This window comes from Mus musculus, chromosome 14 (genome assembly GCF_000001635.26).
Source record: "Mus musculus strain C57BL/6J chromosome 14, GRCm38.p6 C57BL/6J".
Lineage (NCBI taxonomy): Eukaryota > Metazoa > Chordata > Mammalia > Rodentia > Muridae > Mus > Mus musculus.
Window position 1 is genome coordinate 28,483,565 of NC_000080.6, and position 71,628 is coordinate 28,555,192.

General features: G+C 45.9%; 1 protein-coding gene across 5 annotated transcripts; it reads left to right on the forward strand.

Moving 5' to 3' along the window:
• Positions 1 to 20,978: 20,978 nt before the first annotated feature.
• On the forward strand, positions 20,979 to 43,884 carry Wnt5a (wingless-type MMTV integration site family, member 5A). 5 transcript variants are annotated; one of them, XM_030247779.1, is made up of 6 exons: positions 20,979 to 22,550; positions 25,436 to 25,924; positions 28,259 to 28,392; positions 29,577 to 29,827; positions 34,722 to 35,014; positions 38,918 to 41,556. In XM_030247779.1, the coding sequence occupies exons 3-6, from the start codon at positions 28,313 to 28,315 to the stop codon at positions 39,374 to 39,376; spliced, it is 1,083 nt and encodes a 360-aa protein (XP_030103639.1). In that variant the 5' UTR covers positions 20,979 to 22,550; positions 25,436 to 25,924; positions 28,259 to 28,312; the 3' UTR covers positions 39,377 to 41,556. The 5 variants fall into 5 exon arrangements, with proteins under 5 accessions (XP_030103639.1, NP_033550.2, XP_006518987.1 ...); XM_006518924.3 differs by lacking the exons at positions 20,979 to 22,550; positions 25,436 to 25,924 and adding exons at positions 25,985 to 26,294; positions 26,945 to 27,311; NM_009524.4 differs by lacking the exon at positions 25,436 to 25,924 and having other exon boundaries at positions 21,909 to 22,550; positions 38,918 to 43,883.
• Positions 43,885 to 71,628: the final 27,744 nt, after the last annotated feature.

Below are 71,628 nucleotides of genomic sequence, written 5' to 3' on the forward strand. Positions count from 1 at the left end.
GTTGTATCAAGATGGCTTTCCTTATTTGAAAATTATTATGATAAAGATGGTCTTGTTTAGGAGAAATGTTTGCTGGGGAGTTTAGAGTGTTTGGTAGCTTGTGATTTCATGGCTCAGAGGAATTGTTAATATTGGATTTATACACTTACATAAACGAGAAAAAGCCTAAAGATCTGATGCAGTGACATTCTAGAGGGACACATAGATGCTGCTTTTGCCTCAAAACAAACTGTTTTAAAAATATTTTTGCAAAGAGTAGTCATAGAGGGCTCTTGAGTCTAGGAGGGTGGGAAGCCATGTTCCATCCCTTCATTGTCCTCCCTGTCCTCTAGAATTTGACACCTGGCCAAGCCCACCCATTGTGTTGCCTGCCTCCATCTGAGTGGGCCTCAGTTTACAGCCCTCTTTAGAATTCCAGTTCTACTGCATGCCAAACAATTCAGCACTGGCCTGCAGAGTAGCTGCTGGGTAGGGTAGTTTTGTGGTTTTTTGTGTTTTTTGTTTTGTTTTGGGTTTTTTTTTTTTGGTTTTTTTTTTTTCCTTTTCTCATCCTAAAATTATCACTCAGACCTATCAGTTGTTTTATTACAGAAAAATATTAATAAAAGAGCCAAATGAACAGTTCACACAATGCCGGTTACAATGCTAGGTCATGAACAAAGATGGAGATAATAGCTATTATTAGCAGTAATAGATCATAAATAATAAGCATGCAGTGAAATTGCGTTGCTGGTCACTGGCTCACTCCCAGGCGTTCTCTCCCAAGAGCTGCTGGAGCTGGTCCTTGTTCACATGCCATTTGCCACGTCAGGGTTTTCCTCAACCATGCTTAATAACCAGTTTCCAGATCTGGATATTGGGGGCTGTAAATTTCCCTGGTGACTGTTGCCAATGACAGGGAAGGAAAGACTTGTGTAATTACCACTTGTACTACCACGGAGCACATGAACTCAAGTCAAGAGCAAGGATTTGGGACAATAAAACACTGAGGTTGAAACAAGTAGGGGGAAAATCTGCTCGACTTGCGTGATAAGAAATGTGAGCTTGCTTGGGGAAAAAAATGGTAGTAGGCTTGACAGTGGGGTGCTACACATGCATTGTTGGGTGCAGCATACTTCCTTTCTCTAGAACAGATGTTTACACATCTGTAAGATTAGCTCTGGGTTGCTTGGCAACCAGTACCTGCAGCCATAGTCTTCAATGTGATTCGTTGATTTTATAGTACAGTGAGCCTAGGAGCTGGAGAAGTTCCAATCATAGCTGCTTGCACATGGTACCATACTGTGAGACACCCTTTACACAAGCCACTTTCAAGTATTCCATGAAATAGCCCAAAAGAGTGGTTAAGACTCTTTGACACCCCAGGTCCACGTGGAAACACTCACGGGCATCCCAGGTAAGGTTCTGCACTGGAGCCCCAAACCCTGTCTGCTGATGATCTGACTTCTGACCACTTCATTGTTAGTTCAGAAGAAAAGAAGTTCGAGGCATGCCACAGGGTGGAATCCTCTTCCTCAGGACTTCCTCCGAGTTTCATTTCCGGGACAGAAGACAATGGCTAAGCTGCATAAGTTAGAAAGTTGATTTCTTCCTAGCATTCCCATGCAGGCTCATGCTTCGTGTGTGTGTGTGTGTGTGTGTGTGTGTGTGTGTGTGTGTGTGTGAGAGAGAGAGAGAGAGAGAGAACTAAGGAGGGGTAAGAAATTGATAAGGACAAAAGTAGAATTTCTTTGGGTGACAAGTTGGAGAACTTAGGCACGTTAAGAAGTTGTGGAAGGCAGAAGAGAATTTCTCCAAAAGTCTGCTGAGGATTTTCAGAGACTGGAATTCAACGGATCCAGGAGTGGCCACCATGAATTCTGAAAACAAACCCTTGAGCATGGCATCTAGCCACTTACAAAGAGAGAGTCTTCCACCTAGGGAATCAAACAGGAGCATATTTTCCCACCAGTGGAAATGAGCTCATTGAAATCTCACTAGACAAACTAGACAAACTCAAACTAGACAAACTCAAAACAGAGTGGTTGGTTGTAAATCAAGTCACAAAGATTGAAGTAATCAGAAAAGGAGAAAGCATCATTCCAGGTATTTGGAGAGTCAGGGTGTGTGCAGAACTGAACAGAGGAAGCCAGGAGCATTCCTGTTGGCCATGGACGAATATCCTTACTCATGTGCCCTTAGAAATGCTTGCTTGAAGCAAGCCTTCCTCCTGGCCCACTTGGAAGTCTTCTCTTTTCACCTGAGCCATACAATGTTACCTACTGTGAAAACTGTACAACCCCAAGACTAGAAAGTATTTAAAGACTGAAATGAAGCACAAAACTGAATAGTTGAATTCTAGATTTCACACAATTTGAAAAGAGTTTCTATTAACCTTTTCTGTCTCAACATTGGAGAAAAATGGTCCCTAACCCTTCTTGTGGTACAGATTACCTCTAGAACACATGGGGTTCTAGAGAGACGGCTTGGCTAGTAAAATGCTTACCAAACAGCGTGAAGACTTTATTTCAGTTCCGCACCCAAAAGGCATGTGCAGTAAATGGGTTCATAATTCCACCCTTAGGTGATAAGAACTCTGGGACTCACTGTTGCCTAGCCTAGAAGAATCAACTGGCCTCAGGTCCTGGTGAGAGACTTTTCTCAAAACAAAATAACAGTAACAACAGACTGACTAACTAACCAACTTACTGAGACAAACAAACAAACAACCCAACCAACCACAAAAAAAAAAAACCCCAAAGTAGTCCTGAAGAACAGATAACACCCTAAGTTGATCTCTGACCTTTACACACAAGTGCATACATACCACTCACACATTTATGAGCATGCATATGCATGCACCCATGCAAATATACACACCCCAAAGAAAAGAACATGGCATGCTAGTTTATTCCTGCAACCCTGCCACTCATGAGGCTGAAGCAAGATGATCACAAGTTGAAGTCAGTATAGGTTCCTTAGAAATACCCTGTCTTGAGACTGCTTGGACTCTGAGCCTGGAGTCTCAACCAGAACTTCAAATCATCACCATTGACCAATCCTCAACCAAGAAGCATCTTTCTGTAGGGCATGGTAATTAACAGACACCGCCTGGACAGTGTGCCTAGAGTGAGAGTCTTTGGAGCACTCTGTCCTAAGCGTCTTTATCAAACCCCATCCCCACAAGGCTCAGGGATCTACATGGAAGTAGAAAGAACATTGGAGCCAGAGGTGGTGACTGACTCCAAGGAAACAGTGTCCCCCAGATCCAACAGAACTGATAACACAAATGAACTTACAGAGACTGTGGTAGCATGCACAAGATCTGCACAGGTTCAACCCAGCCACAATCCCAGGACTAAAAACAGAAGTGGATATAAAATCCCACCCCGTCACCAAGAAGCTGTTTGCAATTGATAGCCACTCGGAGAGAGGAATTCAGTTTTTTTCAGTAGGAGGTCATTGGGTGCTTCAAGCACAGTCCGAGGCAGGCATTATGCTCACGGATAGGTAGTCCACACAAACCAGGTCCCATGTTTTGTTTTTACTTATGTGTGTATGCTTTGTGTGTGTGTGGGGGGGTTGGATTTAGTTTTTCTTTTTAAGAGAGAGAAAGAAGATGAGGTTCAGTGTGTAGGAGATGATCTGAAAGGGAGTTGGGGAGAGGAAAGGATGCAATCAAAATATATGATATGAAATTCCCCAAAAAAGTAAAAAATATTTTTAAATGGAGGAGGAAGGAGGAGAGAAAGGGAGGGAGAGAGAGAGAGGAGAGAGGGGGGGGGAGAGAGAGAGGGAGGAGAGAGAAGGAGGGGGAGGGGAGGAAAAAGAGAGGGGGAGAGGTAGATGGAAAGAGACCCTGTTTTTAAACAAAAGAATGGATGTGAGGAATGGAGGGCAGAACCCACAAGCAGGAAGGAGTTCTCTGTGCCCCTGGCCCCTAGCCCTCCAAAACTATTAGCAGGTGAAATAAAAGACTTCGGATCTAGGTAAAGCGGATACCCCATTAGGGGTAAGACATCATGTAGGGAGTTTGCCTGCTTCTCTGGTTTGTTTTTAGCCGATCCTTTAGGAAAACCTTATGTCAGTTTGGATATTGGTATTCAAGCAACCCATACAAATCCAGGCAGCTGCAACCGTAGACGTTCTGATGAAAAGCCAGTCAGTCTGTGCATTCGATTGGAATTTCAAAAGATAATTGTTTCATTCCCAGGTCTGTCCCTGGCTCACTATTTGACCTCAGACTAATTGCTTAATCTCTCTTGGCTTCAGATCTTCTACTTTGAAAGTGAGAATAATAATAACTTCCAACTACCTATCTCATCCGGGTACTGAGTGGATTAATAGGGTCATGTTTGCAAAGTCCTGGGAAACTCTCAAGAAAGAAAATGTCCCTGAACTTTGGCAACTCTGGTTGGTAATATTCTAGGCTGGGTAGGGCTGAGCTCAGCAAGCCATTGCTACAGAAGGATGTAGTGACTTCAGCCTCACAGCTAAGGAATGACTCCCTCTGAAAGCAGCGTTTTCATCACCCTGAAACCTCTGGTGTGTTTGTTGGTGCAACAAGAGGGAACTGCTGCGGTAAGCCACACTTATGCCTCTGTTTTAACAATACACACAATTCCTCAGAGCATTTCTGCCCTAGCAATGCATAGACTGACTTTGAGGGTGGGTGGGTATCACACAGGCCAGGGCTGAGACCTGTCTCTGCTACTTCCTGGGTGGGTGACCCCAAGCATCTCATTTGATCTCCCTGTACCTCCTTGATACCTAGCAAGAACAGGTGACAATCTGTCAGGAGATATTAACAGTCATAGACTGTGTAACAGTCTCTGCATGGCTCCCTTAGTGCTGTCAGGTGTGATGATCACTGGTTGGTCCTTATTCAATCCAAGCCCTCCCTCCATCAGAATGTGGGCTTATCAAGAGTCTGGCTACCCTATAGCCCTCCACTAACAACAGCCTCTTTTGTGAGCCCTCCAGATTTACAAAAATGACAAATCAAAAGGAAAACAAAGCAAAACAAAAACTTTGTGTTGGGGATTTGTGCAAATTTCCACAATCCATTTTTCTGTCTTGACTGATTTAAGCCTTATGGGTTTCAAGGTGCAGTACTCCATTGACTAAGAACAAGATGCATGCCAAATGTTATGCTAAACACCAAGAGTATGCTTTCTTGTTCTATCATTGCAAAAGCCCAGCAAGGTGGGTACCTTGAGTCATCCCATTTACAGATCCAAGGTTTAGTGAGGTTAAAGAAGCCACCAAGTGCCACCCAGTGATTTCAAGGAGAGGCTGGATCCCCCTCCTTATCTGACCATAGAGTTCTGCTATCTGCACTGCTGTCTGAGAGAAAAAAGTACACATCGTCTGTGTGTTTTCTATCAAGTTTTATGTCTTTTAGTTTAGAGACAACTCATGAAGGCTTTGACTTAATGAATGGATTAACGCTGGGTGGACATTGTGAAGAAATGGTGAAAGGTTGTAGGCAGGCTTAGTTGGAAGAGAGGGGGTCACTTTGAAGGCATATCTTTGGGGACTATATTACACGCTGCTCCTTCTTGTATTCTGCTGTTCTCTATTTCCTTCCTGTTCGCCATAGTCTTACAGCTGTGATGATCCCAAGCACATGGACCAAATCCCTCAAAACCCAGGAACTAAAGCCATCCTCATCTCCCTAAAGTTGTTTACACCAGGCATTATGTCACGGCCATGAGGAAAGCCAAGACCCTACGCAGATTTGGCAAAGGTAGTGAATTCCAAAGGCACGTTCAGGTGTATACTGGAAGTTTGACATTTAGATTTTTGATGTGCCAGAGAGTTTGCCCTCAAAGAGCCCATTTCTGGAACATTCTGCAGTCCAAGCTTTCACTTTATTATAGATGATATGTATATTTACATACACTCTGAGCAAATAAATGGATGTGTGAATATGTTCTCTACCAGAGGGGAAGAAGGCCTCTTAGGCAGGGAAGATGTGTAAATTCCAGAAGGGCACGCACTGTACCTAATTTTTACTTGAGTTTGTAGACCTTCCTGGCACACGTAGCATCTCCTCCCATTCAGTTCTGCTGGTGTATGCATTAGTCTTCACCGGATGTAGTTTCTTCCAGGGCATGTTCTGCCTCAAATAATGTGTTGACAGCCTCATATTATGAAAATCCTCTTTAGTGTCTGTCTATGAGGCTAGTCTGAACCCTCAGAGGAAACAGGTAGCTTCCATTTAACTCTAAACCTGATTCTGCTATGGTAATGTCCCTAAAACAAACTAGCAGGGTGAGAACACTTCCAGTTACAGATGTTAAAGCCAACTCAAATGAACTTCGTGGTCTTCGCACAGCTGGATCCATAACAGGTCAAAGGCAAGGTCTCATTTTCTCTACACATCTGGATGAACACACTGTGTTCACCTCCAAAGTTACCTTTCATCTTGCAGTGTTTCTCAGTGCCTCACTCAGGGTCTCCTTGTTTCTAGTTAGCCAGGCTAAAAGACTCAAGGTAGAGGTGGTTCCCATCCCACTATTGCCAGAGCCAGATCCCAAACTACTGAGACAGACTCCCTCTCCCTCTCCCTCTCCCTCTCCCTCTCCCTCTCCCTCTCCCTCTCCCTCTCCCTCACCCTCTCCCTCTCCCTCTCCCTCTCCCTCTCCCTCTCCCTCTCCCTCTCCCTCTCCCTCTCCCTCTCCCTCTCCCTCTCCCTCTCCCTCTGACCTAATCAGCAGCCAAGGAGGCTTAAATTATGGGCCAGGCCTAAGTCAAATGCTGATGTCTTGAGCTTGGCTGAGCCCTCTCCCCCAGTCACCTGTCTGGGAGGAAGGGTCTCTGGGAGCTCCATTCAGGAGAGGGGGAAATGATATGTGAAGTTGTCCAGACTCTATCTTCCTAAGTATCAGATTAACAGTTACTTCTCATCCCCTGTTAGAAGCAAATCAACTTCCCCTCTTTGCATTGGTACCCACTGTGTGGCATTAGAGAGTCTTATCCTCATCGTCATTATTGTGTGTGCCTGCTTAGTCACTTTACTCTGAGCCCTGGAGAGGAGAATACTGGTCCATTTCTCTGAGTCACCGGTATTTACTGTTATCCTCATGCATAGCAGATAAAGGATGAACAACCTGAGAATCAAGATTCTACTTTGGATGACACTGGTCTGAGTCATAGATACAGAAGACGCTGTAGGCAGTGACCCATGTCATGAAAGCATGGCAAACAGAAGCAAACTGAAGAATAATGTTCCATGACGTTACCACATACCTGGCACCAGAAGAAGATGGTCTGATTCTAGCACTGTGGTGAATATATTGTCGGGTGTAAGCAAGACACACACAACTCTGGTTTGCCAAACATCAGTGCTTGGCATCTGTAGCCACAAAGAAGACAGCAGGTGGGTTTTTCTTTCTGTTACTCTTCTCTGAGAACTGTCTTGGTACTCATCTCCTCCTTTCATCCCTTTCATCTCTCCTTTCTGCCTCTCTTGGTGTAGCCATTTCCCCCTCTCCACCGCTGTTCTCCTTCCTGTCCCCTTTTCTCTCCATCTCCTGACATTGCCCACTGTGTCAGCACTGAGGAATCAGGACTCTTGAGTTACAGCTCTTGCAGCTCCTTACCTGACTTGCTTTCCTTCCTTCCTTCCTTCCTTCCTTCCTTCCTTCCTTCCTTCCTTCCTTCCTTCCTTCCTTTCTCTCTCTCTCTCTCTCTCTCTCTCTCTCTCTTTCTTTCTACCTAGAATTTATTATTATTATTTATATATAATCTTTTTAATAGATATTTTCTTTATTTACATTTCAAATGTTATCCCCTTTCCTAGTCTTCCTTCCAAAAATCCCCTATCCTCTCCCCTGCCCCCTGCTCCCCAACCCACCCACTCCCATTTCTGGTCCTGGCATTCTCCTATACTGGGGCATAGAGTCTGCCTCTCTTCCCACTGATGACAGACTAGGCCACCCTCTGCTACATATATAGCTAGAGCCACAAATTCCACCATGTGTTTTCTTTGATTGGTGGTATAGTTCCAAGGAGCTCTGGGGGTACTGGTTAGTTCATATTGATGTTCCTTCTATGGAGCTTCAGTCCCCTTCAACTCCCTGGGTATTTCTCTGGCCTGGTTCCATTGGGAACCCTGTGCTCTGTCCAATGGATGGCAGAGCCTAGTAGGAGACAGCTATATCAGGTTCCGGTCAGCAGGCTTTTGTTGGCATCTGCCTAGTGTCTGGGTTTGGTGGTTGTTTATGGGGTGTATTCCCAAGTGGGGCAGTCTCTGGATGGTCGTTCCTTCAGGATGTGTTCTGAACTTTGTCTCTGTAACTCCTTCCATGGGTATTTTGTTCCCCATTCTAAGAAGGAATGAAGTATCCACACTTTGGTCTTCCTTCTTCTTGAGTTTCCTGTATTTTGCAAATTGTATCTTGAGTATTCTAAGTTTCTGGGCTAATATCCACTTATCAGTGAGTGCATATCATGTGTGTTCTTTTGTGATTGGGTTACCTCACCCAGGATGATATCCTCCAGATACATCCATTTGCCTAAGAATTTCATAAATTCATTGTTTTTAATAGCTGGGTAGTACTCCATTGTGTAAATGTACCACATTTTCTGTATCCATTCCTCTGTTGAGGGACATCTTTCCAGCTTCTGGCTATTATAAATAAGGCTGCTATGAACATAGTGGAGCATGTGTCCTTATTACAAGTTGGAACATCTTCTGGGTATATGCCCAGGAGAGGTATTGCTGGATCTTCCGTTAGTATTATGTCCAATTTTCTGAGGAACCATCAAACTGATTTCCAGAGTGGTTGTACCAGCTTGCAATCCTACCAGCAATGGAGGAGTATTCCTCTTTCTCCACATCCTTGCCAGCATCTGCTGTCACCTGAATTTTTGATCTTAGCCATTCTGACTGGTGTGAGGTGGAATTTCAGGGTTGTTTTCATTTGCATTTCACTGATGATTAATGATGTTGGACATTTATTTTTTCCAGGTGCTTCTCAGCCACTCAGTATTCCTCAGTTGAGAATTCTTTGTTTAGCTCTGTATCCCATATTTTAATAGGTTTATTTGATTTTTCTGAAGTCTATCTTCTTGAGTTCTTTATATATTTTGGATATTAGTCCCCTATCAGATTTAGGATTGGTAAAGACCCTTTCCCAATCTGTTGGTGGCCTTTTTGTCTTTTTGACCGTGTCTTTTGCCTTACAAATTGCCTTTGCAATCTTATAAGGTCCCATTTGTCAATTCTCGATCTTATAGCACAAGCCATTGCTGTTCTGTTCAGGAATTTCCCCCCTGTGCCCATATCGTCAAGGCTTTTTCCCACTTTCTCCTCTATAAGTTTCAGAGTCTCTGGAATCACTATGCCTGACCTCAAGCTGTACTACAGAGCAATTGTGATAAAAACTGTATAGTATTGGTACAGCAACAGACAGGTAGATCAATGGAATAGAATTTAAGACCCAGAAATGAACCCACACACCTATGGTCACTTGATCTTTGACAAGGGAGCTAAAACTATCCAGTGGAAAGAAGACAGCATTTTCAACAAATGGTGCTGGCACAACTGGCAGTTATCATGTAGAAGAATGTGAATTGATCCATTCTTATCTCCTTGTACAAAGCTTTCCTCATTTCTTTCAGCTGATATTGCTCCCCTGAAATGTCAGAATGACCAAGCATTTGCTAATTTAATGGTCGGAGTCAAAGACATTCTGTAGGTAAAATCCTCCTCATAGATAAAAGTGTTTCAGGAGAAACATGGGAGGCAAACCTATTTTTATTACATGAGACTATATCTTAATGAGATAGACAGAGCCGAGAGAGAAAGGGGGGTCATTAGGGATGGAGGGAGGGAGGGAGGGAGAGAGAGAGAGAGAGAGAGAGAGAGAGAGAGAGAGAGAGAGAGAGACCTTAGCTATAAGTTATTCTCTCAAGGTAGACTACTTGTGCCACTTTCTCTAAACCTCCTCATGGAAGAGTAACAATAAAAGGCTCACTGTAAAGAATTTCTAAGGGTGTCAGACCCACTGTCTAGATAGACTCTCATTGGAAGTTTTCTAGGGTTTTCTAGCCAGCCTCCTTGGACCCTAATGTTGAACCTCAATCCAGCAGACTTTCCAATGCACAGTAACATTCAGAATGTGTGTGCCCACTTTGGTGGGCTTTAGTCCCATCATGCATCTGAGATGTCTTTCTGCAATTCATTACACCTTTGGTATCTAATTACTCCACAGTTGTGCTTTTATGTGCATTAGTGTTTTGCTTGCATGTGTGTCTGTGTGAGGGTATCAGATCCCCCTAGAATAGGAGTTAGACAGTTGTATGCTCCCATGTAGATGCTGGGGATTGAACCTATGTCCTATGGAAGAGCAGCCAGTGCTCTTAACTGCTGAGCTATCTCTCCAGTTCTCAGTAATCATTATTGATAGACTAAAATGGACAGACCATCAGGATCTGGCCAAGCCAGTCCTAACGCAACGAAGGGATGGATGATGTCCCAACAGTGCTTGGTAAGTGAGTAGGTAAAGACATGAAATATGTGTTGAATTAGCCAACGCTACATGAATGAATAGCAAATGACCGCCTGTGGTGCCTATGGCCTTTCTTTCCATGTGTTTTAAGCTGCCCTTTGATTTATTATTTTTTTTTGTAGCCATAATACAGTCCCAACAAACTGACTCTAAATTTATGATTTGCTTTTATGTTCTGCTGGTGACTTTTGAAATAGAGGCTGGCATGCTATGCCTTGAATCCCATTTTCAAATAGTTAAGGAACATTTTCAAACCTCCCCGAGTGGAGTAGGCAAGACAAGAGAGGGATGGCGCTTATGTCCCAGCTAATCTCTGTTATGACAAATCTGTATGACTAAGGAGTGAGGGCCATGAGGGTAGGACCGTGCCCCTCGGCTGAGTAGAAGAAGGTTGTCCACAGATGACACATGACTGGAGCCATGGAGTTCCTGTATATACTTGGTAGATATATGTACCCACTGGACTGGGTAAATCTAATCCTTTGCAATTTTTCATTTCACTTCCTTGAGTTCTGTGGTATTACCAAGGAGCAACTGGTTTTCTTCTGGGTGAAGTGGAAATCTTTGCTTAATTCAAAACCACTTACATTAAATACGTGCAGCTACATGGGGATCTTCTGCAAGAGAGACTGTTTTTCATGCTTTTCAAAATCAACGAATCGACACTTGACCTTAGCGGACATGTATAGATCACTGCAATTGGGAGTTAAACTGAGTGAAGAAAAGCAGCCTTTACTCAAAACCCAATTGTTTATTGGCGTATGTTTGGAAACTCATAACAGAGTCACGTGTTTGAGTAGACAATGGCAAAGTATGCAAAATTAAATCAACTCCCAATATAGTCTGCTCCTTAAAACTATGTGAAGTTCCCCAAAAAGGAGGCTGAGAATATTCACATATACTAAGAATTCACATAGACTAAAATAGAATAACTGAAGTTAAAATTTGGTGAAACATGCAATTGAGGTGGTAAGTCATAACATCCTGAACACATTTTAAAGTACAGCCAACTTCCTGGATACTTTGCATGATGGTGAGGTCAAGAAGTGCAGATACCAGACTGAAATGTTGCTAGTATGTTGCCCTCTTTTAACATATTTTTCTGTACTGTTGATTTGGTAACGAAAATTAAAAGTCATGTCTGGAGGGATGCTCATGGGAGCATAAGGACTTGAGTTCAGTCTCCCAAGCCCATTTAAAAGCCAGGCACCATGCACCCGGAATCCTAGCATGGAAGTTAAGATAGGCAGGCCCTGGGGTTTACTGGCCAGCCAGCCTAGCCTGATAGGCAAGCTGAGTATAGTTGAATGAAAGATGCTTTCTCAAATGCTGAGGTGAAAATTGATTGAGGAAGACACCTATCATCTCTGGTCCCTGCATGATTGGACCCTAATCCACATACACATGAACATACCTGTGTATAATACACCACACACACGCACACGTACACACACACGCACACACACATATTTTTACACGTACACGCACACGCACACACACACATATTTTTAAAATGTACAACTTAAATGAGCCAGCATGGTGGTAGGAGCACTTACTGCTCTTGGAGAGGACCTGGGTTCTGTTCCCAGTACATAAATTTATCAGGCAACTTTAGTTCCAGGGCATCTGATGCCCTCTGGCCTACTAGGCCCTTCTATATACATGTTGCACATAAACTTGTGCAGGTACACACAAATACTCATAAATACATTTTCTTATTGAATGTCACATCTGTTGATAATAAATTGCTATGGCCAGTACAAACAGCAATATGAATGATCCTAAAGAAAAAAAAACTAATAAAAAAACAACTGTGTTGTCTTAGTTACTTTTCTATTACTGTGAAGAGACACCGTGATTGAAGCAACTTACTGAAGACAGGGTTTATTGGGACTTACAGTTTCAGAGAATTAGACAGTGTCATGGTGGGAACATGTCAACAGGCAGGCAGGCAGGCATCGAGTTGGGACAGTTCCACTAAGCTTACATCCTCATTTGCAAGTAGGAGGCAGAAAAAGCTAACTGGGGATGGTGTGGGGTTTTGAGACCTCAACACCATCCCCCAATGACACACTTTCCAACAAGGTCAGGCATCCTATTCTCTCCTAAACAGTTCCACCAACTGACACAGGACTAACCACATGTGTGAGTCTATGGGGGTTATTCTCACCCAAACAACCACACATATGATTCAGTAATCATACACACTTACATACACACACACACACACACACACACACACACACACACACACACTTACACACACACGTACACACACATGTACACACACACACATACACACGTACACACACTGAAATCAATGACAAGAAGAGATATCTGCTACCGGAGGATACCGCAATACCTCTCCTAGGCATATATCCAGAAGATGTTCCAACTAGTAAGAAAGAAACATGCTCCACTATGTTCATAGCAGCCTTATTTATAATAGCCAGAAGCTGAAAAGAACCCAGATGCCCCTCAACAGAGGAATGGATACAAAAAAATGTGGTACATTTACACATGGAGTACTACTCAGCTATTAAAAAGAATGAATTTATGAAATTCCCAGGCAAATGGTTGGACCTGGAGGGCATTATCCTGAGTGAGGTAACCCAATCACAAAAGAACTCAAATGATATGTACTCACTGATAAGTGGATATTAGCCCAGAAACTTAGAATACCCAAGATATAAGTTACAATTTGCAAAACACATGAATCTCAAGAAGAACGAAGACCAAAGTGTGGATACTTTGCCCCTTCTTAGAATTGGGGACAAAACACCCATGGAAGGAGTTACAGAGACAAAGTTTGGAGCTGAGACAAAAGGATGGACCATCTAGAGACTGCCATATCCAGGGATCCATCCCATAATCAGCCTCCAAATGCTGATACCATTGCATACACTAGCAAGATTGTGATGATAGGAATCCTGATATAGCTGTCTCTAGTGAGACTATGCCGGGGCCTAGCAAACACATAAGTGGATGCTCACAGTCAGCTATTGGATGGATCACAGGGCCCCCAATGGAGGAGCTAGAGAAAATACCCAAGGAGCTAAAGGGATCTGCAACCCTATAGGTGGAACAACATTATGAACTAACCAGTACCCCGGAGCTCTTGACTCTAGCTGCATATGTATCAAAAGATGGCCTAGTTGGCCATCACTGGAAAGAGAGGCCCATTGGACTTGCAAACTTTATATGCCTCAGTACAGGGGAATGCCAGGGCCAAGAAGTGGGAGTGGGTGGGTAGGGGAGTTGGGGGGAGGGTATGGGGGACTTTTGGCATAGCATTGGAAATGTAAATGAGGAAAATACCTAATTAAAAAAAAAGAAGAGATATCTGAACTCAGTGTACAGAGTGGCAAAAGTAACCAGGATACAGAATCAATCTACGTAATCATCAACACATAAATTGTAAAGAAAAATGTCCTACAGGCTGGGGCAGTACCCCAATGCTTAGTTTAGTATGTGTGAGCTTCTGGGCCTAATTCCCATCACAGCACAATAAATGCATAAGAAAAAAGAAAATATGACACACGTACACAAATGAAATGCCTTTCCATCTTAAGAAATATTGTCATTTAGTACAAGATGAACCTAGAGGAAGTTGTGTGAACTGAAATAAGCCAGCCACAAAAAGCCAAATAGTCCACATTCTTAATTACATATGCATTTTTTAAAAAATCAGATTTCTAGAAGAGCTAAAGAGAATGATGATTACAAGGTTTTATAATTTGGGTCTGGAAAGGTCTTCAAAGGTTTGTGAGTTGAAGACATGACCTCCCATGCAGCAGTGTTCTGAGGTGAGTGGACTCGTGAGAGCTGTGACCTCCCCAGTGCACTAATCTCTTGTCCACATGTAGTGCACAACCAAGTGGACAATAGGGAAGTTGTGGGAACTGCAAGAAGCGAGGCCTTATGGGAGGAAGCAGGCCATCGGTGAGGTGATTGCCTTTGACTATTGTATCTTGTCCAGCCCCATCCTTAGCAGCTGCTGTTATGGGAGCAGCTTTACATTGCCACAGCCTCCCTGTGACAATGTTCTACCTCACCCGGGCCTAAAGCCACCCACCCATCCAAACAGCCGAAGTGGACCCTCCTCCTTAGTTTTCAGATGGTTCATCCCAACAATGAAATGCTGACTAGCATATCAGGGCTGAGCAGAGAGGAGCCTGAGGAGATGTCAATCAAAGGATACAAGATTTCAACTATACAAGAGAAAAATTCAAGGGCTGTACTGTATAATATGTTGATTATAGTTAATAATGTATTTGTCCTTGAGAAGTGATGAGGACAGATTATGTTAGAGTTCTTAGTCTGAGATTATACGATGGTGGAGAACACCTGCCTAGCATGACTAACGCCCTGGGTTAGATCCCCAGCAGACACAAAAGGAAACAAAGACGTCCTCTGCATAGGAAAGAATGATAGCTCTGTAACTGTTAAGTAGCTTGACTTAGTCATAACGCATTTGCACACCACAGCTTGTGTGCAGTTACTTTTCTCTTACTGTAAAGAGATACCAACTTAAAATTGGTTCCATCAAAAATGATTAAAATTTATGCCTAATATTTAAAGATAATGTCTCAGGGATGGAACTGGTGGGGAGAGAAGCTTACAGTCATCAAGCACTGGGAAATGTGTCTTTCTCAGGCCAGTTTTAGCATTCACTTCAGGCTGTCTCCAGGTCAGCCGTCAGCTTGACAGGTAGAAGGCAGAAGCCTGGAAGGGACAGATTTGGCCCATATAAAAATCTGCCCTGTGCCAGCTCTTCCCTAAAGGATTCTGATGCTACTTGCAGCTGGTACCACAGCGTGTTCAAGTCCAATAAATGGGAAATAAACTCTCTGTGTCCAGACTTCCCTTCTAGAGAGAGGAGCTTAGCTAAATGGTAGAGCAGTCTGCTACTATATACCCGGGAGTAGCTGTGTGTTGGGCCTGGAGGAAACCTAATGGACTTGATGAGGAAGCTAACCCTGACTTCCAAAGCGTTACTGTACAGATTTAGACCTGCAATCCTAACGATTGCAAAACAGGATAATAATAACATAAAACAAAAGAAAGACTCAGCCTTTTTGTTCTATCTCTCTAAGAAATCTAACTTCTCTAGAATGGAGAAAGGGGCCACCTGCTCCCTGGAAATGATCAGTCTGGGCTTTTCTCAACCTAGTCAGTAATTGTTTGGTGGCTGCATTAAATACAGAGCTGAATGCTTTGAGTGTCATGATGTCTGCCTTTCAGAAGCAAATGCCAGCCCAGAGGACAAACTCACAGGCCATGGTGATGAGATGATAAAGTGGAATGTCACCTATCTATAAAGGAAAATTGCTTCTCTTATTAGACTCTCTCCACTTCAGGGAAAGGGACTGAGAGAAAAGCTAGCAAACTCGTGGGAGCTGAGGAGACACCGTCTAGGGGCTAGCAATGACTGTGATGCTACAAGTAGATGAACTGTAATGGTTACTTCCTGGACACTCAGGCCAACACCATGGTGAGAACAGCCCTTCATTCATATTTCAGAGCATATGTCAGTCATGAGGAAATCCCAGCCCTGACCAAGACAAAGACCCTGGCCTTCCTGCGTTTACATTCTAGTGCAGGCAAATGAAAAGCAGTCAAATATGCATATGGATTAAAGAAAGTCATGTTGGATCTGAAGGAAGGGAGAATATCATCCCCATAGCAGGGGCAGGGGTGAGTCATGGAGAAGAGATGGCTTCAGATCAGTGTGTCTATGGAGGAGGTGACTGCGAGACAGTGAGGTCATCCAGATGGGAAGGGTATCTTGTGCCTGTGGCAGAGCAGACACAAAAAAAATCACACCACCCCAAGGAGCCCTGAAAACCTGTTTAGACTTGACCCAGAAGGTCTGAGGAGACCCTAAAGAACTTTAAGCAAGGTAGAGACATGGCCAGAGCCGCAATGTGTCGTGAGAATGAGAGCAAGTAAGAAATGTCTGTGTGTGTTTGTGTGTGTGTGTGTGTATGTGTGTGTGTGTGTGTGTGTGTGCGCGCGCGCGCGCTGCACCTGGATCAGGATCAGGATGTCTTGTTACTCTTGATGGTGGAAGGAATGGAGAGTTCTGGCTTCCAAGTCAGGCAATTCCTGATAAATGCCACCATAGAACTCAACTGGCATTGGGGCATTTCTGGGACAGCTGACTTGATATTCCCTGTTCAGTGCAGAGTGAATCAAAAGCTGCTAAGATCCAAGTCCTGCCACTAAAACTCGGGCCTTGGGGCTCTGTGTCCTCCGTTAGCTTTCCCCTGTCTCCTCCCACAGCTAATATGATCTGCTTTGTTGGGGCGTGGGGGACCGAAGTAAGACAATGAGTATGTAGTAAGAGCTGGGGAATGTCCGGGAGAGAATTCTCATCCACTCCTTGCCATTATCCCAGTATTTGCTCAACCTGTCCCATCCTTATAGAATCCCCCCACCACGTGACAGGCCACGCAATGCTGAAATTGCCTGCCAAGTATGCTCCTTTCTAGTAGCCAGTCCCATCTTCTTCAGCATGTCACTTGGACATTGCTACCACCAGTGCTGAAATCACAGTATCTGCCATTTTTGGACCAGCCACCACTGTCAGAGAAAACAGCAGCTTCACTCGAATCCTTAGTTTAGTTTTACATGGAGGACACTGAGGCTCTCAGAGATGGACATGAGGCTACTGCAGTCACTCACCCAACAAGAGCCGGAACCAGCCCCTCCCTGCCTCCAAGTCATTTTTTTTTCTTTCTGACCCCGCTATCCTTTAAAGACCAACATTAACAAACAAGTAACAACAGTTGATACCAGATCAAAATATCTACTCTGGACCATCAGAAAGAAGGAAGAGAGAGAGCTGGCTGGGCACATAGAGATTCTCTCTTCTTGGTTGTTTTTTTTGAGACAGGGTCTCTCTGTGGCAGCCCTGGCTGTCCTGGAACTCTGCAGATCAGGCTCAGGCTAGCCTCGAACTCGGAGATCTGCCTGTCTCTTCCATGAGTGCTGAGATTAAATGCGTGTGCTGCCATGGCCACCATCCCAGGTGAGTTTGAGATGGCTTGAGACCCTTAAGGCACTTTCTTGAGTCTTCCCAGAGACCAAAAATGCCCCCTAACCTCAAGGGAGCCTTTGTCCCCCACAGGCTAGTGGCCAGTGGCAGTATTCTGTGATGGGATTACTTTGACTGTGGCCATGTGGGGCTGGGAAGCGCCTCCAGCCCCTTCCGGCCTCTTTGTCCCTTTTCTAGTATTCCATCTGCAGGGCCCTCACACAGCCCTGCTGCTCTTGACTCTGAAGCAAAGAGGTAAACATCTTGGGGCGCTTTATTAGTTTATTTCAGAAGATGGAGCCTGTTTGTCCCTAGGGCCCAGCCCTCTTTTATGGCCTCCAGGCCCTCTTGACAAATTCTAGTGACTGGAGAGAAAACCCACTTTCTACAGCAGATCATTAAAACACCCACCATAAACCCAGGGCCATAAAACATTATTTGCCAGGCATAAAAAGAGGGTAGATTTTCCCAGAATGACAACCCAGACCCTGCTTTCTCCCGCTGGGAAAGGCGGCACACGGATGCCGTCGTTCATAAATTCCTTATCTTGCACTGTGCTTTGGGAAAAGAACCCTGTTGGGAAAGCAGCCAAAAAATATTGATTTATTTGTTCCTCGGAGTCCAGAGCATTTTTAATGAGAGAAGCATGGCGATGCCCTGCCTGTGTGTCTTCAGATGACTTAATCAGAGAGCACACGCCCCTGTGTAGCCGTAGTTTGCCAGGAGGTGAGGGACTTCCACAAACTGGAGGCTCTCCTTTGGGAGTCTTCCCCAGTGGAGAGACATTGATTTCTCCCTTTTTCATCTGTTAGTTTCCCAGTTAAACCAGCCAGCACCCACAATGGGACTGCTTCTTAGAATGCAGTCTAGCTTTCCAGGACACTTGCCCTTGGCCCCTCACTAAAGACTTGAAGGGGAATTCCATTTGTTCGGGTCTGAAGGACAGGACTGAGGTCTTTGGTACTTGGAGCCCAGAGTTCCAGTGACATCACTCTGTGCAACCAGTATTAAAACCACCAGCTCCGAAGCTGTCATCCCTTTATCTGAAGTCACTGGGACCAGATACGCTTGCTGGAAATCTTGCCATACATTTTTCTTGAATGATAAAATATAGTATATGATTCAGACAGCAATCCTGATGTCTGGAGAAATAGCTAATAATCAAATATGTTGGAAGGAGGACCATTCTCTGGCAGTGAAATAAAGAACAGCTACAACTGGTCTAGTCAACATTTGCATGCCACCAAGGGGTTTTGCAAAACACCCCCAATTTCCCAGAGCTGAATTTTTTTTTCTAGAAAAGTCAGTGTCTAGCAACATTGAGTACTTCGCCCAGACCCGGTGTTTCTGTGGTCAGCTTGGTGCAGCCTGTTGTAAAAGCCATTCTCTTCCACTCTAAGTGCCCTCCAGATACCCTGTCAACTTTCTGTTTGGTTGTGTGTGTGTGTTTCAGAAAATACGGAGTGCAGAGGGGTCTTGTGAACATCTACAAAGTAGCAGGGGAGGAACTGGGACTCCAGGCTCCATCTTCCACTAGAGGATCAAGGAATGAATCCTTGAGGCTGGGTCTAACCCAAAAAGGCAACTGTAGAGAAGCAAGCAATTCTTCAGGTAACTCAGGCAACAGCTGAGTAAAATAAAGGAAATGCTCAGTGCTTTTGCTTTGACTGTTAAGTGGAAGGGATTTTGTCCTCTGTCCTGTTCATTTATGTGGCCTGCCTCTGGAATCCAGGGCACTTGGGAGCCAGGTGGCTTCTCTGTCCTTTGTGGGGCTCTATTCACAGCTACTCCCAGCTTGTTTTCAACAGCCACTGGTGAGTTGTATCCTGGAGATGTGCTAGCCCAGGGCAGAGCTGGGATGCCTGCCTGGGGACACCTGGGCTGGGGGTGGAGGGCAATGGGAATTTCTTTGCAGCTGCAGCTACAGAGCTGAATAGCTGGAAAGGAAGCAAAGAGAGGAGAGAGAGCCTGGAAGCTATTCTCCTGATTTAAAAACAAAACAAAACAAAACAAACAAAAACAACAACAACAAAAACAAAAAACAAAACAAAACAAAAAACCCACCTCACTTTTCCCCCTCAAGTGCGCAGATCTAAAGCTACATGAAAAATTGTGAAATGCCTGAGATTGATAAGGGATGTAAGCCTAGAGAGGACTGGAGGGAAAGTGGCCCAAGGTTTTGAGTACCTCTGGCTTTCCTAGAGACTACAAGCATCCTTAGCAAAGGAAGTCCAGTGGGGATGGCCTGAATCCATCCATCTGTCCCAGTTTACACTTCCAGCAAAAACACCAGGGGTGCAGTGATGGGAGGCTGTCAGTCAGTGGGGACACATGTGGCTGGGTCAGTGGAGGAACAGTCACATCCATGGAGCTGAACTTGTGGCTTATGCATGCTCTAGGGCGCGCTGCTGGGCATGGGGTAAGGCACAGGGTAGCAAACACAAACTGTCAAAGGCAAGCCAGTGGATGAAGACAACTGACTCTGGTGAGTGAGTGGAGTGTGTGTGTGTGTGTGTGTTTAATATGTGTGTGGTATGTGTGTGTGTGGTATGGTACATGTGTGGTGTTGTGTGTGTGTAGTGTGTATGTGGTATGTGTACATGTATGTGTGTAGGGTGTATGTGGTATGTAGGGGGTGGGGAGTGGCAGTGTGTGTTTGTAGTGTGTGTAGTGGTGTGTGTGTGTGTGTCTGTGTGTGTCTGTGTGTGTGTTTACCTTCTACCCTTGAACGTTGGAAGATGGGAAAGATGGAGAAAAGAATTGCACTAACCCATGAGACATTGTTTGAGCATGCCACCTGTGGCATACCGGAGGATAGGGTGGTGCTTATCCATCCACTCTATCCAATCGAAGTCCTAACAATTTCAGCTATCTAGAGGTGTCTAGAAGTTCTGGAGTCTGGATCCCCGGTTCACCTAAACTTCACAGTCTTCTCACCCTGAGAGCCACCACCTAGATCCATATCGGCAGCATGACCTCTACTCTTGCCTGGCCACGTTGGGGTGAGGAACAGTCCTGTCTAGCAAACCTCTGACACCAGGGACTTTGCAAGATGCACGAGCCCACTCTACCCTCCAAGCCCGGGCTTTAAGCCCAGGGCGCAAGGAGACATCCCAACCCAACCAGGATCCATGTCAGTGAGGTCCTTTCTGTAGAGGTGCCAGTAAATGCAGTTGGGGACAGTTGAGCCAAGGGGTCCGGATCGGAAAGTTGAGGTTCAGACCCCCAAACGGGTCGACGGCTTTGGAAGAAGCTGAGCCGATCAGGAGGCAGGCAGGCAACAGCAGTGAAATGAACCTCGTTATACAGATGCCTGGGGGATGGGGAGCCTTGAGGAGGGGGCCCAAGGGGGAGCGTACCCCGCCTCCAGGCACCCTGTCCCGTAGTACAGCTTTAAAATCCTGAGAAGTTTGTCATAGGACAGCCTCATCACGCATGCGCATAGGCAAAGTTGACTTTTTTTTTCTCTCCCCCCCCCACCCCCCTTTGCCTCTCCAGCCGTGTTTGGTTCTGCAACTTTAAAAATATTTTTTTTTCGCTGAGAACACCAAGGGAAAGAGGAGTCTGGAGAGAGGGAGGGCGAAAGTGAGGGAGCTGGTCAGGAGGGCCGGGGGTGGGGGGCACGCGGTCCCCTCGCTGGGCCAGTCAGTCTGTGGGGCACCGCATCGCTTGGAAAGTTGCTGCAGGCTCCGAGGCACCGCCTCCGCCGTCCGGAGTCCGGATTGTGCGGCCGCTGCATTGCCATCTCCTTCCGCGGCCTCCGCCGGGCCCCACGACCGCCCCTCGGACCCCGGCCGCGACCGAGGAGGTGGGCAGCCTCGGCCGCCATGGACCTCTGGAGTTGAGTCGCCACCGCGGAGCTCTGCGCCCTCCGTCCTCTCGCTCTGTTCTCTCTGGAAAGGCGGGGGGGTGGAAAGAAGAAGGTTAACCCGAAGAAAGGAAGAAAGAAAGAAGGGGACCAGAAGGGGGAAGCCAACGTTCCCCCACAGGCTAGCTGTCCATCAACCGCTCAAGCCACCAAGCGGCAGAAAGTTCAGGGCTGCCTTGAACCCATTTTCTTTGCGCCTGGTTTTTGCCAGACTCTAAAATGAAAGGACAAAATTTGGCGCTGACTCTTGCAGCTCTGATGGCGACTTGTGCGATTTCAGCGGCATCTCCCGGAGAAAAAACCATGCGTGCCTGATTGTTCTGTGGTCCCATAGCCGCCGCCGCTGCTGCTGCTCTGTGTGTGTGTGTGTGTGTCTGTGTGTGTGTGTGAGCGCGTGTCTCTGTGTCTGCGTGTGTGTGCGTTTGTGTGTGTGTATGTGTGTGTGTTTGGGTGTGTGTCTGTGTGTACACAGAGGTTCACTAGCTAACTCAGCTGCAGGAGCAGTCCCTGGAAGCAGACGTTTCGGCCACAGACCCAGAGAGGAGGAGCTGACAATCAGGAGGCGTGAGCCGCCTGGAGTCTGCAGAATTCGTGGTGTGAATGAACTGGGGGCATCTTGGGCACAGGGATTGCCCCCCCTCCTTCCCCGCCTCGGGCCACAGTTGAGTAGTGGGGCATTTTTTTTCACCTTCTTGTGAAGAATTTTTTTTATTATTTGTTGTAAAGTCTTTTGCACAATCACGCCCACATTTGGGGTTGGAAAGCCCTAATTACCGCCGTCGCTGATGGACGTTAGAGAGGGAGCGCCTCGCCGCGGAACAGTCGCCTGCGCGCCCTCGTCGGACCCGCGGCTCCTGCACTGTGTCCCCGCTCGGCCCTGCGCTTGCTGCTCGCCCGCGCGCGCCGGCGCCCTCTCGGTTCCTGGGCACATTTCCACGCTATACCAACTCCTCTGCCCGAGTCCGGGCGCCAGTGCTCGCTTCCGCTCCGGGTCGCTGCGCCCACCCGACGCGCCCAGGAGGACTCCGCAGCCCTGCTTTGGATTGTCCCCCAAGGCTTAACCCCGACGCTTCGCTTGAATTCCTCGGCCGCCTTCGCTCGGGTGGCGACTTCCTCTCCGTGCCCCCTCCCCCTCGCCATGAAGGTAAGTGTTCTGTGCGCACGGACGCTCCCTACTTTTTCCCCCCCTTTTCAAAGTTAACTGAACTCTTTCAATCTATCCCTATCCTCTCCATTTCTCTAACTGCCTGGAGAAAGCTAAACTCCAATATCGCCGGCAGGGACTCCTATCTTTTCGTCCCTTACCCTGGGGACACTGCCTCTGCGTCCTTGGAGACTTTTTGCACCGGCTATTCTTCAAACCTTTTCAACTATGGAGAAGAGCGAGGGCAGGAAAGACAGTTCGGGTCACAGGCGGCGCGCCTTTTTACCTCGAGAACTGGAGTGTAGTTTTACTACGTGTATTTCAGTGACTGGATAATGATTCGATTCATCAAGTATATATCAAACGCTCATTTCACCGGCACGCGGAGATTGTGTGGCTGAAGCTCTGAGGCCGGATGAGGACTGTGTTAGGAGAAACGGCTGCGAGACTAAGGAAACTAGGGGCCACCTACCCTAGAGCAACGCACACCCCACCCCCAACCTCCGATCAGGGCCCAGTTCCCGGCTCTCCAGGTCGAGTAACCCGAGCGTTCCCGGCCCCTGTGCCTTTAAGAGTGCCTGGCGGGGGGCCAGAGCGCACCCCGCGCGGGGAGCAGGGTCGCGTTATTAGCTTTATTAGCGGCCTCTGGGTGAGCTCAGGTCCTTTACTGCAGCATTGGGGGCGGGGAGTAGTGGTCCTAGTGGCTTTAATCCTGCCCCCTGAGCGGAGTCAACCTAGTGCTTTGGAGACTCTAGGGCCTCTGCGTTTCGAGATCGGGCGGGGGTTAGTTTGTGAACTCGTGTTTGTTTTAATTGTCAGTTGTATGTTAAAGCCGAGTCACACACTCTGAGGGTCACCGAGAGTTCACTTTTACAAAAAAGTTAACGTTTCGTCTTGAAATATAACTAGCAATTTTCCAAACAACTTTTCCTTCGGTTATCCTCCACGCCTCGATAACAATTTCCATTTATACTTCATACCTCTCATTTCCAGCTTTCTAGTAGGGAGTAAGGTGAAGATCGGTACGAAGCTGTTTCCTAAAAGCAAACAACGTTCTTTCTTCAAAGAAAGGGTTTTAAACCCCGGTGCTTCTAAGGCCCTGTTTTACCCTCTATGCCCTGTCCGAGCCACAGCTCCGTGGTCTCACTTTAAATGAACAATTCGCTCCTGGGAAATAACTTGGGTCGGGTGATGAGGTCGTACCTCCTCAGCATCTGCTGTCTTGACGATATTAGCACACCTAGCCAGATTTAATTTCAAGACATTTTCCATCAGGCGAGGCTTTGCGGGGGGGGGGGGGATTTGGAGGAGACAATGTTGTAAGTACCCAGCAATTGAGGAATGGCGGAAAGTAGGGTATGAGAGGACGCGTTGGGACCCTTGCTTTGCTTTGGGGACTTGGGGAGCTGGAGATCAGTTTTTGACAAGCTGGCTTTAGTCTTGGCGGTTCGGCCCTAGATCCTCCAAAGGAGGTCCAGCCCAAGACCCTGGTCTTCCCTTCCAAAGCGCTCCTGTGCACAAGGGGCGCGCTACGTGCCGGCAAAACTCTTGAGCTTTAACGCGGCCTTTCTAACCGGCCGCGCGGTGCCGGCTGCCCCCTGTTGGCCATCTGGAAATAAGGCCTCTCTGAGTCCCAGTCCTTCAACTTTGCACCCCTGGAGACAACTCAGCCCCACTCTTCCCACCAAGACCCTTCTAAGGTCTCCGCCAGGGGACAATCTGTGTTACCCCGAGCTTCAAATAGAAAAGAGCCATAGGTGTAACCCAGCAATGAGGCCTTGGGCAATTTGGACTAAGGATTTCGACCCTTCTGGTCACTGGTGAGGGAGTGTCACAGTACAAGGCCTCGGGTGTGGCCCTGGTTGTCTCACCAATTCTTTCTGTGGTCCTGGATGCTTGTTGTGTTTCCCTCTCTCAGCCTCTGCTTCTTCATCCATTAAACACAGAAACAAAAACAGTGATTTTGTTTTCATTTATGAACTTCGTCTGTAAAAAAAAAAATCCCCTGTAAAGATTGGGAGTGAACCGATCTTTGATTTCTCACTCTCTCTTGGGGCTACACAACTGTTTTAGACAAATGACTCTGTGCTCAGTTACTCGAGGTAATTGTGTGTGGGTCCTTGAGAACCCTGGGGGAACATCGCTGAAGCTTAGGAAAAGAGCCGAAGTTTATCTCCTGGACTATTACTGTTCTCCGATCTCCTGGCAATTCTGGGTCACTCGGGAATTTTTCAGGTTCCTTACCCTGACTGCAGCTCCAGACAACCTCTGGCTTATCTCACTGGCTATTTCTGCCTGCTGCATGTGCTCTGACCACGTGTATTCATGAAGTGGGACAGGTACAGCTCAGCTGGGCCCAGGCCCTAAAGATGGGGAGCAACGCTTCTTTTGTCTACTCCCCCTTAAGCAGACATTGGTCATTTCTTCATTGTCTTCTCTCTGCCATTCTTGAAGCCGGAGAACCAAGTTTGTTCCAGCGACAGAGTTCTTCTCCCTCAAGTTTCTCCATCGGTCTTCTTGGTTCAGAGAAAGAGCAGACTGGAGAACACTGTTCAATTTCCATCTCTTCAAGAACAGAGATCTGGGAGTTTCCCATCTTCCTTTTCGCCACTGGGAGCCTGGGTCACTCTCTTCCGCCTAGTTGGCATCTCTCATCATTTCCACTCTCAGACGTGGGCCCTAAATGTAGAATCTAGCAGAAGGAAATGACCCAACTGGGAAGTAGGGCCACTGCCCCCTACTTCCCGCCCCTGACCCTGGAAAAAGACTCTGTGCCTAGCCGCTCTAGTTGGGAGCTGAGCACTTTTATGTGTGTCCTGTAGCTATGTAGACCGAGGAAATAGTCTTTTCCACCAACTTCCCTCTCTTTCGTGTTGGCACCTTAGATCAGCGCTGCAGCCTGCACCTCTCACCTAGTCCACCCTGAAAGCTTTGAGGTTTCCTTTATGGGGAAGCAGCAGCATCGAGATTCAGCGTCTTTGGCTTCAAGACTCGCAAACGCTTTTCCTTCGCTTCACCCACCCCTGCGCTGCACCTCTTAAAAGCCCGCACCCTCCACTGTACGCCGGGGAACGACAGATGCTCCGGCTTCTCAGCCTGCTTTCCCAACCCTATTGGAAAACATTTGGCTCGTTCTCTGGATAATTTTGACCAGAACTTTTAAAAAAAATCTATATAACTCTGTTGCGGGAGTCTCCCGAAAGTTCTCCTTCCACACCGTCTTCTTCGCTTCGATTTCTCCTAAACTCACCGGGTCGGATGTTTTACACTCTAGAGTGGAAGTGTTCCTTAGTGAGTTCGCTGTGAGTTCCTTGAATCGCTCAGATTTGTGGGGCTGCAACAGACTGGAGAGGAAAGAAAACCGAGGTTTCCAGGCAAGTGAAGAGGGTCCAAGGCAGATGCTGCTCTCGGGACTCTCCGGCCGATCTCCTTGGGACACCCCTAAGCTGTAACCGAGGAGACCTGAGTCCAGTAAACCCGGTGCCTCCGCTCGCTGTTAGCCAGGGTTCTGGGAACTGGTGGATTTGCCCCGGGGGCGTCGGCCGGGATAGGGTTCGGTTTGTGTGGTTTCGGCTCTAACAAAGAGATTCCCTGTAATCCGCCGAATCTGTTATCAATTTCTCCACCACCCGCGCCCCGCCCCGCGCGCCCCGCCCGCTGTGAAGCTCCAAAAGTTAGTGAGACCCGCCGCGATTTGAGAGCTGGAGCCCTTCGCAGCGTGTGTGTATCTGTGCATACGAGTGTGTAAGTGTGCACGAGGGTGTGTATAGATGTGGTGTGAATGTGTGTGTGTGTGTGTGTGTGTGTGTGTGAGTGTGTGTGTGTGTGCGCGCGCGCTTTTAGCTTCCACTAGGGACTCTAAACCTTTGCAGCCTGGGCCGCGCAAAGAAAGACCCTGAAGCCCACCCCTCCCCTGGAGGAAACTTGACACTTCAGGCGGGGGTAGGGAAGGAGACTGAACCTTCTTTCTCTTAGACTGGGGAAACTCCACATTTCCATTCTCTCCAGGATGCGTCCCCAGCTTTGCTGTGCTTTGGGGACGGCCGAGCCGAGACTCGGAGCACTGGTTAGCTGGCACTGGGAAGCACTTAAACTCCTCTACCAGGAGCCCGGAGGTGTGCAAGCCCAAGGGGTGGCTCGAAAAGGAAAGCTACCGCCTGCTCCAAGGCCCCTTAGCATTTCTACTGCCTACAGGGTCCCCTTCATCCCTTTTGCGGAGCTGGTCTCGGCAGGGCCTTCGCCTGGAAGAGGTTCACCTTTCTTGCCTTTCCAAAAGAAGGGGCTCCCTCGGGGGCTTTGGGCATCACAGAGTTACACTTATCAGAGACGTAAAGGGGAACGTTGGAAACCTGCTCCTCGTACCCACACTCTTCTCTCTCCGCCGCCGCCTGCAGGTGGAAAAATCACCAGTGGGAGCAGCCTGAGAACTCTCTGCCCCCGAATATCTTCAGGAAGGAAACTTCTCCGCCCGGCTCCCTGCGCCCTGGAGGCCAGGGGCACTGCTGATGCTTGGGAGCTGGCTCCGCTTGGGGACCTGTCGCCTCGGCTCCGTTTGCCAACATTTTGGAACTGAATGAACTGAGCCCGACTTGGGCCAGAGAGGCTAGACTGGAGGCAGGGTAGCAGTGTTCTTCAAGACACAGGCCTGCAGTGGTGCGATGAAAACATGGGGACAACTCCAAGAGAAACAACAGGCTCTCCGTGGTTTTCGCCCCGCCTCCCAGCCGCTGCTGGACCTGGGGACCAGAGGGAGAGTAAAAAGTCAGAATAATGGGGTCCAAGAGAAGGGAAGGGTAGGGGAAAGATCCTCCCCTAAAGGAACTGAAGCCGGATACTTCTTTCTATCCGAGACCTACGTCTCCTCTCGTACTGACTTGAGGCCGCTGGCAGGAGGGGGCAGGCTTTCCGGGTTCCCTGGGGTGGGAGAGCCGACCCTCTTCCCATTCATTATCCCTTACCCCCCAACTCCATCTACTCCCCGCCCCAAACTGGCTGAAGCAGATCCTAAAGGAAATCCAGGCTGCTCTTCCCCATCTGGAAGTGGCTTTCCCAAAATCGGCCCCGTAAACTGATTATAAAACATACGATGTTAATTCGGAGCTGCATTTCCCAGCTGGGCACTCGCGCGCCTCGCTGGTCCCTGGGGCCTCGCCCCCACCCCCTGCCCTTCCCTCCCGCGTCCTGCCCCCACCCCCACCCCCGCGCCGGCCACCCCGCCTCCTCGCAGCCTCCGGCAGTGCGCTCCACTCGCCTTCGCGCTCTTCTCGCCCATGGAATTAATTCTGGCTCCACTTGTTGCTCCGGCCCAGGTCCGGGAGAGGACGAGGGTGGCGGCGGGTTACCGAGTGAATTTTCTGGGAGGGACCGAGCGCAGCGGGAAACTAGAGGGAAGCCAGGGGGTGAGGGACTGGAAGTTGCAGGAAACCTGGTACCCGGGCTTTGACTCAACAGCATTGAGACATGTTTGTAATCGCTGGCGTGCCCCGCGCGCAGGATCCCAGCGAAGTAAGACTTCCTGGTGAGGGTGCGTGGGTGGATTAATTTGGAAAAAGAAACTGCCTATATCTTGCCATCAAAAACCTCACGGAGGAGAAGCGCAGTCAATCAACAGTAAACTTAAGAGACCTCGGATGTTTCCGTTGTTTAAACTTGTATGCTTGAAAATTATCTGAAGGCAATAAACATCTGCTCCTTTCTTTCCTCTCCAGAAGCCCATTGGAATATTAAGCCCGGGAGTGGCTTTGGGGACCGCTGGAGGTGCCATGTCTTCCAAGTTCTTCCTAATGGCTTTGGCCACGTTTTTCTCCTTCGCCCAGGTTGTTATAGAAGCTAATTCTTGGTGGTAAGTTGATTCTGTGTGCCTATTCTGCCTTTAAAAAACAAAAACTTACACTTGGACTATGTTATGGCCTTAGGTACATTCATCTAATGTAGATGGTATATGTTCTATGAGCTTTTAAAATGTGAATTTTCTTGTAACCCGCTCATTTTGTAAATCATACACTCAGTTCCACGGGGAAATCAGAATATATAAATCTCAGCCTTTTTCTATGAGGCCCTTGTTGAGATGTGGGTTTACAGTAACATCGTGTACTAAAAGGGAAATGCACTTCTTTAATAATTGTAAGTCTATCTATAACGTTTGCCACCCCCTCACCAGGTAAAATAAAAATGAGTTTCCCTTTTATTTTTCTGTCGTTTGAGGTTATTAAGCCACAGTGTCTGAAGCAGCAGAGTCCTAGAAGACATCTAACCCCCAAATAGAGAGTATTTGCACTTGAAATTTGATCAAAGGGAGGTGAACTTGAAATAGTCAAATGTCCCTAAATGAGGTTTTCTCTCTGGGTTGCAGTGAATCCCGGGGATTGTGTGTGGCACCATTCTGGATATTTTCTCCCTGGTAACAGAATAGCATTTTTTTTCTTTTCTTTTCTGACTGTTAAATGTGACTTCTGGTCATTGGATTTCCTAACTTGAATCCTTCATATTCACTTAAGAATCCCCTTTAATATGTCTAAAAACATGGGGGATTTTCTTCAGTCTGTATAGACATCCCCATCTGTGTTTCCATTTCTCGGAAGGTACTGCTATCTCCTACCTAATTATCTCTACTTTTGATGTTCCTGAATTTTCAAGGAGGATTCATCTACCTTGTAGGTACCAAGTCACTTTCTCTAAAGCCAGTGGCTGGTCTCTGGAAACCTCCACTTCCCCCCCCCCCCCTTTCTCAGTGACTTTCAGAAATACTGGTTCAGGTATGTAGTGACTGCAGAAGAAGGCAATGAAAACACTGACTGAGGGAGCCAGATGGCTGGGTGGGGACTGCACAATACCTCTGTTTTCTGCAGGGTTTAAACAGAGGAGTTCTATGAAGCCCTTCTCCTACTTTGTCATGCAGACAAACAGGAGAGAAAAGGCATTTGTTTGCTTCAAGCCCCTGAATGGCTGACAGGTTTTTGGGAAGGAGGGAGCTACCTCTAGAGTTCACGTAAATCTTGAATGAACATCTCCCCCTCCCCTTTGCAGGTCTCTAGGTATGAATAACCCTGTTCAGATGTCAGAAGTATATATCATAGGTGCACAGCCTCTCTGCAGCCAACTGGCAGGACTTTCTCAAGGACAGAAGAAACTCTGCCACTTGTATCAGGACCACATGCAGTACATTGGAGAAGGTGCGAAGACAGGCATCAAGGAATGCCAGTACCAGTTCCGGCATCGGAGATGGAACTGCAGCACAGTGGACAATACTTCTGTCTTTGGCAGGGTGATGCAAATAGGTAGGACGTGTTGGGATGCCCATCACCTTTGTCTGCAAAGGTCTTTGTGTTTGCTTCAATGTTTGATGAGCTGTCTGCTTTACAGCCTGGGTGATGGCTTGGGAGATGCATTCTTTTCCAGAATGGTTTTAATTTCTGATCCCCACTTCTGATTGCAGTTTCTAACTCCTTGAACCAGATCAGTAGAGTGACACCTCATATCCCATCGTTCTCTATGACACTTCATGTTTTTTGTAAAATGCATTTTATTTAAAGTAGAAGCAGTATCCTGCTTTGCTTTGATTGATCAAAAGTAGATGTGGCAAAGCAGAGCCATTTAAGCCCTTTTAAAACTAAAAACCCTCCTGATGGTTGTGTCTTAAGCCACAATCCAAATGGCCCAAGTTGTCATCTTTTAGAACGCTGGCAATGCCGGCAGTAAGGTTTTGATTTTCCTAATATAGACATTTCCTGAGGCTACAGAGATATATAAAGTTAAAAGCTTTATTTTTAGTCCCAGAAAGAATTTTAATAAGAAGTGATACAACTTGTGTGTGTGTGTGATTTTTGACAACTGGCAGAAAAAAAAATACATACTTGGGCTTTCAACCTAGAAACTCTGTCATAGCAATTTTAATTTAATGTTTTGTGTGCAGTTTGAGTTTTAATTTCAAATATGTTGTTGAGTTTGTTGTTCCATTCAGGGAGGAGACAGCATTTAAATTGGACCAAAAGAAAAAAAAATAATTGAAAACTCAGTTTGCCTGTGGTTTTCTGCAGTAGTCTGCGATCCTACTTGACAGATGGGCCCTGTGTGTTTTCTAGTGTGAATATTTTAGGTCTCTTTAGTTTTATGCAAACAAGCCCTTATAATTAATAAGACTGCAGTGACTCCAAAAGTAAGAAGCAATTTATCAAGGCAATTAACTGTTTATACTGACTGGAGATAAAGAGTTGGCTTAATATCCATCACAGATGGATAAAATACTTTTGAAAGAAAACCTTAAAAAGTGCATTCATTGAGAACAAAAAAGAGTTGTCAGTGGATGCTTGAGCCAAGGGACTTCATAAGCGAAAATAACACAGGTTTGGAAACCACTCCTCTAATCCAGTGGGGGAACAGCCTGCCGCCCCAGCCTGCAAGGTTCATGGGGCTTTGTCCTTTCTGTCAATGATTAAAATGTGCTAATGTATATCCTGGGGTCGGACTGAAGTAGCAAAGCCCAGGGAAGCGGGAATGATCACTAGATATAGACTGTTTTAAGGTAGCCAAATGGGGATATCGTAGGGACCTTACTTCTGCCTTCCGAAACTTCAAGAGAGAAGTTAAAACCTCCTTCAGAGTTTTATCTAAATGTCAAGTGCTGTTGGGTGTTTCCTTTATAAGCACCTCAACCGCCTTTAAAACCTGTGTTCTCACAGGGACAGGAGTTAGAAAAAGCCAGGGGAAGGGGCAGTTGCAAGTGCTTCCCAACTGTGAACTCACTTGAACATAGCTTTGATTGACATCCTCCTTCCTCTCCCTCCTCATCCTTGGCAGGGGGCTTGCTCTAGGCAAGAGTGTACTAGATAAGCTCTCACTTGCTGAGTGAATCTAAATACCGCCTAAATGTGGTCCAAGATTCAAAGTGCCTGTGTCCTCAAGGCCTGAGCAGAGCTCCTACTCCAAACACCTGCGTTTAATTGTCTCCTCTTTGGTCTTTGACTGTGTGGTACTCCCTGGTAGGGACTGGACGGTGGGGCTTGTGTGAGTTCCACCCTCTCAAAGTCTGGTGAGGTGAGAGTGACCAGTGACCAGTGCTGTGGGTGGGCCATCGGATGCTCCAGGAAGCACAGCATGCATCCAGGTTCCCAAGTACCTGGTTATCCTCGAGCAGAAAGCCACCTGCCAGCCTAGGTTTGACTCTCAAGAGGCTTTTTAAATTTTTTCCTTAATATTTGAAAGAAGGGAAGGAGAGTAGGAAAATTATAATAAATTTTTCTGGATGAGAAGGATCAGAGACTGAACTCCAAGAATGGAACAAAGTCTTTGCCTTCTTTTTCCGAGCTCAGGCTTTGCTTGAAGTCAGTGAGTTTTGGGACAGTTGAAAACACCTCTGGTGCCCAAGGTGTGCCCGGGTCACTCCAAAACTCTCAGGATCCCAGGGATGTGGAGAGGAACACTTGTCTGTGAGACCCTGACCCTGTGAGGGGCCAGCGTCTGAGAAGCTCCTGCTGCCACCTCTGACCCCTCTCCAGGCTCATTTTTCTAAGGTGCCAGTTGCCCTGGAGGCACCGTGCGCAGCAGCCTCCTGAAGGGCCCCCAGCTTCATTTTGGAAACATTCTCATTTTTCACCCGTGTTCCTTTTCCCCACCAGCTTTTGTCCCTCTCCTGTCTTTGTTTTTAGACTGTGAAAAGATGTCAGGAAGGCACCATTTTTAAGGGATGTGAGGATCCAAGTCAGCCTAGATTTCATGCAGAGGGAGACTTAACCAAATGAGCAGCCATAGAGAGACACAGAGGCTTCACACAGCCCCAGCCAAGCAGAGCTCTTCAAACTGCTGCTTTTCCACAGTCAACAATTAGCTTAGAGACTCCTAGCAGGTTTTGTATTCTGGATGAAAATCAAAATGATTGAGCTAGATATATGGGTTAAAAAAAAAAAAAGCTCTGTAGGATTTGTGTTTTGTATAAAAGCCCTTTACGCTCTGTGCATTCAAAGGGCAGTGTCTCAGCCCCCTCTGTCCTCTGAGGATCAGTTTATCTCCTCTTCCTCTACCCACACTTTTATCCCACAACCCTCTCCTGCTCAGACCACACCACTTCCCACATTATCAGTGTTAATCTTCAAATAACCCCCACCAATCCGTTTGCTCTCCTGGTTTATTTCCACTCCCCCTCCCCAGCCCACCCCACCCCCAGCGCACACACTCTGCCATCTAAAGTAAAGCCCCACTGGGACTTTCTGGTCCCATCTTCCTGCCCACTACCAGCACACTCCTGATGGGCTTTTGTTCATTTGTTAAGTGTAGGAGGGGGAGTCTGTATGACTTAAGCCATAGGACTTCCTGGGGATCACAAATGGCCCCCATGAACTATGGGACAGTACTAATCCTGGAGAGGGCAGGTACCAGAGTCAGCAGGACCATCCTCCTGGATAGGCCTTCTCTTTGGGGTTGGCTGAGATCAGCTGTCTTTGTTCTGCCCCTGCTTCATAAAGATTGCTTGCAAGCTTCCTAACTGTATGAGAAATCCAGTCTGGTACAGGGGATGTTAGCATCAGAAGGGACCTTTAGTTCGTGGGCATTCATTTCAATACTCTTATTTTACAGTTGATTCTGAAAGTGAGGCATGGTACCAGTCTTTCCCCTACATGCAGGTCCAGCTTCCTTCAATGGGCACAATGTTAACCTTTCTCTCTCACGGTGCAGCTGGTTATCATGTTGCTTCTTGTTACATTAGCAATGTCTCCTTTTGCAGGTAGAGCTCAGGCTGGCGGATGGGGCTCCCATAAGTGTTCTGTGGGGAAATGATCTTCACACTTTCTATCTATTCCCCTCCCTGTTCACCCTGAGTCTGTTCTCCTTTTCTTTATCTTGTCATCTCACCACTTCAGGCGAAGGCCATGGGTAGAGAGAGCACAGAGCAGGAGAGTCCAGTGGTCCAGGGCAGTAGTTGATGCAGAACCAAGATGAACCAGGAAGCTGTTTTAAACTTAACTGCTTATTCTCATGTAGGGGTGGTGGTGGCGGAAGCAGCACACACTTTTAATCCCAGCACTTAGAAGGTGGAGGCAGGGAGATCTTTGAGTTTGAGGCCAGCCTGGTCTACAGAGTTCCAGGACAGCCAGGGCTATACAAAGAAACCATGTCTTGAGAAACTAAACCAAACCAACAAGCACAAAAAACCAACCAACCAACCAACCAACCAACCAAACAAACAAACAAACAAACAAAAAACCTAATTGCTCATTCTCAAATGAAGAAATTCCAGGGCAGGTTTAGCACTGTTGTGCAGAGTGGTAAAGAGGGAAGAGCTCAGAGGGTCCCATAGCCGGGAAGAGAGTATAGCTGCAGAGAAAGGGTGCCAGGTAGAAACTATCCGTGGCCCCCAGGCTGGCTTGAGATGGGGACTTGAGATATACAGAGGCTTCTAAGCCTAGCAAATTCTGCTCTGTTCAAGGTGAAAACAATATGCACATTAGAACAAGGGTTAAAAAAAAAGTCTAGCCTAGTTCTGAGCTTTCTTTCAATGACTTCTTTCATGTGCATGTTTGGAAATAAGACGTTTTGAATATCTTCAATCGGGGTTAATGAAAAATCAAGCCAGCAGGATTGGAATCCTGCCTAGACTCTAAAACATCCTAGCAGACGCAGGTATTGCTGTCCCCTTTGTTATTTGTTGTTGCTGTATGTGACTGGATCCATCCTTCTGAGCTTGTCACGAGGTGGGCCCAGGCCTGAGTGTACATTTTGGAGTGGGGCTCTGTATGGGATGTCAACTAGAGGTTTATCTCTGCCGGTTCACTTCAGTAGCAGCTGAGGCATGTTGGGGTCGGTCTCTCTCTCTCTCTCTCTCTCTTTCTCTCTCACCAAATAATCCAGATTTTCTGTGTTAGGGCTTCTTCCTCTTCTTGCTGCAGGGGGTTTCTGTCTAGTTTTTTTCTGCCCGCAGTGGGCCTGAGAACTGTTTGCTCCCGTGTTTTGACGAGTGGTTTCCCCCAGCCCCACAATGGGGTTCAAGGCCAGAGTGCTGGGGATCCCTACCTCTCCAATGATCTATGTATGTTGGGGCTCTCTCAGCCTTCTCCAGCCTGCACAGGCCAGTGCGTTAGGGGTCTTAGTGACGCCCCGCCTTCTCTCCCCCCATTCCCAGCAAGATTTAGGCTTCTGTGTGGGGCAGGCAATCTAGTGACCCCTCATCCTTAATCGCAGGCAGCCGAGAGACGGCCTTCACGTACGCGGTGAGCGCAGCTGGGGTGGTGAACGCCATGAGCCGAGCATGCCGGGAGGGCGAGCTGTCTACCTGTGGCTGCAGCCGCGCTGCGCGCCCCAAGGACCTGCCTCGGGACTGGTTGTGGGGCGGCTGCGGAGACAACATCGACTATGGCTACCGCTTCGCCAAGGAGTTCGTGGACGCTAGAGAAAGGGAACGAATCCACGCTAAGGGTTCCTATGAGAGCGCACGCATCCTCATGAACTTACACAACAATGAAGCAGGCCGTAGGGTGAGTGCCATGGTCCCCCTGCCACCACCAACCCCCATACCATTTATCCCCAACCTGCACCCCCTGTACCCTCCCACCACACACAGGAGTTGGGTCCTGGCCCCCTCAGTTCAGGTCTCTCCGGATACTCATACCTTGGCCTATCTGTATATACTTGGCATCCTCCATCTTCCTCGGCTCTGCTCCTTTCTGGCTTTCTCTTTCTCTTTTCTTTTCTATTTTCTTTTTTCCTTCTCTTCTCTCCTCTTCCTTTCTCTCTTTCTTTTCCTTCCCTTCTTCCTTCTTCACTCACCCCCTCCCTCCCTCCCTCCCTTCCTCTTTCCTTCCCCCTCCCTCTCTCCCTTCCTTCCTCCCTTCCTTCCTTCCTTCCTTCCTTCCTTCCTTCTTTCCTTCCTTCCTTCCTTCCTTCTTTCCTTCCTTCCTTCCTTCCTCCCTCCCTCCCTCCCTCCCTCCCTCCCTCCCTCCCTTCCTTCCTTCCTTCCTTCCTTCTCCCTCCCTCCCTCCCTCCCTCCCTCCCTCCCTCCCTCCCTTCCTTTCATGGTCTTTCAAGTCAGGGTTCCCCCCTTCCCCTGTAGTCCTGGCTGTCCTGGAACTCATTCTGTAGACTAGACTGGCCTCTGACTTAGAGATTCACCTGTGAGTACTGGGATTCAAAGTTTTTTTTTTTTTTTCCTTGAGTCACTTCATCATTTGTGGGCCTCTCTGTAGAAAGGTAGGCATTCTAGAAAGCCCTCCCCCTCTAGGGGGACTGACTGATCCACAAATGAACTCTGGAGATCCAGCTCTTTTCTGAGAAGTATGCTGTGTATCTTTTTAGCTGGTCCCCACAGATGGTCACAGTAGAGGTCACCATTTGTGGCTGGGTTTCAGTTTGGGGAAAGCACCAAGCAAGGCCAAGGCCTCACTTTAACTTGGACACTTATTTTCTTTTTCCCTGTCTGTCTTGTGGCATTCTGTAGCAGACCTGATGGGCCCTTTTTAGGGAAAGGACAGACATTTTAGCAGTTTGGCATTTTTAAAGTCTGACCATCAGACAAATCCAGGGTGGCTGTAGAGAGAAGAGAAACTGACATTCTGTCCCCAGCCTTCCTGAGCCTCCTGCTTCCCCCCTCTTTCCTTCCCCTGGTGTGGATATGAAAAGCTACTCCAAGATATTTTAAAAGACCCTTTTTTCCCCTGCGGTTAAACACATGGCACTTTATGGCTGCTTTAAAATGAAGGGGTGAAAATGTTTCTTAACTTTGGCAGCATTGAAAACCAGGGTCATTAGTTTTTCACAGAACCCAAGGTAGGTGCCAGGAACTCTCTGGTCAGAGATTTCACTCTTCTGTATTTTGGGGCGAGGAAAAAGGAAGATAATCACAGAGTAGAACAAGGAGGACTGGAAGGAGCCTCTGGCCCCAACACCCTAGTCTCACAGATTGGGAAACTGAGGCCAACCACTTAGCAGCTACGGAAGAAAAGCGGTGCATCTATGTTATAAGTCTCAGTTAACATACTTTAAACAGATGCATTGGAGCCTAGGGCTGAAACACAGGGGCGTGGCCACTGGAGATGCTGACTGAAAATCAGATCCTCTGGTGTCGTTGTCCACATTTGCATATCTTCCAGTGGCCGTGGTTACGACTCCCACTTGTGGTCCTTGTGAAGATGGAGTGAGATCAGGCATTAGGGCCACACCATAAGAAATCTGACTTACAACAATGCTTCCTTTGGTTCAAGCTCAGATTATAGTTTAAAGTCAGTCAGCAGTCAGTGCTTGATAAATGATACGTTAATTATTAAACACTGCAGAATACTAGGACCTAGGGAAGCCGCAGATCATGGAGATAATTCCAGCTAACTTCCTCTCACATCTGAGGGTGTCAATGAGATTGTGCTTCCCTGAGGGGCCAGGTTGTTGCCACCTAGAGAGCGCCACTCTCTTGCTTGTCACTGTTGTAAGTCCAGCCGTGATTGCAGGGGAGGGGTCCAGCTCCGGTCTCTGAAAACCCCTAAGGGTGCATTTCCAGGACCCCATCATCCTGGCATCTTCCCCTCTGTGTAGGATCCAATGGACACATTCAACCAGAAATGTCCCCTGCCATCTTTGGAACTTCCTTATCTCTTCTTTCCTAGAGAGAAATCCTGAGGGGCTTGTCTATTGCAGGGAAGGGTCAAGCTTTTCCAAGTGTCAAGAGGAACCCCCCTCCCCCAGAAGGTAGAAAGTGACCTGGCTGGTTTTGTTGCCCTTAATAACGATAGTTGCATCTTCTAAGGTGCCATGTCTTTGGTTTTGTTCTGTCATGGGAAGGATGAGCCAAAGGAAGGATCTTGGTCAGTAAGAAAGAGGCACAGAAACCAGCTCTTCTCTAAAATGGAGGTTAGGTACCTTAGAAAGTTGTACACTATGCCAGAAAATCATATTAACACTTTTTAGGGCATTAACTTTTGGTTTTCCTTAAAAGGGGAGCAAAGGTTAAATATATTTGCAAAGCCTTCCTCAGTCTGAAAGTCTTTATGGCAAGTCTTTATGGCAAGTACTGTGGGCCCCTAGTAAAAGAAAGTCCTTATAATTCCTTGGAGGAGGGAGGTAATTGTTCAGGCAGAAGCAGCTCTGGGTTCTGGACAGGCCCTGGCCAGTGCTGCCATACCATGATGACTCTGAAAGGTCGCTGGCATGAGGAGCTGTGGGCAGTAGGACTATAAATAGGCAACCACCACCTCCCAGACTGTTGGGCACAGTACTGTGGGCCAGGCCTATGAGCACTGCTCCTGGGAGGCCTGAGGTGACTGGGCAAAAAACCCAGGGCCATGGCCCCATCACCCTGGAGAAAGACCAGGCTTACTGAATGGATTTGGAGTGCCAAGTGCTTCCTTGGCTCCTTCAATTTTACCCTCCTGTGTAGGAAGTTGGTGCCATCCAAAGGTGCCAAATAGGTTTAGAAAGGGGCAGCCAGTTGCCTAAGTTCAAGGGCAAAGTTAGACATCCTCTGTCCACAGCTGCAAGGTGGTCCTCAAGACCTAGGGTAGGACAGGACAGAGTCGGGATGTAGAGGGTACAGCAGTGGACATAATTGAAGCCCAGACCAAGTTCCCCTACAACCTGGTTGTGTGATCTGTGTGAGCCTCCTTCCTATGCCACCGTGTTATCACCTGTTTCTACACATGCCACCAAGCTGCTAGCATGACTGGATGAGGTCACAGGTGTCACAGCAGGTGTCCTGATAGCTGAGCTAACACAGTAGTACAGTAGAATGGGAGAGCATTGAAACCCTGATCCCACTGGGGATAGACCCCTTCCCAGCTCAGCACTTACCAAGTCACTGAACATAGGCTTGGTGTCCCACTGTCTGGGTTCAAATCCTGGCATTCCCCACTGGCCAGTGGTTGGGCAGAACTTGTCTCTCTAGGCCTCCATTTCCTTCTCTGCAAAGAAATGGATAATAGCACACCCCTCAGAGGCTTGGATGTGGGTCTGCGTTCAGGTAGGATAGGCAAGATATGGAGATCTCATTGTACTGATAACGTTTCCCTCCCATAAAACTGGAGGCCACTGGGATCAGTTTCTTTTTTTCTTTTCTTTTCTTTTCTTTTCTTTTCTTTTCTTTTCTTTTTCTCTTTCTTTCTTTCTTTCTTTCTTTCTTTCTTTCTTTCTTTCTTTCTTTCTTTCTTTCTTTCTTTCTTTCTTTCTCCTGTTCCCATCTGAATGTGATAGTGGTGGACAGAATGATAAAGACTAAGAAGTTGCAGAGTTTCAAAGAAGGCAATACAATATTTCTAGTGGTGGGAAATGAAGATGTAACACAGCCTTGAATTCAGCCAAGGGACATGGCTGCCTCTACAAAGTGTGTACTAGGCCCATGCCTGCATCTCGCCTCCTCCAGGGATCAGTACAATAACCTTCCCCCTTTCTTCCTACAGACAGTATACAACCTGGCAGATGTAGCCTGTAAGTGTCATGGAGTGTCTGGCTCCTGTAGCCTCAAGACGTGCTGGCTGCAGCTGGCGGACTTCCGGAAGGTGGGCGATGCCCTCAAGGAGAAGTATGATAGCGCGGCGGCCATGAGGCTCAACAGCCGGGGCAAGCTGGTGCAGGTCAACAGCCGCTTCAACTCCCCGACCACGCAGGACCTGGTCTACATCGACCCCAGTCCGGACTACTGTGTGCGCAACGAGAGCACTGGCTCGCTGGGCACGCAGGGACGCCTGTGCAACAAGACCTCAGAGGGGATGGACGGCTGCGAGCTCATGTGCTGTGGGCGTGGCTATGACCAGTTTAAGACAGTGCAGACCGAACGCTGTCATTGCAAGTTTCACTGGTGCTGCTATGTCAAATGCAAGAAGTGCACGGAGATTGTGGATCAGTTCGTGTGCAAATAGTGGTGTGCCTGCCCTTCACCCAGTCCCACTCCCAGGACCCACTTATTTATAGAAAGTACAGTGCTTCTGGTTCTTTTTATTTCTCCCCCAAGAATTGCAGCTGGAACCATGTGTTTTGTTTTGTTTTATTTTGTTTTTTCTTTTCTGTTACCATCTAAGAACTCTGTGGTTTATTATTAATATTATAATTAATATTTGGCAATAGTGGGGGAAACTAAGAAAAATATTTATTTTGAGGATCTTTGCAAAGTTAGTACAAAATTTCTTTCTTCTGATGCTACAGGATAAAGGGGAAAAACTATGTATTCGAACTTAGCTGTGCAGTTGGGGGTTCACATCTAGAAGGTGTAGGAGCCATTTTCTTCTCAAACAGAGAGTCCTTTGAGATGGGTGGTATCCAGGTGAAGGAGGAGGTACAGACCCATGAATAACAGTTCCTGTGACCAAAATGAATTGCAGGTGCTCTGGTACAAAAGATCTTAAATATAGATATATTAAATATACATATATGCCAAAAATACAGAATATGAGACACTCCCTAACCCAGAGGTTACCAGCCTGGTTTTGTGGGTTTTTTGTTTTGTTTTGTTTTTTCTTTTTTTGGGTTTTGTTTGTTTGTTTGTTTGTTTGTATTTTTGGTGTGTGTGTGTGTGTATTTCTAGAATGATCTTTTAGAAGGTACAAGCAAGAATCTCATATCTTCAGAAGCAGGCATATCATGTATGTTACTGTGTCCCACCTACAGATACTCCATTCATGAATGGGCCTTTTTCTAACAGTTCATGAATATTGGGGAGCCGGTGGGCTGGGGGAGGGAGGTCCCCAGAAATTAGAAAACTTGAAGTTTCCTACATTGAGGCCATAATCTTGTGTTAGCCCAGCTGATTCTTAATACCAGACTTTTAGATCCATAAAGGAATTTTTGACTAAAAAAAAAAAATCTTGTTTTGAAAGCCATCTTATTTTCTTAAAAATGAAAAATTACCCATGAATCCCATTTGCAACCCCTCACCCCCACAGGCAACAAGAAAGTCCCATGTAGTTGAGCACTGCGAACACCTCTGTGAGGAGATGATGGCAGCCATCTTCCTGCATGATCCCATGCCCTTTCTGGACTCTCTGCTGGCCATGCTTCCGAATGGCAGCCCTGGTGGACACTCACTGCTGGTAGGGCAGAAAATGTACACGAGGAGCCATGTTCAGAACCAGCCACTTAGGGGTTGTTCTCTGAGGCTTTTCTTTGGAGGTACGGTAACTTGATGTGTTTTGATGATATCTCTTGGCCCAGGGAGTCCACAGAGGTGTTGCAGCTGTTTGGTTGTTATCCTCCTGCGTTTAGACTTTCCATTTGTGCTTTTCCTATTACCCTGCAGGTGTACCCTAAAACTGTTCCTAGTGTACTTGAACAGTTGCATTTATAAGGGGGGATGTGGTTTAATGGTGCCTGATATCTCAGTTTTTTTGTATATAACATATATATAAATATACATATATAAATATAGATATAATTATATCTCAGTGCAGTCTGGGATTTAGACCTACAGTTTTCTCTGGGCTTGCTCTCTGCCTGGAGTATCGTCCTTCATTGCAGTCCAATTGGGATTTCTTTTTTTCCAAAAATTTTGAGTCTTAACATTGACCTGTGACAGGATCCTACCACGAATACCAGGAAGCAAGCTAAGACTCGGAGGAAGCTCTCAGGGCTCATGTCCTGAATGTATGTTGGTTAGAAAGTAGCCTTTCTGCTTCCTGCCCATGGCCAGTTCTCCACCCTCTCTTTGGTGTTCTTTGTGGGGAGGGCACTGTGGTTTGTCGCAGCCCTGGACTTCGAGAGGCTCCCAGAACCCAGGATCACCAGCCTCCTGTCTGTTTGCTTCACTCCTTTCCCAGGGAGGACTTGGGACTGTCCTGTCTGACAGGACGGATCTGAGTTCCCGAAGCAAACCAGCTCACCACATAGATAGCTAGTTTAAACAATGTTTTAAAATAAGGGCACCTCTGTTTCAAAAGTGACATCTGCTGTGTTGTTTTCGAGGCCTGATACTCTTACAAGGTTTGAAAAAAAATGTGTGTATCCATTCATGGGCTTGGTAGCCTTCTGGTCACCTCAGTCCTGTGGCTCTTAACTTATTGCCCAACAATATTCATTTCCCCTCAGCTACAATGAATTGCAAGCAAAAGATGTTGAAAAAAAGCACTAATTTAGTTTAAAATGTCACTTTTTGGTTTTTATTCTACAAAAACCATGAAGTTCTCTCTCTCTCTCTCTCTCTCTCTTATTTGTTAAATCAGATTATGTTCTTTTTTTGTTTTTGTTTTTAGTGATTCATGTTTATGAGCAGAGTGGAGTTTAACAATCCTAGCTTTAAAAAAAACCTATTTAATGTAAGATATTCTACGCATCCTTCAGATATTTTGTATATCCCCTATGGCCTTTATTCTGTACTTTTAATGTACATATTTCTGTCTTGTGTGATTTGTATATTTCACTGGTTAAAAAAAAGAACATTGAAAGGCTTATGCCAATGGAAGATAGAATATAAAATAAAATGTTACTTGTATATTGGTAAGAGGTTTCAGTTGTCCTTCAGCTAATTCATGTAGAGAAATATTTTTAGTTGAAGCCACAAGAGACAGCTTAGGGCAGTTATGTGTTCAAATAACAGAAGAACAGACTTTTTTTTTTTTTTTAAACCAAACCCAAACTGTTGGGAAACCTCAATAGAGCTCTATATGTATTGGAACAAAAGTGGAATTCTCTTCTCCTATATATGTTCCTTCAAAAAGAGAGAGAGAATCAAGCAGATGGCTTAAAGCTGGTCACAGGATTGCTCACATTCTTTTGGCATTATGCATGCGACTTAATTGTTTGAGAGTGTGTTGCTATTGTAACATCCCAGAGATGAATCAAAAAGGCTCACCCTCTCACCCAGGAGCAGCTTTTCAGCTTATATACACATGCATGTACATGTGTGTGATATGCATGTGTGCATGCATGTTTGTATTTTTGTGCTTGCCACTATAACTATTGCACCTCTCTATTCGGTTTGACTGAAGAGGGGTCTTGTGGGACATCTCTGTGTCCCAGTCTTTATGGGAAGAAAGCAAGGGTCTGCAGAGAACAGGAACTAAAGAATCCCTGTGTGATGTGCAATTAATAGAAGGCCTCCTGCTTTCTGGAAATGTAGACCAGAATCTGGCCAGGACTGTAGACTGATACATTATCTGGTCCTTTGCCTTTTTCTTTTCCCTCCCTGCCCCTCCCCCTCTTGCTTTATGGATAACCTTGTAACATATTGAAACCTTTAAAGGAAACCAAGAATGCATTATTACACACACACACACACACACACACACACACACACACACACACACACTACAGTAGACCAACATATAGAGTGTTTAAAATAGCTTTTCTGGGCAAATTCAAACAACTTGTGGCTCTAGGACGCACATCTGTTTCCGTTTTTCTTCAGTTGTATATTGACCAGTATTCTTTATTGCTAAAACATATACTCGGGGTAGCAATGTCAGCATCTTTTCCCTTCCCATCCTGGAGAGCATTCAAGACCTTCCCAGTACAGGAACATCAATGAAGCATTTATATACAGGCGGTGGCAAGCAGAACCACATCCAAAATGGTCAGTGTCGGGCTCTAGGGCAAGGCTATCTTGTTCCAGTCCTGTTTCTTTGTGCTCCTGACCTTTGGGGCTGCCACTTCCCAGGACGACCACTGCCTGCCCACACTGTCCCCCCCTCCCCCCGGGGGGATTTTCCCAATAGCCAGTTCCCATGTGTCTTTTTCTGCAACGGTATTCAAGCCAATGGAACCTTCAGATAGGGCCCAAGAGCAGGATGACACAACCTGTGGACAAGAGCTATATTAACTTGATCACTAGTATGAGCTAATATTAACATGATCACCCATGAAAGGCGCCTGCAAGAGCTGTTTAGTCTGAAATATAGGTAGAGAGCGGGGATGGCAAGGTTGCTTGTAACTTCTGGTACATGTTGAATGCACACACGCATGGAGGCAAGCTCTAAATCACTGCACTGTTACTGTAAAGCATACTTTAAAAATATTTATTGTTTTGAAAAGCATTTTCTAGTCTTCCCTCTCTTGGTGGAGCTGTAAACAAGATGGCATGTTGTGAAGGTTCAAGATGATTTTTTTTTAAATCGCAGAAACATTTAGACACCTAAGAACTAAAACTTATAAAAGGGATCTTTGAATTTGCCTGTTAACATGGATTAATGTTTACACTTACAGCTGATGATTGGACGGTGTTTTATGTTAGGGAAATGCCTTGTTAACGAACTTCATGAAGCAGATGTAATTAAAGGTTGATGTGAGCCAATCTAGAAGGTTGAACAGTGTTTTCAAAGAACGGAGAGACTTACATTTTAGACCAATCTTTATACATTTTGCTGAGCTAGAAAGGAGATAAAGATTATTTATTTTTGTTCATATCTTGTACTTTTCTATTAAAATCATTTTATGAAATCCAGCATGCTCCTGTGTGTGTATTTAGCAGAGAGGGACGGAGTTCATCTGAGTCTGAGGTGTGCTTGGAAAATGGCATAGGACTTCTGGAGTTTTTTTTTTTTTTTTTTTTTTTTTTTTTTTAAGGCACTAGTATTTCTGGTCTGAGAGATCATTATGTTTGAACCTCAAGGATGCCTTTTGTAGATTAATGTAGATTGGCCTCCTATTAATTGTTCCTTTACCTTCTTTGCTTTGCAGTGGCTGAGAAGTAAGATTTGTGCTAGATAATTCTCTCCTGTATACATTTAGAGGGGAGAGAAGGGGTTACCATAAAATTCCAGGGTCAGGAAATAAAAAGAATAAGCCGGGGAGAGAGGTAAAGTGTCTGAGATGAAGAGCAGACAGAATCAACTGGAATGTTCTCCTGGTTGCTTATTTAGTGACACAGAAACCGTCATGAGCTTCTTAACTTGGGGTTCTTCCACCCCAGCACCACTGGAATTTCAGGCTGGGTGGCTCTCTGGAGTAAATCTGCCCTGTGCAGCAGCATTTACCAATCCTCTGGGCCTCCACCTACTCCACATCCACGGCGGCCATCTCCCTGTGGTTGATGTATCAAACAGTGACCTGGAGAAGAACCTCACTCCCACTGGGAAAATGCAGCTTTAGATGAGGTTCTGAACACTTGGGGAGCTTGGCTTGATCAGACCCCAGGGATAACACTGCTGCCAATGTGTGGACACAAGAGTGGGATAAGCCCCTTGTAGGTATTTCTGTGTGGACACCAGAGTTCCAACAAGCTGGCGTCACCTCCAAGAATAGATATGGGGCTAACAGATGGGGCTCAGATTCTAACACTGATCTTTCCTTTTCCTGGAAAAGTTGAGGGATGGCTTCGTGAGCTGGACCCCTTGTATTTAAAATGGGAGGGCACAAGTTGACTTAGCTCCTAGAGTTGTTGTGCAGGAAAACCCACATCAGCAGGATTCTATTACAGACTCTTAGCACAACAAATGTTGCCTGGGAGGGAAGTAGGTAGGGCAAGGCACTGACTAAGCCTGAGGGTTCCTCTGAGATGTGATGTTAATACTTGCCCCCCTGTGGGGAGTGGCCTTTCTCCCTGTTAGGCTGCAGCCCTGGCTCTTACTCTCTATGCCCTGATTTCAGTGCCTCCTGATTTCTTTTGTTTAACCTGCATGGGATTTTTAAGGTGTGCAAATTAGATGTGGACTTTTAAAAGAGATAGTTTCACATTAAAATTTAGGTTTCTGGATTGATGGCCAAGGAAGAATGGGGGCTGGGCACTTGTATAGCAGGTCCAAGCAGTTGCCCCTCCTGTGGCCAGTCTGGCCCATCCATTGCTTTTCCTTTGTTTTCTTTTGAACAGAGTACCCCCCCCCCCCATCCCCCAGCTCCTGCTGTCCCTTCCTCAGGGGCTCTTTGCCTCTGCAGGTGACATTTTTGGTCTAGGTGTTTCTCTTATGAGGGAGGGTATCTCTTGCACATCGTAGGACTTTGGTGCCACTCCAGACAGGTTTCTTCTAGAAGATGACAGCACTCTCCCATGTATGAAAAATCACAATGTTGCCTCCAGACATTTCTAGATGTCCCAGGTGGGGGGTGGGGGACACCTGAGAGTGAAAGCCACAGCAATCCTTATTAAGTGTGTGTTTAGGTACTTGCAGTGTGAGAATTAAGGAAAAGCAAGATTTCCTGTGCAAACACAGATCGATCGTGGGATCTCAATAAATGATCCTTGAGTGTTCAAAGAGGCTCTCCCTCCCCAGGTTTGGCTCTGCCACTCACAGGCAATGTCATCTAGAGTCTCCATGATCTCAGCCCTCACATAGAACAAGGGATGTAAGCAACCGCGATTAGAGTTAATATTTAAATGATGTGATCTAACACCCCCACCCCCAGGATGCCTCACAACCTACCATAAAAGGTGGAATCAGTTAAAAAACAAAGACTTTAAACCACCAGGGGTATTGTTCTAGCCAGCCTACCCCTCCCCCACCTGGCTAAACCTATAGGGGCTTTGGTGTGTGATCCGGAGGCACCCTGGAGTTGCCAAGCAGGAAGCACTTCTGGCCAGGAAAGACCCTTGCCCTTGGGAGGACTCACTCTGTCTTTAATGTAGGCTAGGGCAGTGCAGTAGCCTGGGTGCGGTGGGACGGGCAGGAGAGGCCTGCTGCTGAGCTTCATTAGTGTGGGATGTGTCGCTTGGAAACCTGTGTTACCTGGGTAAGATGTCTCTCTGGCCTTTTCTTTATTTTCTCTGACTCAGTAGGTTAGTAGGCTGTCATTGCCTATGTAGCCTGGGCTAGCCCTCAAAACTTACTGTCCTCTTGCCTTCACCTCTCAAGGTAGAATTCTATGATCGTAGTTATGTCCTCCTGATAACATTTATTCTTGTTTGGTGCTAATGGTTCCTTCTCTCGTTTTGCTTAAGACCCTCGAAGACCACCCGAGTTAGTACTTTGACTCTGCTTTGTAGACGAAGGAATGGATAATTTGAAGAGTTTAAGTCTGACCCAAGTGTCCACCCATCCTCTTCTGCAGCAGTATGGTGGTGTTAAGGGAAGATGTCCGCCTAATGGGACATTGTTTTGTCAGAGTCCCCATATATATGACCAGAGGACTTGTTCTGTCAACTGGGGGGATTGGGAGTATTGCGTACTTCAGGGTGAGAGATTAGGAGATTGGAGCCTGAGGTTTTGAAAACCCACTGTGAATTCTCTGTGTCTTTATGTCACTGACCCTGAACACCAGCAGCTGATGGAGCCCCAGGCAGAGAGGCCTGGGTCCCTGATTCAACCTGCAGAGAAGGGTCACACATCCACCAGGCATTCTCTGAGTGGTTTCCTTATAAATGTCAACTGCAAGACTCTGAGATTTGGAACTAGTAATTCTATCCATCTGGTGCACTGGCTTTCCTGATACTTCCCAAGGCCATCACTGTGTCCCCAAACTTGGTGTGGATCCCACTAGCCAGAAGGAAATGCAAACCAGGTGAGTCCCTGGAGCATCATGGTAACCCATCTTCAGGGGCCATGACTTTTCCTGGAGAAACATAAAGAATGTCTGCTTACCCCAAATAGGAGAGGCATGGACAGACCTGAGAAAGATTCCACCCAAGTCCATCTGGGCGAAGAGAAGACTTTACTGCTCTGTTGCAGGTCCTGTCTACAGAAATGCCCTCCATCATGAAGGTAGTAATGAACGGAATGGGTTTTTCTCCCTGTGACCTTCCATCTCCAGTGAGGCACTCCGGGCTCTTTGAGACCTCTTGAGATCTAGACTCATGGTTCTCATTGCATTAGCAGTCTGAGGACAGCTGAGATTCAAAGACGTACTCCCACACACTCACCACAAGTATGACCCAGAGGGAAGGACAAAGCTTTCAGCTAAGAAGAAAAGAAAAGAAAAGAAAAGAAAAGAAGAGAAAAACAATCACCATCTCCCTGAAAACAAACAAACAAACAAACCGAAAAAACCCTGGCTGGAAGCTTTTCTCCTTAGCTGTGCATCCTTTGGCCACCTACAGAACCCCTCTGAGCTTCAACATTATCATCTGTAATATATGAGACTGTGACTGCTTTGTAGGTGATGGTGAGGACTGTGGATCCTGCTATCCTGACACCTAGCAAGTACTCTTGCTGTGGCCGTCTCAGGAATCTACAAAAACAGCCCCTTCTCAGCACCAGGGTTCGGAGACGAGCTAGAACCTCCAGGTTCCACAAATGCAGGGTGCTCCATTCACATGATTTAGTGGGGATCCACAGGATTGGCTCCACAAAGTTTTCCTTGATTTCAGAAGACACCATGACCGCTGGGCAGGGCACAGACTAAGCAGCTCCACAGGGCTGAGTGGAGGCTGAGAAACTGGAGCCCAGTTTAGCAGGAACTGAACACAACAGGAGCAGGACCCTGGCATCCCAGGCATCTGCTGCAGGCAGCCATTGTGCTTCCTGGGCAGACTCTTGGCTCTCTCCTGGCATCAGCCTCCTCATCTGAAAGCTCAGAGACAATAGCACAGGCTCCAGGACCACAGCAGCTTCTATTCACTATGTCCAGGATGTCAGGTTCCCAGGAGAACATGGGAAGTCCAGACACTCTCACAACCTGACATTTTACAAGGACTCTGGTCCAGTAGAGGTCACCTGGCTGTTCCCCTCCCCTTCCTCCATTGGAGGGCGCCATGAACAGCAGGCTGGGAATTTTCTTCTGCACATGAACCATCATGTATCATGTCCCTAGACCCAAACCATTTGGTCTGTGCTCTGGCTCATCACAGTCTGTCATTTTGCTGTGTGGCTTTGGGGCAAAGTTTGTGCCTTCTCTGGACCCCCATTCTTCAACATGTGCATAGTGGTTTGGAAAGTGTCAAGAGTATTTGCCTTCTCCTTTAACCAGCTGATCATATTTGGAGGTGGGAAACAGAACATGGGCAAATGAAGCAAATGGAACCTGGACTACATTGTTTGGCCTTTGTCCTTCTGTCCTCTGTCCTTCTGCCCATTTGCCCATGTGCCTTGCCCTCTCTTTGTCTATCCAGGTGCTCTGTCCCTCAAATCATGACATTCTGTGTTTCAAAACCACCCATAGAGTACTGGCCCTTTTCTTGGCCTTCCTGGGCCTTATCTGTGAAAGGGGCAGTTCCTGGCCATTGTGCATAGGTTCCCAGGGATTTCCCAGGAAGTGGTTTGTGCAGGCAACTGGCCTGGACGTGGTGCTCACACAATAAACGACAAGTGGTAAGTCTTCTATCGGCAGCCTGTAAGTAGCAACTGCACATGACCCACCCCTCGGCCATGGAGAGCACATCTGGGGATGTTACCGAGTGGTGGGCAGAGAGCAGGATGAAGCTGGCTTGCAGCCTGCCATCTCCAGACTGTTTGCAGTGCAGAGAACACGGGTCCTGTCTAACAGGCTGGTTTCCTGGAGGGATTCCTGGCAGGCAGGTACGTTTTCCCACTCAGAGCCTTTCCTGAAATCCATAATCCAGGCTGGGGCCCAAGCTCTCCACCTTTATTCTTCCCCTCTGCATTTCCCCAGGGCCTCTACCAACCAAAACTTTAGCTGGGTAAACAAATCACTCAGACTTTCTCTTGTGAGGAAGGATCACGACTTGGTACCATTTAGGGTGGGGCACTGGGAAAGAGAGAACCCTAAGAGGGTGCCCCAGTGACAAGGGGAAATTTATGCTCCCTGCATTTTTTTTTTCCATAAGAAGCTTCAACCACTTGAATTTGGGGCTCGAAACCCAAGAAACCAGTTCTAAACTGTTTGCACCTCTCCCGCTGCTTCTTGCTAAATTTCATTAGGGCTGACAATTTGTAGAACCACTTACAGTGTAATATGATTTGAATGGCTGGCCCTAACTGTTAGAGATGGAGGCTCCCCTGGGCGTGGGAGCCTAGACACTGGAGACATTTCCCAGGCAATGGGGCCTCCCTGAATTGGGGTGCGGCGGGGCTCTATGAAGGCAGAAGGCAACTCGCCAGACAGGGTGTCCACTCTCAGAGCCAGGAGGGGCAGTCTCTAGCCTCCCTTCCCTTGTTGCCCTGCAATCACTTCTGGTCTTGGAGGCTGAGCAATCTTTGAGTTTCGGCATGCAATAAAACATGCTTGACCACAGGCTTGTGTTGAGCCAGGACTGGAGTTCCTCGCCAAGCCCGCTGGCCAGCAGTCCACATGGGTAGGCGGAATTGATAGTGTGGTCCTGCCTCTGGCATTGCTTTCTGTTTTGGCTTTGTAACTAAAACAGAGCTGATGCCGGAGAGATGGGACGGTCCCGTTTTATTTTTATCCCCTATCAGAGTTTCACGCCCATGCGTGTAAGTGCGGAGTAGTTATGGTGTGTCACAGAATCAGTTTGCGTTTGGATTCCTGCCCTGCCTCATCCTGTGACCTCAGGCACGCCATTTTCCATCCCTGAGTATCAATTTCCTGGTTTACTAAAACTAAGCTGGTGTTTCCTACTCTGCACAATTAATTAGGCAAAGTATCTAAAACAGTCGCGTCGCGTCGACAAGAGCCACCAGCAGCTGTGGGGACTAGCTGAGCTGGAATGGTTAAAGCAGTTCATTCTTCAGGGCATCGAGCCTCATATCAGGGGCTTAATATAGCCACGAAAGTAAACGACGGAATAGCTATAGGATTTCCTGTGAGTGTAGGAGTGCAGGTCTAGATGTGCACCTGCACACATGAGATGCTCAGTGAGCATCTAGAAGGCAGCCAGGCCTTCATCATCTCCCACCGGCACAAGAAGCCTACTGACCAGTGCTGATTTCAGACACACCATGAGAGCCATTTGCTCAGAATATAGACTATGACACTGTCTTAGTATTGGTCATTCCCTTGTTGTTCCTCCTTCTCTTCCTTCTTTCCTCCCCACCACTCCCCTATCTTCCTTTTCTTTTCTTTCCTTTTTAAGACAGGCTTTTGTTATGGAGGGCAGTCTGGCTTCAAATTCCACTACACCTAAATCCCTTTGTAACACTGAAACAAGAGAAGAGTCTTCAATGGCCTGGGAGACAGCCATGGGTACTAAGTAAGGCACAGGATGCAGGGCCCAGGACTATACAGATGGACTCTGCAGCAGCAGGACCTGAAGCTCTGGCTGCCTCAGTTACGGATCTGTTAGCAGTTGTTACAGGCTGCAGGCTGTGGGGTGGGGACCACGGTTACAAAATGATGATGGCAAGGTCTGCCTGAACCAAGGTCTAGGCTCCAGGGAGGAGCCCAGAGCAAGGCATTCATGAATTCCCCTTCACCATGGATTCTAAGTTAACACATGACATCAGCAAAATGCAGATTTAGAACCTACCTTTTGGTTATGCAGATTTACTGTGTAGACAGTGATTCCTAGGGAGTCTGTATTTTCTTAATTTCCTGGGGGGAACCCAGCAGCCTACTCCTACTAAAGAATGAGAATAGGTTCAGGTCTTGGGGGGGGGGTCACTTGTGGGTAATCACAAATGCTCTGGTCTCAAGATGATAATATCCCAGTCATTGGCTCTTAATGAATTACACACACACACACACACACACACACACACACACACACACACACACGTTCCTAATGAGAGGACTTGATTGGTTGTTGCCTGTTGTTCAATCAGCAGTCATTGTTTGGGGTGGTGGGCTGGAACATGGAGGCTCCAGCTTGGTTTCTAAGGGCTAAGCTCCTTCACCTAGCCTATCACATATCCATCCCTGTACTGGATTAAGAGCAGGTCCCCGAAGAAATACCTGCTCTTTTATCTTCAATTTATATTTATATTGTTGTCAAGACTACTGAAGACAGTAAAGGCGTGAAGCAATGTCAGTGTGCAGCGGATGGACAGACCAAGGCGGGGGTGGGGGGGGTGGGGGGGGCGGGGGGAGCGGGGGAGGGGAGGGAGGGAGGTACTGACTTACAAAGTATTAGTCAGACTTGAGGCTGTGAGAGGGGATGTAAGTGAGTCTGGAGGAAATTAAGCTAAGTGAAAAAAGCCAGGTGTGGAAAGACAAACACTGGATACAATTCCACTTAGAGAGTCTAAAATTGCCACATTTGTAGCAAAGTTAGTGGAGCATTATCAGGAGTCCCAGGGCTAGTGGAGAGAAGGAGGTGAACCCAGGTGCTCCTGCCTGTAGCGAACAGTATGATGATACCCTTCAAGACTTACAGATAGTTCTGAGGTGGAGTGAGGAAAAGAGGATGTGGGGGTGGGGAACTGACTGAATTTTAATGATTTTCGAATCTATCTCCTTTGGGGATGTCACTCTTGTGGCTTTATCTGGTGATATCTAGAGACCAGGATGGTCTTTTGCTCCCAAGTTCTGTTCTTTTCCAGGGAGTCATTTGAAGGCGTTTCCTTTACTCATTAGTGTGCTGTTGGTTGTATGGTGTCTTAATGCAGCCTTTATAGTTAGTCCTATGATAATTATGGGTAGTGTAGGGCATCTGACTTGGTACCCAAGGATCCTCATCCTCTTTTTGCATTCAGCATTGATCTTATGCTTTATAATGGAAATGAGCAGGTAAATTTTGCCTCCTGTATTTATGAAAAAAAAAATTAGTACACAGTGTTATCTAGTGTTACGTAGTTCTTATCTCTAAGTGACAAAACAAAACAACAAAAACCAAAACTGGTTTTCATCGATCTCTCTGATGACTGTGGTTGGCTTTTGTGCAATTAAAGTCTCTTTAAACTATAAAAATGGATAGGATGAACAAAGTAACGATTGGTATGTGTTGTGTGACTTGCCCTAGCGGGTGGGGGTTGGGGGAAAGACATGAACTTCGCCTCCTTTGTGATAAGGCCAGTTCCCCTTTTCACCTGCACCCCTTGTCTACACGTCCACTGCTAATGGCTTCTTATGTCTCTGCAGGCCACCAGGACCCAACTAGGGCCTGGATCCTGAAACCACCCAAGCATATTAGAAACCAGTAAGTCCACAGCTGAATGTGGGGCCTCTGGTCACTCTGAATGGCTATGCCTGCAGGCAGCCTTGGCCTCCCTTTTAGGGAAGCAGTTGGCCCAGTGCCTACCCATGAGATCTGCTTCCTTCATGGCAGCTGGCCGCAGGGATCACCTGCACTTCTTTGGTGAACTATTCAGGCTTTAAAGCCTTCCAGAACCTCACAAATACAGCGCTTGGCTCTCCGTCAGGTTTTCCCCAGGAAGCCTGGCTCCACACCAATCTCGCCACATTTGCTTTCAAGTGACCTGGACAGCCCCCTTCATCTGCTTTTTCTTTCTCTCATCCACTCTTGATTGCTTTAGTACTTTACAAACCTGATTTACATGCTGGTCTAAGTCACTCAGATCTACCAGTGCCTTTCCCACCTCATAAAGATCATGACCCACTAGGGGTCTTGGCAAAGTCACAGAAGCCCATACCAGCCTCAGGTCTCTGTTGAACTCTCTCCCTTCTTAACTCTCCTGCAAAGAGTTCTATCTGGCCCAGGGAACTGGGCACCATCCAGAGGCTCTCTCCTGCTTAGCTCACTCCCTATTGCTCTTACCCATTTCCACTGATACCTACAGACTCAAAGGTTTGAAAACCAGAGAGGCATATTTGGCAGAAATTTATTTGGAGACCACCCCCCCCCCAACACACACTTTTTTTTTTTTGTCACACCCAAACTGTGAGAAACAGCAAACAAGAACCTTCACTTTATCCTCTCCTTTATCTGATTTGCTTACCAAATCATAGGCTAATATGGAGGATGGCACCAGCAGGTCTTTTTTTTTTTCTTCTTTCTCTCATAATTGCTTCCTTCTGTGGGCAATCTCTTTCTGGGCAGACAGCTAAGCTTCAACGGCAGCCTTCTCACCCGTGGCAGGGGCAGGACGGCTTCTTTCTGAGCTCCTAATGAACCCATTCCTCTTGTGCTGCTTCCAGGGATTACAATATGTTTTCTGGTCCTCAGCCATTCTTGGGATCCCAAAATGTTGCCGCATTGTCCTGGCAGACCACATTTATCAAGGAGATGTGCCATTCTGTACAACATGAAAGAAGATGGTTCCCGTAGGATTCCCACCATGATCACTTCAGTCTCACATGCAATAGCTTCAAGTGAGTGTCTTTTTACACATAGCAGAGGCAATGCAGCAGCTTCTATATCAAGACAGTGGTCCACACCACCCAGGAAGGGATGGCTATATTGGGATTGTACCCATGTCCACTTCATCTTCATATAGCCTTGCTTCTGCCACATGCCTTTCTACCCACACCAGGGGCAATGTGACTACTTTTCCAAAACTCATCTTTGGTTATGCCCTGTCTCTGTTTAGGTACCAAGTGTTAAGTGCCCCCCCCCCCCGCAGAGACATAAGTGAATTTCTACTCTCCCAAGACTAGGCAACAGTGACCGATCAAAGATATGAACCCATACAACTCCAATTTGGTGAACCAGTGAGTTTATTGGACTTACATATAGGATCATGGAGGATTATTTAGAAGAACATGGGTGACCTCCCCCAGACAGTTGCATCATTGAAGACTGCCACCCTAGGGATCATGGGTGATGACATCCCCATAGCTGCATAGATAGTTACCCCTATCATTTAACCTTCCACCACCTGCTAAACACACTAGCTGATAGGGGTCTCTAACCTTTGGCCATGGTGACATGAAATTGGACCACATTCATAGATGTCCTGGGATACATGTATCCTTGAGCTGCAGATTGGACACACCTGCTAGTGCCATAGAGTCTATATATAGCTCAGCAGAATTACTACATGCTGCTGAAATGGGTGAGTTGTTATAGTCTCGGGTGAGAATCTGATGACCCTCCTCTCCTACTAGGGAACAGTTATGGGCCCCAGCCTTGTGGCATTCCATTTTGGGAGATCACAGATGGTCTGATTTCAAGATAATAATTCCCATGGAATGCACGGGTAGACAGTGTTTTACAACAGTGGCAAAGGGCAGTCAGGGCTCCTAACTGCATGGTGTGTCTTAAGCCAATGTGTAAGTGTCCCTCTTGGTGTGGAAAGAGGTGTCCCCTTTCTATGATGAATTTTCCAAATGACACAAAGGTGCAGGTAGCTGCTACACATTTGTTCATTTGAGATCTTTCTCCTGAAGGGCAACTTAACCCAGTCTGTCTTCCTGTCTACTGTGTACACCTCAGAGCTGCCTCTAGAGATTCATCTCCTCTGATTCTGTTATTAAACTGCTTTGTGTCTTTATGTTTTCAACATTTAATTTTCAGTATCTGGAGTTTTTGTTTGTTTGACTTGTGGTGAGGATTATATCAGTATAAGGATGATTTGTTATTGCTTTGATTTGCGTTTTCTCTTTGTCCAGCTGTCTGGATGGTAAACAAAACAAAACATAACAAAGAAGCCAACCAAAGCTGATGGCATCCATGTATTATTCATTCTCCACTCTTTAGCCTATCTGAAGTTGTTGCCAATGCTCCATTCTGTCCAGTCTATCCTGGGCGTCTGTCTGTCTTCTGTATCCTCTGAAGGTAACTTTAAAAGATAAAAGATTTATATTGTCTGAGTAGAGATCAGTGTATTGTTTGTAACTTTAAATTCCAATTCATTCATTATTTTTCTCTGTGCTAGGGTTTAATATGTCTTGGCATATTGAGAGTAATCCTATTTGTGTGACAGAATAACAGGGAAGTTCATAAAACACTTATGTCCTAAAATATGGAGTCATTAAGTTAGAGTTATGTGGGTAATGCTCCCTTTAACACAAACTTATCCTTTACTGAAAAAAATTAATATTTAAAATTTAAAGAACATTTTAGGAAATTTGGTGCATACAAATATACATGCTTATTTGTGGGTTCCTATTAGATAAGGGCTGCACAAAGTCCCTTCCTATGCTATGGAAGACCTTGTAAACGACCTAGTAAAATAAACAGATTGGGGTTACTTTGTCCTGGGTGACGGAATCACATTGAAGTAGGCTATAGCTCTGTGATAGAGCACTTGGCTAGCATGGGCTCCATCCCTATTGAGACAAGCCTTTGAAAATAAGCCAACATTGCCTACTGTCTGCCTTCAGTTGTTCCTCACTGGGGCTGTAGTGTCTGAGCTACACTACAAACCCCAAATGGAATCCATTAGGGTCAGCTCCAAACTCTCTCCCAGCCTCAGTTTGCTTGACTTCAGTTCTAGGAGTAACACTGCTGTACAGGATTAAAGAAGGCTATGAAACCTCCTGGGAAGAACGTGCTGCCTAAACCTGCCCCTAGGTGGACTTGCCCCTAGAGGAGTGGCATTTGTCCTTGTAGGAGGATCTGTTCTATGAAGCTATGCAGTTCAGATCTCTGCTCCGGCTGTTTTGCCAGCTATAAGTCACTATCACAAACCACAGCTAAACTGAATAACAAGCACAGCAGTTCTTGAAAACTAAATATCTAATCCTGGCCATTGCAGAAATTGACAGAACATTCTTCTGTTTGTTTGTTTTGTTTTCTGGGTTTGTTTTGTTTTTGTCCCCACCCTTAATCCAGTTTAGCAAAACCTAAATGCTAGGTCTGGAAAGATCTCAGTAGTTAAGTGTACTCACTGCTCTTCCAGAGGACCCAGGTTCAAATCCCAGCACCCACATGGCAGCTCACAACTGTCTGTAAATCCAAGATCTGATAACCTCACACAGACATACATGCCAGCAAAGCACCAATGGACATAAACCCCCCAAACCTAAGTGTCTGTGACTCATCATACATATCGACAAGGTAATACACAAAGACATGCCATGACACATCCCCAGATTAAAGTGAGATAATGCCCAATGCTGGTAGGCACATGGGAAGGTGGGTATTCTTATTCAGCTGCTACACAGTGTGGGGCACGAGCCATAAAAGCACTCATGCAGTTACCTCAGCCTTCCTACTGCTCCGAATCCCTCATAAGAAAACAATCAGGGATAGGTGGGTACATAAAAATTTATGTAGCAGCATGTTCATGGCAGCATTATTTATGGCCGTGTGATACCAGAAACTGCCTACATGTCTAACAATAGGGAAACGGTTAAATAAATCATGGCACAACCCGATGGTAAAATATTATTCTGCCCTTAAAGTGTGGTTCACAAAGAATTTTAATGACAAGGAAAAACAGCTCTGATATGACATTGGAGGGGAAAGACTGGCCACAGCCTAGCAAATGCAGCATGAACTGAGCTGTGACAGGCTCTCATAGATGGCTTCTTTCTTCAGACCGGCCCTCAACAATGGCAGACAATCAGCAGAATATTGCTGCCCTTAGGTCTCAGTCGTCTGTATTTGCACATATTGTCTTTGTTTTTGTATTTTTATGGCAGTGTGTGGAGCAAAGGGAGAGCCTTGTACCCATTAAGCACATGCTCTGTCACTGACTTCTGTATCTTAACATGCTTAGTATCTGTGCTCTCTTAATGCTGCATCCCTTGTCTTGTAGTCCAGAATATTCCGACAGCAGCCTGGTGGTTTAGTAAAACATGGTCTAGCCTCCATGTGATATGACAGTGTCATGTAGAGAATCACACATGGTCAGTGTCCAGGGTGATTGGGCCCCAGGCTGAAGGCTGCTGGCCTGCCTGAGGCAGCAGGGGACTCCTCTGAGGAGTCTGAGGTTTGCCACTGTTGTGAGGATTCTGGAGCAGCCGTAATCTACACCTCTGATCTTGGGATTCCTTAACAAAAGACCATGAATGAGCGAGCACCTTGAACTGAGGAAGTACTTTCTTGAAGTTCAAGAAGCAGGAAGCTTGAGACCATTTGGCATCAGGGTTTGTTTCTGGTGAGGGCTTCCTAACTTGTAAATGGCCACCCTTACCTGGGACAGGGATAAAGTTGTGGAATACAAACTTTCTAATGTTTCTATTTCCAGGGGCAGGTTAGTGTGTAACATAGCAATTTGGAGGGACACCAGCCTCCAACTCCTAAAACCTCTATCCATCTCAATCCCTCCTGCTGCCACACACTTAGTGGCCTTACAGACCATCACTAGAGACAGGTAGGGAGACTGAGAATGGCCCAGACCCTCCACCCACACTCTTCAGAGTCCACAGTGAAATAGACTTACCAGCTACCTTTGATTGGGTGCTCGTGCTGTGGCACCTGTCGGTACTACCTCGGTTCCCCAAATTCTCACAATTCAAAGAACAATTAGTTTGTGCAGATGAATTAATGGAGGCATAGAGACATCTAGAAGCTTAAAATGGAGTCAAAATATTGAAGAGAGACTTGAGCATCTATGCAGAGTGCAGCATTGTCTGCAAGTGTCAGGACATGGACTCAAGCCTGCATAGCCACTTACAGTAGCTAGATAAGAGAAAGTCGGAGATAAATGCATACAATAGAATACTCTCTAGGCAGTACGTGATTAAGTATGAACTCCTGTCTTTTATAAGAGGCCAGAGGGAGAGTATGGTGAATGAAATAATTCAGGAGCCACAGGACAGACTGCATGCACACTCATTTATGTGAAATCCGAGCAAACCTTTGTTTGTCAATTAGATGTTAATTTATTTATTCTAGAAATTGGGAGAATGGAGGTTACTAGAGTCTGAGCAGCATAGGGGATGGGGAGTGGTTGTTGGTCAGGCAACAGGTGCTGTCTTTCGGCTGGATAGGACGAATGTGTTTTAATGCTTTAGGCACAGCAGCATGAGTATACTAACAGTCTCACATCTCAAAGTAAAGTGTAGAATTTGATGTAGTCACTGTAGAGAAATGATGGTGTTTAAGTTGATAAATAAATCAATTACCCTGAGTTGATCATTACTCTACATGTATGTAAATTAACACTTTATCTTAATAAAAGCAATGTACTGATATTTAGAAATTAATATTTAATATTAATAATATTTAGATATTTAGTTTAGCATAAAGCCACAGACTGGAAGCAGCACTGGGGTTCAAAATTTCACCTGTGTTCGCTCTTGGGACATGCTATGGTCCAGAAGCATCCAGATGAGCAAGCAAGCCCTGTAGGTTCAGAGCCAGAGCAAGTCCCTCAGCCTGTGCTGCCTCTACTTTCTCTCTCTAGCTAATGAGGCTCCCTAAGATTATTGTGTGACTTTAACACTCCTGTGAGTATCAAGTATCCTCAGAGAAGGGGTTTCCTGTATCTCTATTAATGCATCTGGTAAAGATTGGCCACAGAGGTTAGATGGAAAGGAAGCTTGGATTGGCAGGGGAGTACAAGGAGGAAAAGCATGCATTACCAAATAGAGTAAGATGCCACCAGCACAGAGCTCCCAGGAGCACTTGCTGCCACAGTCAGAGACTGTCAGGTGTGCAGCTCTGGGTGTGAGGCTAGACTCTGGCCTCACATCTGCTGAGCATTAGTGCTAGGGTGAGGTGGGTGTGGCTGGGCAGTAACCAGCTTCAGACAGGAGCAAGTCTGGGCCCATGTACTGTGCACCCAGGAGCCAGTAGCTCATTAAAGAGGAGGGCAAAGAACAATTACACACAGACTTCTGAAGGCAAAGACCACGAGGAGTGGGGGCAGAAGCAGGAGTTCTCTCCCTGGGGCCCTGGCATGCCAGGAAGGCGGAAGGCATGAAAGGAGAGGGAAACAGCTCCCAGGGGTCACTTGTTAAGGTCAGGACAGTGCTGTGAATCAACCAGGGTGGCCAGGAAGGGAAAGAGGCCTGGCCTTGGGCTTGATGGGACCTGAACTGGGGAGCCTTGGTAAGCTCTAGGTGGAGGGAGGGGCAGGCTTCCGGGAGGATAAAGACAGTACTAGTGACTGTGCAGCTGGGTTTGGGGTGGAGGAAGGAACATCCAGGTGTGACTATATCTAAGGTCTGGCCCTAACGCTGACTCTGCTGTTCTCCCAGGACAGTGCTGTAACCCACAAGTGCACTGCCAGCCATCAGTGCACGTCAAGGTTTTCCGTGTAGCTTCCAGTAAACAAGCAAAGGAAATTAACCTAAAAACTTTATTTAGCCTAATGTAGCTAAAGTGTTTCCATGTTTAGTATGACAATAATTATTAACATACTTCACTCCCCCCCAGCACCCCCCCCCCATTGGTTGGATGTCACAAAATTCAACTCAGTTCTGATGAGGGATGCTTCCAGAGTTCTGGATGGTTCCTGCCTGTGGTTTGGACAATGTAGCCTATGCCTACAGGTGTGGTGTCAGGTTGACCTCTGTGACACCTTTCCCTATTTCCAGTTCTCTCTCTACCTGCAACTCACTACAGGGTGGGCTTGGATGGCGAACGAGGTCTTCCTTGGACCAAGACAGGTTGGGGGCTCCATTAATCTTTCTCTCCATTGTTCTGCTGAGTTCATGAGCTGGTTAGTGTTCTTTGGATCAGAACTGAATAGTGATTCTGGACTTCTCAGAGGAGATATCCCTGGTGAACAGAGATTTAAAAAACAAAACAAAACAAAACAACAACAACAACAAACACACACACACACACACACACACACACACACACACACACACACACAACAAATCCCCGGATCCATCCAGTTCCCTCTACTCTGAAGGACCTCAGTTCTCCAGCGGTGGCTGTGGACAAGCCCATGGTGGCTGCTCACATGTGTTAACTTGTGAGGGTGGTGTTGAGTATTTCATTTGAAAGCTAGATTTGGAGCTATGACTGAAGGCCTAGGAGACTGAATTTAAAACACAGCTCCCCTGGTTGCCATGGGTAAGCAGGCACCATGTCTGGAGTGCACCTCTCCATCCCAATTTCAAGCTTCTAGATGCAGTTGGTCTGGGAGAAAAGATGTCCATGTCTAGAGATGGTTGCTGTACTCAGGTACTGGCGGACTAGGGATTTAGGAAGCCAGACTGTATTGTTCTAGGTTTGAGTTTCAGCTCTACGACCATGGAGAAGTCTGGTATCCATTAACCTTTTGATTTCCTTGTCTTTGCTATGGGGCATATGTATCACAGATTGAGGGTTTAGTTAGGGTACAGCAGGGAGAGAATGTGGAAAGCTCCTGGCTTGCAACTGAGGACTCAGGAATAGCATGGGGTGTGGTTGCTGATGTAACCATTACCATTGGTGTTCACAGAGCAAGCCTGGGCTGTGTGTGGTTTGGGTCAGGACAGGCACTGGGAAGGGGCTGGCATGGGAAGGGAGGTGGGAAGGAGGCCTTCTTCCCGAAGTCTGAAAGGGTTGAATCGAAGGTCTCTGGAAGACAGGGCAAGGACGAACAGCCTGACACTTGTCTGAAGCCGCAGTTAAAGTGCCCAGGCCATACCATGGACTCGACCAAGTGCCATAGTTTTTTTTTTCCAAGGTGTTCAGCTCCATGGTCCATGCCAAGCATTGTTTTCCAAACCACCTTTCTGATACGTCCAGGATGCACCTGTGAAAAGGAGGGACGATGATGGGCTCAGTGGGAAGTCACACATTTTAGTACCCATTGGTTCTTAGAGCCAGATGTCCAATCTCAGGTAAGTGAGAGATTTTTGTCTTCCAAAATAACAATGAACTGCAGTAATGGACACTCAGTAACAACTTCTGGCATCCATATGTGCACATAGAGGTTCATGAACCCATATACAGAGTTGCACACATACATACATCATATACACAAATAAAAAAATACATTAAATTAAGAAAGAGTAAATAGTCATGAAGGAGTGAGTCATAGCCCCAAGGATGACTCCAAATACCAATGTGCATTTCCAAGCAACCCTGCCTTACCAGGGGTAGCCGTAGGGTTCATCCTTGGGGAGGAGCTGGGAAGGACCCTGGGATCTGTCTTTCTCCTTTCCCTGCACTGTTGAAGTTATAAGGGCTGACTACTCTACCCTTTCATGTGGGTGCTGGGGAGCTGAACTCAGGTCCTCATGATTTTGCAGTGAGCACTTAACCTGCTTAGCTGTCTCCTCAGCATCTATGAACACCCACTGAGCACCCGTTGTAACCTGACTTGCATTTTCTTAATGTTCAGCGATGTAAAGGTGATGGTACTTTTGGTCTCCAAGATTCTGTAAGTCTTGGGAGGAGGGCTCTCTGAGGTTCAGGGATTATTCTTTGGGAAGCGCTGCTTTAAAGGAAACACACGGGTTACCTTTCTTTTGTTACTGGTGGTTGGGCTCTGGGTTGGGTGTTTCCAGGTTCTTAGCGAAGAATTGAAAACAAGGGCTCACACAGATTTGCAAAAGAAACAAGATAAATTTAGGTGAAGCAAATGGATAGTGCAGATTTAAAAAGAGGCACAGCTGTGGAGCTTGATAGTGGGCCACCAGAGTGAGGGTTCTAAAGAGCCCCAGGCTATAGCCCAGGCTCTCCTTTTATGGGATCTAGGGAAGGAAGGGCTAGTTTCTAAGGAGATGTTGTTTATGTGGTTCCCTATTATGATTTTGATCAGCTTAGGCTATATAATTATTTCTATACTGCAAACATCCCTTCCCACGAGGCATCTGATTTTTATCATATGCATGCTCATAAGTTATGCATAGGCATAAGATGGTAAATAGGGGACTCCCTAAAAGGTTACTAGGGGACACAATCTTGACTTTCTGCACATGCACACAAAACTAGTTCTGGCCAAATTGGCCCTTCTATTCCCTATACTCAGATACACTGGAACACACCTACATAGAAACCGTCTAAATATGATTGTTTGCAGGGGCAGGGAAACTCATGGCATTGTTCAAAGGTGGGAGTACATGTGTCCTGATGCAGTTGGGAGACTGCAGGGCTTTTGAGGTTTGCTAGCACAGTTTTCAGATGGGGGGGGGGGGGATGGTATGACCATGTATAGCATGCGCAGGTAGAGGAGCTATGCTGCCAAGTGGATTATTACAAAGGTGCGTGCCTGTGTATGAATCAGATATGAAGGATCCAAGATAAAATATTTCCTGTGTTTACCTGCCTCACATAGATATATCCAAGCCTAAAACATGAAAGTCTGACTCAGGCTTGAGGACAGAGGCTGAATAACAAAAGAGGGTTCATAAAACGTTTAGAGGGGAAAGCAGGGGCAAAGGCCCAGTGGTGAGAAGGGCCTAGTATCCTGGAGTAGCTGAGAGAAGACTCCAGAAGCCAGATTTGCAAAGTCAAGTCAATAGGGTGTTTAAGCTGAACTTTTTGATGTCTGTTTCTTGTGGTGTTCAGAATTGAACCCAAGGTCTTACACATACTAAGCAGATAAATCCTAGCCTTTTAAGCTTGGTCTCAAGGGTTAGTACAGGAACTCCACCCAGACCCTGTCAAGGCTGTGTGTGTGCGCCAGGCTAGTGGGTAGTAGGTTTCAGAAGCCTGGAGAGAAGCCCTCATGGCCTTTGGTACCATCTAGTATGATGTGTGCAGGCCAGATCAGCAAGCCTGTGTACCAAATGCCACGTAGTTTATTGCTAAGTCAGAACCTCAGCCAGCACTCTAGATGCAGTGGGCAAGCTACGTCATCATTTTGGACCACCATGGCGGAGCTGGACTGTTTTGTGTAAGAACAGAGATTTTTGTCTGGTCTCAGATCCCACATCATCTACCAGTTGATTATACAATATTGGACAAGCTACTCTGCCCATCTATGCCTCTCTGTCTTTGTTCCTGAAATGACAAGAATAATACTACAGCACCATGCTGACATAAAGAGTATTTGTGTGAATGTAATGTATGTGCATGTGTGTACCTTATTCCCTTGAGAGAGGACCCTTCCTATGCAGAAAAAACAAAACAAAACAAAACAAAACAAAACAAAACAAAACAAAACAAAACAAAACAAAAACACCCTCCTTTCCAGGTATGTCCTCCCAAGGCCTCTGTGTGTACTCCCTCTATATTCTCAGAGAGGGAATTCTGGGAAAGGAGAGGTTCAGACATCCAGAGCCAGAACTATACAGATCTTGATACAGCTTTACCAGGTAACAGCTGGGGGAGGCTTACTGTAATTTGTCCTTCAAAAAGCAGCCTAATAAGATCCCTTTAACCCAGGAGACGATAAAGGAGCCAACTGCCCCAGAGTTGGGTGAGGTGGGTCTGCCATACTGGAGGTGCTTGTTAATCATATACTGAGGTGCAACCTTTGTGGAGTGTTTTTTTACTCTCTAGTGTGGAGTCTCCTCTTCATAATGGCCCGATGAAGGCTCTACTCTGTCTGCTTCTCATAGAGGTAAGGGTTTCACATCTTTGGTGCTACACAGGACACTGAGTGATGGTTGACAACTGATTTTGGTAGGAGGTAGGTTGGTGTCCTTGAAGCTTTTAAGAGTAGAGAGATGTACAAATTGGGTCATTTGTGCTCTTGTATTGCAAGATAGAGCTTGCCAGGAAGATACAGATTCAGCCTCAGTGTTGCTTGGGAAGTGACCTTTGTACTAGTCTTCTGGTGACCCCAAAGAGTGAAACCACTCACCAGAATTGCTAGAGCACTCACATCTCCATAGTCTCTGGCCAATGGCAAGCTGAGCACTCCTGCTGAAAGCATAGACTGGCTTCCACAGGCATAAGGTTGCTTCAAGTTGGGGAGAAAACACATTTCCTGGGCACTTCATAATGAGGTGTGGTGACCTCTTCTCACGAAAACTCATCATACCCCCAGAAACCCTGTTTATGTTGTGGCACCATGCCTGGAGACCATAGGTACTGAATGACTCCTGTGACTTGAAATAATGGGACCAAAAGGATGCTAATAAATGTTTGTCAAAGGGCCAGATGATTGTGTGTCAGGCTAGAGGATGGGGGCAGTGCTGGTCAGGAAACAGTGACATGTCCAGCTGCTGCTAGCTCACGGAAACTCGTGAGAAGGCTATCAGGGCCATCAGAGTGAGTGCTCTTGAGTCCATAGCCTCGAAAGGTAGAGTAGTCAGAGTTCCCACTGACTTTCTGTAGGGTTCTTGGCCCTTAGATCTAATGCTTCTCTTTGTCATCTCTCCTTGGACATCCAAAAGACAAATTCTTCTCTCCCCTCTCCCAAGCAAACAAGCTCCCAACCCTTTGAGCTCTACACAGGCATCAGTGGCCCCATTTAAACTAGAAAACTGGCCCCCACTTTTGACACTTCCTTATTGTATCCAATCCAGCACTACATCTTAGGGAATTCACTCCCAGAACCCACTGTGCCTCTATTTCCTGTCTGTATTTTATACTACCACTCTTGTAGGACCCTTCCCCATGTTCACAGTCAGATCCGGCCTGTAAGGATTCTGGTTCCCCTTCATTTTCTTACAGGACCCCTGGACTAGGTAGCTGTCCCAGGCTGCACCTTACTCCAATAGGATCTGTTACCAACACTTCAGGTGACTGACTGGGTCTTGCTTGACACGCATCTCCTAATTTTTCCATCCTTCCCGAGCATGTAGTGGTTTTCTGGCTTCCTCTTTAGGGGAGTCCTCCTTGAGATCACCACTGACAACATTTTCCCCAGTGGCTCTTTTGTGGGTCTCACTCAGTTCAGCCTACATATTTCAGGAAATGTCTCCCTTGACTTCTATTGTTCACACACTCTCATATTTTCATCCCAATCATGGAATCCATATTGTCAGCTACGCACTCTGTTGCCTATTAGAAGAGCAAAACTTTTCAGTGTTTTCAGAACAAATCCAGCCTCTATCACTCTGCTTACCTCTGCTACCTCATTGTGGAAGCAGGCAAGTAGACACTCTGTACATGAGTAGACAGGACTACATTTCAGTAAAACTTTATTTGTAAACCCCGAGAGATAAAATTTCATATCTCAAATATCATCTGGCTTTAAAAGTCCTTAAATTGTAGAAATCACTTATTGCTCTTGGGCTCAGAGACAGATACAGTGGGGCCAATTGGGACTGCAAGCTGTAGCTTGCCACTTCTGTCTTGAATATAAAACCCAGGGGGGGCTACAGGTCATCAGTGTATCCCAATTGTTTGAGGGTTTTTGGTGGAGAGAGAGAAAAAAAACCCTTTACATATGTAAGGTGTGAAGGAAAGGATAACAGCGATGTACATGGTGCTGGTTGAACATCTAGAATACAGGAGGCCATCTTGTTTTGGAGAACCAGAAATAAGTACAGGAACAAGAAACAAAGGGGACACACGAATAGGGAGAGTACATTTAAAGACTGGGCAACAAGAGTCTCTAGACCCCCAGCCAGCAGTCTGATTCTAGCTCCAGCAACCTTATTTGTCCATGGGCTTTGTTTCCAAGGCCCAGAGACATCTAAGCAATGACTGAGCCACAGTACCTCAGTCTTCCTCAGCACTGATAAGGTCATAGGTGTTTTGTGCAAGCCCAAGGAGCTGAATTTACTAACACTTAACTGCTTCCGCAAGGAAAACTGTTCCCGATCTTTCAACAATGAAGATCAACCTTTTATTCCTACCCTGGATTTGCATCATTCATTACATCTGGTTTAATGCAGAGCACTTCTTACTGTGGCCCTCAAAAAAATATCTCTCTGCTTCTCTGATGGCATTTGTCCCTCCGCAAGAGATTTGGGACAAAATGCTTTTCTTAAAAATATTCTCAGAGGGAAACTATTTGGCTCTCTGCTTCATAATTTATGATGGAGCCTGTTTATTGCCTTGTGGTCATTCCATTGGCCGTCACTGGATTCTGCGGACTGCTGAGTGAGGCTCCTTTTGGGTTGTCTCTCTGGACATCAGTGGAACCATTTGGATTTAAGAAAAACTCAAGTGACTTATTGAATTCGAGGAAAAATATAAATAGAACTCATGTTTCATCTTATTTCAGAGTCCATTATGAGTCAGACTTGAAAAAAAAAGATTGATGAACATTTAAAAGACAATTTAGAGGCTGTAGTACCTCCAGACGTATAACTGAGATAGCAAAACAAAGACAGAGCTGATTTGTAATAATTAAAATAAAATTTCAGTTCAGACCTCCCTTTACAATAGGAAAATGACCAAGAACCATAACTTTGCTGAATTATTTCCCAGCAAATCACAGAACACATACAATGTTCCAATCACCAAGGGCAGGGAATCCCAACTGAAAACCATGTAGATCAGTGGTTCACATAGGCTGTGACCACTTTAGCAAACCTTTATCTTCAAAAACATTTCCATTACAATTCATAATAGTAGCAAAGACCACATACATCTATGAAGTAGCAATGAAAGTAATTTTCTGGTTGTGAGGTTATAAAAACATAAGGAACTGTATTAAAGGGTCTCAGTAATAAGACAGCTGAGAACCTTAGTCAGTGTAAAGGATCCGTGGTCTGTGTGCATATGTATGTTTGTACATGCAGATATTTTTATGTATGCGTGGATAGACACTAGTAGATCTAGGCAGATTCTTCAAGAGATAAATACATTTAGTCAACAAAAATTTGGAAAAAAATGTCCAGTCTTTTCTTTTTTCCATTTATTTATTTATTTATTTATTTATTTATTTATTTATTAACTTTACATCCCGATTGCATTCTCCCTATCTCCTCCTGTTCCCCTCCTCACCCAGTGCGTCTCCCACCTCATCCCTTTGTCTGAATCCCCCCAGTACCACCCCACCCTGAAATGTCAAATCACTGTAGAAGTAGACACATAATCTCCCTCTGAAGCCAGGCAAGGCAGCCCAATTAGGAAAGTGGGATCCACCATCAATAGATTCAGAGACAGTGTCCACTCCCATTGTTGTGGAACCTTCATGAAGACAAAGTTGCACATGTGCTATGTGTGTGTGTGTGTGTGTGTGTGTGTGTGTGTGTGTGTGTGTGTGTAGGGCTGGCCAACCAATGACTGGCCCAACTTGAGCCCCATGCCATGGGTAAGAACCAATTCCTGACATTATTAAAGATACTCTGTTATGCTTGCAGAAAGGAGCCTAGCATAACTCTTGTCTGAGAGGTTCCATCCAGCAGCCGACGAAAACAGATGCAGAGAGCCACAGTGAAACATTAGATGGAGTTCAGGGAGTCTTGTGAAAGACTCAGGGAAAGGATTAAGGGACCCAAGGGGAATAGGAACTCCATCAAAAGACTTGGACTATCCTGGACACTTGGGGACTCCCCAAGGTTGAACCACCAAAAATGTCCAATCTTAATAATAAAATAACCCAGAAATGAAACATCCTCATACAACCATGTTCTATCAAATTGGCAAAGATAAAAAAACAAATAATAGTGAAGTGTATGCTCACATGTGATGAAGCCAGCTAAGGTGTGTAGATTTAGAACAGTGGTTCTCAACCTGTGGGTTGTGACCCCATTGGGGTCACATATCAGAGATCCTGCATATCAGGTATTTACATTACAATCCATTACAGTAGCAAAATTACAGTTGTGATGTAGCAACAAAAATAATTTTAAAGTTTGTAAGTCACCACAGTTAAAGGACCTGCCTTTAAGGACCACCGCATCAGGAAGGTTGAGAACCAGTGTTTCAGAGTCTACAGTTCAGTTTGAGAACGGACTACATCCCATCAGGATGAGGATCCCAACTGAATGAGCTGTGCCTTGGCTGCCTGGTTGAATGAAGAGAGAAAGGCTGAAGGATCAGCTCAGATCCTGGGAACAATGTCAGGATGCTCCAAGGAGCAGGCTCACTGGAGACACTGTCTACACTCACCTCTAGCATGCCGATTAAACACCAAGAGTCCAGGGTGTCACACCACCAGTTTACTGGACTGTCCACCAGTTGGTTGACAAAATTGACGTTAACAGTCAAAGTGAAGCCTTGAGGAAGGACATTGTGTGATGTGTTTAGTGTTTGTGTTCCCTGGGGGCAGAGGCACCTGAAACGTAACACTGGCTTCCATGTTGTGTTTGAGTGGAAGCACAACAAACATTTTTTTTTTAAATTAAAAATGTTCTTCATCATCAATTATGGAATCTTAAGACCTTAGTAGACTAATTATGAATATGAAAACAATTGCAAGTGCTTCTCTCTGTCCTTTCTGCAGTCAGAATTAATTAATTAAAAAACAAAAACAAAAACAAGTGAACAAACACAGTCTTCCACTTGAGCAGACACTATACACAGATAAGCTGGACCTGAGGTCTAGAGTTAACACTCCTGCTAAAAGCCCAGAGAATAGCATTCTTGCTTGAAGCAATCTAATTAAACTCCATGTTGACTTGATGTGGCCCCCAGTGGACAGATCAAAACTATTTTTAGGTTGCAAGTGCTCTGAGAAGAAATATTTAATTAGGACGGGGGTGTTTAAAATAGCTTTCTCTCTTAATGTCAGGACCTGCTGGCTTGTGTTCCCTGTACCATTAATCACCAATGAAGGGACGTCAGGAGTCACGGCTGAAATCCGCCTTCTGTGGCCCGTGTGTCCTGTGACTCAGAAGGCCAATTCTGTCTGGATTTCTGCATTCTCCTTCAAGTGACTGGCATCCAGAGTTTTAGATAATTGAATTTTGATAATTTCTTCAGAAAAGCACCCCATATGGAGTAATTCTCCCGCTGTGCCCTGTGCTTTGTTGGGTCACACAATGAGGAGGTAAAGAACATTCCATGGTCCCCAGGCAATGAAAGACTTGAACTGCTAAACCTACATGAAGACTGGGCTGAGTCAGCCTTGAAAGAGAGAGATGGAAACTCAAACATGAAGGGGTGGGGTGGAGCTCAGGGGCGGTACACTCACTGCTTAGCATTTGCAAGACTGGAGTTCTGTCCTAACATCAAAGCTCCCAACAATGGAAAACAACTCAAGCTTCATAGCTGGCCAATCTAGTGTGCAATCATTCATTCTAATGGTTTTCTAGATCAACAAATTGAAATTATTTTGAAGTTAGATATTTAGATTTGTTCTCTTTATGAATTGATTGTCAACAGGGACAAGGAATTGGACTTTATTCTAAAAATGAACTACCAAGTGCATACGAAATTCTGAGTGATATTCTTTTTTTTAATATTATTTTTTATTATTTGGGAATCACACATCATGCTCCAAGTCTTCCCATGTCCCCCTCTCTCTTCCATGAGCCCTCTGCCACCCTTGAAAACAAACAAACAAACAAACAAACAACAAACAAACAAAACAAAAAACAAAACAAAACAAAACAAAACCAACTTCATTTTGTTTTGTCCATATACTCACTAGATTGTGGTCAAATCGCTAGTGGGCATTCTAATTGTGCTGTGTGTTTTCTACCCCAGGTACTATACTGTCGATCTTTGAGATGGATTTGAGTACTCTGTTATTTTTTGCAGATAAAGGAACAGAGACATGGAAAAGCTGTAGAACTTTGCCAGAGTTTCTCCCTAATGGGAATCACACCTAGGATTAAAACATTGTAGTTCTGGGATTGAATACACAGCTATGTTTTCCTTCTATAACTGATTTATCTAAGAATTTTCTCTACTTCTGATAGTTCTGATAGGGCAAATCTCTTAGACCTTCATTTTCAGTTATCTTTCCCACAAATCATTACCCATCTCCCAAATTCATAAGTTGTTAGAAACTCACTATTGTGATGGATAAGATATAATCTGTATATTGTATTTTTCAGTATAAAAATGAACTCTGTCTGCTCCTTTAGTGCAGTATTTTACATGGTTTTTATGCTTGTGAGGTTTATGTGCATTTGTGAATGAATGTATGTAGTGTGCATGCGTGGAAGGCAGAGGCTGCTCTCAGGACTCATCCATGGTTGCTTCCCACCTTAATCATTAAGGCAGGCATTCATATTGTACCCTTGTGTCTTTTCCCTCCCTCCCTCCCTCCCTGCCTCCTTCCCTCCCTCCCAGTCACCCCCCTGCCCCATCTATATAAGGCTACAACAAAGTCTCTTTGTTTGATAGAGCTAGGTACATAGCTGTATAGCTGCCCCAGCACATACTCTTGCACAGGAAACTATCCCTGGATCTATCTCCATTTCTTGTTGGCCTAAGGAGTACCAGTAACACACTGGTTCATTTTTAAAGCAAAGCATCAGGAGTTGAGGGACTCAGACTGGGCAAGATGGAATTCCATGTGTCTTACAGAAAGTATGTTACTGGGAGTAACTTAAAACATGTTCGCCTACCTGCTGCAGAACTCTCTGGGCAGTTGTGCTAAGAGGCTTGCGTTTGTAAAGATTTTTCTCTGGAGGTAGATCTCTTAACTATACCCAGAGATCTTCAATATGGATAGTCTGGGTAGCTAACTTGCTCTGTGGATTCCCCTCTCTGCCTTTGGAGCACCTAGCATGTATATGGGTGCTAGGGATCTGAACTTCAGACCTCAGGTTTGTGCAGCAAGCCGTTAAATAGTGAACCATTTCCCCAGCTTTGGGAAATAATTTAAGCACAGTAGAGAAAAACAGTAACTAGGGCTCTTTCTCTTCTGTGCTTCAGAACCTCAATGGTTCATAACACTGGGTGGATTCCCCCAATGAAAAATATTAAACAGATAATAAATTATAAATAACACCTCCCATTCATAAACCTTTAGCATCCATTCAGAGGATGAAATCATTTAATGTCCTCTCATGTATGCTCTCTAAGCATAAACCATAACTGTAGAAGAATTGTCACTGAGAAGAGCTTTTAGAAATTTCATAATTGAATGTGACAGGTTCAAAGCCCTAACAAGGTGGCGTTGGAAAGATGGCTCAGAGGTCAAGGGCAAGTGTACTGTTTGGAAGAATGGAAGCTGAGTTCCCAGCGCTCATGTTAGACAGCTTCTAACTGTAACTCCGGTGCCAGGGAATCCAATGCCCCCTTCTGGCTTCCATGGTCACATGCATAATCCAAACCAGACCCCATCCTCAGCCCAACACACACTAATAAATAATAATAAAACTTTAAAAAGTGGACACTATTTTCTTGATTATTTCAATCATAATTACTATAACCTCTATTAGTAAAGCGGTGTATTTATAGTTTGAAGTGATCTAGGAAAGTTACTTAAAAATATAGGTGGTATTGACCTGCTGTTGGAAAGTTGTGGGTGATTTTTATTTTATACTGGAATGTATTTCAAACCTTTTCTAAAGCAAACATAAAATAAATATGAATACTTTTATGATGAAAAGAAATGACTATTTAAAATCATATTTGCTTCAGGGTTGCAGGTATTATTGATAATAATGATATTATTATTATTTATTATTGTTGGGTTCTTTTGAGGCTAGATTTCTCTGTGTAGCCCTGGCTGTCCTGGAACTGGCTCTGTAGACTGGGTTGGCCTTGAACTCACATCGATCTTATTTGCCTCTGTCCACCAAGTGCTGTGATTAAAGGCATGCACCACCACTACCCAGTAGGTTGCAAATATTTACCAAAAGAAGGAAAGGAGGAAACTAAATTGAGAAAGACTTACAGCTGTGGTAAAATACCAAAACACTAGTAGTAGCTATACTTGACTAGTCTGGTTAGATATACCTTAGTTTATACTTCATGAATTCATATGTCTTCCAAATCATTAGTAATGAAAGTATTAAAGAGAATGTTTACATTTTAAAA

Bases quoted from the DNA above. Each gene is read 5' to 3' on its own strand.
- Wnt5a (XM_006518923.4), top strand. From the start codon at position 28,011: ATGTTTGTAATCGCTGGCGTGCCCCGCGCGCAGGATCCCAGCGAA. The intron at 29,828-34,721 runs GTAGGACGTGTT...CCTTAATCGCAG, and splicing joins TGGCAGGGTGATGCAAATAG to GCAGCCGAGAGACGGCCTTC. The intron at 35,015-38,917 runs GTGAGTGCCATG...TTCTTCCTACAG, and splicing joins ACAATGAAGCAGGCCGTAGG to ACAGTATACAACCTGGCAGA.